This window comes from Oncorhynchus keta, unplaced genomic scaffold (genome assembly GCF_023373465.1).
Source record: "Oncorhynchus keta strain PuntledgeMale-10-30-2019 unplaced genomic scaffold, Oket_V2 Un_contig_16860_pilon_pilon, whole genome shotgun sequence".
Taxonomy (NCBI): Eukaryota; Metazoa; Chordata; class Actinopteri; order Salmoniformes; family Salmonidae; genus Oncorhynchus; species Oncorhynchus keta.
In genome coordinates this window covers 1-72,089 of record NW_026280156.1, presented here as the reverse complement: position 1 = coordinate 72,089, position 72,089 = coordinate 1, and the positions used below count along the sequence as shown (strand labels likewise).

The 72,089-nt window shown below is 45.0% G+C and overlaps 1 protein-coding gene and 2 long non-coding RNA genes across 8 annotated transcripts; 1 reads left to right on the top strand and 2 right to left on the bottom strand.

Moving 5' to 3' along the window:
• Positions 1 to 1,558: 1,558 nt before the first annotated feature.
• LOC118379262 (uncharacterized) lies at positions 1,559 to 7,927 on the bottom strand. Of its 3 annotated transcripts, none has more exons than XR_008103179.1 (3): positions 4,821 to 5,068; positions 4,240 to 4,385; positions 1,559 to 1,810 (listed from the first exon to the last, which is right to left on the bottom strand). It is a non-coding gene; the product is annotated as an uncharacterized LOC118379262 (long non-coding RNA). The 3 variants fall into 3 exon arrangements; XR_008103181.1 differs by having other exon boundaries at positions 4,884 to 5,056; XR_008103180.1 differs by lacking the exon at positions 4,821 to 5,068 and adding an exon at positions 7,898 to 7,927 and having other exon boundaries at positions 1,561 to 1,810.
• Positions 7,928 to 35,526: 27,599 nt separating this feature from the next.
• On the bottom strand, positions 35,527 to 71,689 carry LOC118379261 (zinc finger protein 271-like). Its single transcript, XM_052503160.1, has 8 exons — positions 71,227 to 71,689; positions 51,638 to 51,850; positions 46,488 to 47,449; positions 46,099 to 46,183; positions 44,898 to 45,913; positions 39,296 to 39,569; positions 37,902 to 39,091; positions 35,527 to 37,857 (listed from the first exon to the last, which is right to left on the bottom strand). Exons 3-8 carry the CDS (start codon positions 47,073 to 47,075, stop codon positions 37,366 to 37,368), a joined length of 3,645 nt encoding a protein of 1,214 aa, XP_052359120.1. The 5' UTR covers positions 47,076 to 47,449; positions 51,638 to 51,850; positions 71,227 to 71,689; the 3' UTR covers positions 35,527 to 37,365.
• Positions 39,576 to 42,603, top strand: LOC127919512 (uncharacterized). Of its 4 annotated transcripts, none has more exons than XR_008103175.1 (3): positions 39,576 to 41,671; positions 41,703 to 41,764; positions 41,827 to 42,603. It is a non-coding gene; the product is annotated as an uncharacterized LOC127919512 (long non-coding RNA). The 4 variants fall into 4 exon arrangements; XR_008103177.1 differs by having other exon boundaries at positions 39,576 to 41,919; positions 41,982 to 42,012; positions 42,106 to 42,603; XR_008103176.1 differs by having other exon boundaries at positions 39,576 to 41,919; positions 41,982 to 42,012; positions 42,075 to 42,603.
• Positions 71,690 to 72,089: the final 400 nt, after the last annotated feature.

Here is a 72,089-nt window from a genome sequence, read left to right as displayed (position 1 = left end):
AGGATATAGAATAGAGTCATGGTCAGGTAGAAGGGATGAGGTCCTACAGACACAGGATATAGAATAGAGTCACGGTCAGGTAGAAGGGATGAGGTCCTACAGACACAGGATATAGAATAGAGTCATGGTCAGGTAGAAGGGATGAGGTCCTACAGACACAGGATATAGAATAGAGTCACGGTCAGGTAGAAGGGATGAGGTCCTACAGACACAGGATATAGAATAGAGTCATGGTCAGGTAGAAGGGATGAGGTCCTACAGACACAGGATATAGAATAGAGTCATGGTCAGGTAGAAGGGATGAGGTCCTACAGACACAGGATATAGAATAGAGTCATGGTCAGGTAGAAGGGATGAGGTCCTACAGACACAGGATATAGAATAGAGTCATGGTCAGGTAGAAGGGATGAGGTCCTACAGACACAGGATATAGAATAGAGTCATGGTCAGGTAGAAGGGATGAGGTCCTACAGACACAGGATATAGAATAGAGTCATGGTCAGGTAGAAGGGATGAGGTCCTACAGACACAGGATATAGAATAGAGTCATGGTCAGGTAGAAGGGATGAGGTCCTACAGACACAGGATATAGAATAGAGTCATGGTCAGGTAGAAGGGATGAGGTCCTACAGACACAGGATATAGAATAGAGTCATGGTCAGGTAGAAGGGATGAGGTCCTACAGACACAGGATATAGAATAGAGTCATGGTCAGGTAGAAGGGATGAGGTCCTACAGACACAGGATATAGAATAGAGTCATGGTCAGGTAGAAGGGATGAGGTCCTACAGACACAGGATATAGAATAGAGTCATGGTCAGGTAGAAGGGATGAGGTCCTACAGACACAGGATATAGAATAGTCATGGTCAGGTAGAAGGGATGAGACAGACACAGGATATAGAATAGAGTCAGGTCAGGTAGAGATGAGGTCCTACAGACACAGGATATAGAATAGAGTCATGGTCAGGTAGAAGGGATGAGGTCCTACAGACACAGGATATAGAATAGAGTCATGGTCAGGTAGAAGGGATGAGGTCCTACAGACACAGGATATAGAATAGAGTCATGGTCAGGTAGAAGGGATGAGGTCCTACAGACACAGGATATAGAATAGAGTCATGGTCAGGTAGAAGGGATGAGGTCCTACAGACACAGGATATAGAATAGAGTCATGGTCAGGTAGAAGGGATGAGGTCCTACAGACACAGGATATAGAATAGAGTCATGGTCAGGTAGAAGGGATGAGGTCCTACAGACACAGGATATAGAATAGAGTCACGGTCAGGTAGAAGGGATGAGGTCCTACAGACACAGGATATAGAATAGAGTCACGGTCAGGTAGAAGGGATGAGGTCCTACAGACACAGGATATAGAATAGAGTCATGGTCAGGTAGAAGGGATGAGGTCCTACAGACACAGGATATAGAATAGAGTCATGGTCAAGTAGAAGGGATGAGGTCCTACAGACACAGGATATAGAATAGAGTCATGGTCAGGTAGAAGGGATGAGGTCCTACAGACACAGGATATAGAATAGAGTCACGGTCAGGTAGAAGGGATGAGGTCCGACAGACACAGGATATAGAATAGTCATGGTCAGGTAGAAGGGATGATATGTGGTCTGGAGACGGGAGTCGTTACCGTGGGCGCCACATCTCTAGCCCACATGGTGAGGGTGTTCCAGTGGATGTCGTGTAGGAAGGAGGAGCGGTGTTCTCCCAGCCCATAGATGTACTGACTGGACAGACTGCTGGACAGCTGGAGGAACTGGTCACAGTAGAACAGAGGAGCTACCGTGGTGTTGAGGCTGGGGGGGGGACAGAGAGAGACAGACACAACATGAAGACAGACACACAAGCACAGGCATTATGTTAAGTCAAAAGAGAGACTACAGAGAGACAGAGTAGAGACGACAGAGAGAGAGAGTAGAGAGACTACAGAGAGAGAGAGAGAGAGAGACAGAGTAGAGACGACAGAGAGAGAGAGTAGAGACTACAGAGAGAGAGAGACAGAGTAGAGACGACAGAGAGACAGAGTAGAGACGACAGAGAGACAGAGTAGAGACGACAGAGAGACAGAGTAGAGACGACAGAGAGACAGAGAAGAGACGACAGAGAGACAGAGTAGAGACGACAGAGAGACAGAGTAGAGACTACAGAGAGACAGAGTAGAGAGACAGAGTAGAGACTACAGAGAGACAGAGAGAATAGAGACTACAGAGACAGAGACAGAGTAGAGACTACAGAGAGAGAGAATAGAGACTACAGAGAGAGAGACAGAGTAGAGACTACAGAGAGAGAGAATAGAGACTACAGAGAGACAGAGTAGACTACAGAGAGACAGAGTAGAGACGACAGAGAGACTACAGAGAGACAGAGAGAATAGAGACTACAGAGAGAGAGACAGAGACAGAGTAGAGACTACAGACAGACAGAGAGAGAGAATAGAGACTACAGAGAGAGAATAGAGACTACAGAGTAGAGACTACAGAGAGAGAGAATAGAGACTACAGAGTAGAGACTACAGAGAGAGAGAGAGACAGAGTAGAGACTACAGAGAGAGAGAGACAGAGTAGAGACACAGAGAGAGACAGAGTAGACTACAGAGAGAGAGAGAGAAAGAGTAGAGATGACAGAGAGAGAGAGACAGAGTAGAGACTACAGAGAGAGAGAGAGACAGAGTAGAGACTACAGAGAGAGAGAGACAGAGTAGAGACGACAGAGAGAGAGAGACAGAGTAGAGACTACAGAGAGAGAGAGAGAGAATACAGAGAGACTACAGAGAGAGAGAGACAGAGTAGAGACTACAGAGAGAGAGAAAGAGTAGAGACTACAGAGAGAGACAGAGTAGAGACTACAGAGAGAGACGGAGAGAGACACAGAGAGAGAGAGGAGAGAGAAGAGACTACCGAGAGAGAGTAGAGACTACACAGAGCGAGAGAGACCGAGAGACCGAGTGACAGAGTAGAGAGTAGAGACTACAGAGAGAGAGACAGAGAGACAGAGAGAGAGAGAATAGAGACTACAGAGAGAGAGAGAGACAGAGTAGAGACTACAGAGAGAGAGAGACAGAGTAGAGACGACAGAGAGACAGAGAGAGAGACAGAGAGAGAGAGACAGAGACACAGAGAGAGAGAGAGTAGAGACACAGAGAGACTACAGAGAGAGACAGAGTAGAGACTACAGAGAGAGAGAGACAGAGTAGAGACTACAGAGAGAGAGACTACAGAGAGACTACAGAGAGAGAGAGAGACAGAGTAGAGACTACAGAGAGAGAGAGACAGAGAGAGAGAGAGACACAGAGAGAGAGAGAGACAGAGAGAGAGAGACAGAGTAGAGACTACAGAGAGAGATGAGACAGACAGAGAGAGAGACTACAGAGAGAGAGAGAGAGAGAGAGACTACAGAGAGAGAGAGAGAGAGAATAGAGACTACAGAGAGAGAGAGAGAGAGTAGAGACTACAGAGAGAGAGAGAGACAGAGAGAGAGAATAGAGACTACAGAGAGACAGAGAGAGAGAGAGTAGAGAGAGAGTAGAGACTACAGAGAGAGAGAGAGACAGAGTAGAGACTACAGAGAGAGAGAGAGACAGAGTAGAGACTACAGAGAGACAGAGTAGAGACTACAGAGAGACAGAGTAGAGACTACAGAGAGAGAGAGAGACAGAGTAGAGACTACAGAGAGAGAGAGAGACAGAGTAGAGACTACAGAGAGAGAGAGAGACAGAGTAGAGACTACAGAGAGAGAGAGAGACAGAGTAGAGACTACAGAGAGAGAGAGAGACAGAGTAGAGACTACAGAGAGACTACAGAGAGACAGAGTAGAGACTACAGAGAGAGAGAGAGACAGAGAGAGAGAGAGAAAGAGACTACAGAAGAGAGAGAGAGACAGAGTAGAGACTACAGAGAGACAGAGTAGAGACTACAGAGAGACAGAGTAGAGACTACAGAGAGAGAGAGACAGAGTAGAGACTACAGAGAGAGAGAGACAGAGTAGAGACTACAGAGAGACAGAGTAGAGACTACAGAGAGAGAGAGAGAGTAGAGACTACAGAGAGAGAGAAGAGACTACAGAGAGAGAGAGACAGAGTAGAGACTACAGAGAGACAGAGTAGAGACTACAGAGAGAGAGTAGAGACTACAGAGAGACAGAGTAGAGACTACAGAGAGACAGAGTAGAGACTACAGAGAGAGAGAGTAGAGACGACAGAGAGAGAGACAGAATAACTCATGCATACAGCACAGCTCCTGTGGAAGTTCTCGTAACGATGATGCCAAACGGCTCATTGGACAGCTCCACAGAGTAGGCGGGACTAGAGGCCTTCTCTGTGGCCTTGGGCACGGCGATTGGCACCTCGAATCGCGACTCAGACGGGTCGGTGATCTGAACATAACAAAAGAGAGATGAATGATATGACGGCCAAAGACCCCAGAGATCTGACACTGAATTCATGTGTGTGTGTGTGTGTGTGTGTGTGTGTGTGTGTGTGTGTGTGTGTGTGTGTGCGTGCATTAATGTGTGTCTATACAGTACATTCATGTGCATCTGTCTGTATTTATGTGTGTGTGCGCACTTCTGCCTGTGTGTGTGAGCATTAATTTGTGTGTGTGTACAGTACAGTATGTATGTATTGGTGTGTGTGTGTATACAGTACATGGTGGAAAATAAGGGACCATTTTTTTCTCATTTTGTCTGTCATAGTTGAAGTGTACCTATGATGAAAATTACAGGCCTCTCTCATCTGTTTAAGTGGGAGAACTTGACTAAATACTTTTTTGCCCCACTGTATGTATTGGTGTGTCCTCCCTGTCTCCTCACCCTGACTCGGAGCCTGTTGTCTGTGTGTCAGTATGTATTGGTGTGTCCTCCCTGTCTCCTCACCCTGACTCGGAGCCTGTTGTCTGTGTGTCAGTATGTATTGGTGTGTCCTCCCTGCCTCCTCACCCTGACTCGGAGCCTGTTGTCTGTGTGTCAGTATGTATTGGTGTGTCCTCCCTGTCTCCTCACCCTGACTCGGAGCCTGTTGTCTGTGTGTCAGTATGTATGTATTGGTGTCCTCCCTGTCTCCTCACCCTGACTCGGAGCCTGTTGTCTGTGTGTCAGTATGTATGTATTGGTGTGTCCTCCCTGCCTCCTCACCCTGACTCGGAGCCTGTTGTCTGTGTGTCAGTATGTATGTATTGGTGTGTCCTCCCTGCCTCCTCACCCTGACTCGGAGCCTGTTGTCTGTGTGTCAGTATGTATGTGGTGTGTCCTCCCTGCCTCCTCACCCTGACTCGGAGCCTGTTGTCTGTGTGTCAGTATGTATGTATTGGTGTGTCCTCCCTGTCTCCTCACCCTGACTCGGAGCCTGTTGTCTGTGTGTCAGTATGTATGTATTGGTGTGTCCTCCCTGTCTCCTCACCCTGACTCGGAGCCTGTTGTCTGTGTGTCAGTATGTATGTATTGGTGTCCTCCCTGTCTCCTCACCCTGACTCGGAGCCTGTTGTCTGTGTGTCAGTATGTATTGGTGTGTCCTCCCTGCCTCCTCACCCTGACTCGGAGCCTGTTGTCTGTGTGTCAGTATGTATGTATTGGTGTCCTCCCTGTCTCCTCACCCTGACTCGGAGCCTGTTGTCTGTGTGTCAGTATGTATGTATTGGTGTGTCCTCCCTGCCTCCTCACCCTGACTCGGAGCCTGTTGTCTGTGTGTCAGTATGTATTGGTGTGTCCTCCCTGCCTCCTCCTCACCCCCTGACCCTGACTCGGAGCCTGTTGTCTGTGTGTCAGTATGTATTGGTGTGTCCTCCCTGTCTCCTCACCCTGACTCGGAGCCTGTTGTCTGTGTGTCAGTATGTATGTATTGGTGTGTCCTCCCTGCCTCCTCACCCTGACTCGGAGCCTGTTGTCTGTGTGTCAGTATGTATGTATTGGTGTCCTCCCTGTCTCCTCACCCTGACTCGGAGCCTGTTGTCTGTGTGTCAGTATGTATGTATTGGTGTGTCCTCCCTGCCTCCTCACCCTGACTCGGAGCCTGTTGTCTGTGTGTCAGTATGTATGTAGTGTGTCCTCCCTGCCTCCTCACCCTGACTCGGAGCCTGTTGTCTGTGTGTCAGTATGTATTGGTGTGTCCTCCCTGCCTCCTCACCCTGACTCGGAGCCTGTTGTCTGTGTGTCAGTATGTATGTATTGGTGTGTCCTCCCTGCCTCCTCACCCTGACTCGGAGCCTGTTGTCTGTGTGTCAGTATGTATTGGTGTGTCCTCCCTGTCTCCTCACCCTGACTCGGAGCCTGTTGTCTGTGTGTCAGTATGTATGTATTGGTGTGTCCTCCCTGCCTCCTCACCCTGACTCGGAGCCTGTTGTCTGTGTGTCAGTATGTATGTATTGGTGTGTCCTCCCTGCCTCCTCACCCTGACTCGGAGCCTGTTGTCTGTGTGTCAGTATGTATGTATTGGTGTGTCCTCCCTGCCTCCTCACCCTGACTCGGAGCCTGTTGTCTGTGTGTCAGTATGTATTGGTGTGTCCTCCCTGCCTCCTCACCCTGACTCGGAGCCTGTTGTCTGTGTGTCAGTATGTATGTATTGGTGTCCTCCCTGTCTCCTCACCCTGACTCGGAGCCTGTTGTCTGTGTGTCAGTATGTATGTATTGGTGTCCTCCCTGCCTCCTCACCCTGACTCGGAGCCTGTTGTCTGTGTGTCAGTATGTATTGGTGTGTCCTCCCTGCCTCCTCACCCTGACTCGGAGCCTGTTGTCTGTGTGTCAGTATGTATTGGTGTGTCCTCCCTGCCTCCTCACCCTGACTCGGAGCCTGTTGTCTGTGTGTCAGTATGTATGTATTGGTGTCCTCCCTGTCTCCTCACCCTGACTCGGAGCCTGTTGTCTGTGTGTCAGTATGTATGTATTGGTGTGTCCTCCCTGCCTCCTCACCCTGACTCGGAGCCTGTTGTCTGTGTGTCAGTATGTATGTATTGGTGTGTCCTCCCTGCCTCCTCACCCTGACTCGGAGCCTGTTGTCTGTGTGTCAGTATGTATTGGTGTGTCCTCCCTGTCTCCTCACCCTGACTCGGAGCCTGTTGTCTGTGTGTCAGTATGTATTGGTGTGTCCTCCCTGCCTCCTCACCCTGACTCGGAGCCTGTTGTCTGTGTGTCAGTATGTATGTATTGTGTGTCCTCCCTGTCTCCTCACCCTGACTCGGAGCCTGTTGTCTGTGTGTTAGTATGTATGTATTGGTGTGTCCTCCCTGCCTCCTCACCCTGACTCGGAGCCTGTTGTCTGTGTGTTAGTATGTATGTATTGGTGTCCTCCCTGTCTCCTCACCCTGACTCGGAGCCTGTTGTCTGTGTGTCAGTATGTATGTATTGGTGTCCTCCCTGTCTCCTCACCCTGACTCGGAGCCTGTTGTCTGTGTGTCAGTATGTATGTATTGGTGTGTCCTCCCTGCCTCCTCACCCTGACTCGGAGCCTGTTGTCTGTGTGTCAGTATGTATTGGTGTGTCCTCCCTGCCTCCTCACCCTGACTCGGAGCCTGTTGTCTGTGTGTCAGTATGTATGTATTGGTGTCCTCCCTGCCTCCTCACCCTGACTCGGAGCCTGTTGTCTGTGTGTCAGTATGTATGTATTGGTGTGTCCTCCCTGCCTCCTCACCCTGACTCGGAGCCTGTTGTCTGTGTGTCAGTATGTATGTATTGGTGTCCTCCCTGCCTCCTCACCCTGACTCGGAGCCTGTTGTCTGTGTGTCTGTATGTATGTATGTATGTATTGGTGTGTCCTCCCTGTCTCCTCACCCTGACTCGGAGCCTGTTGTCTGTGTGTCAGTATGTATTATTGTGTGTCCTCCCTGCCTCCTCACCCTGACTCGGAGCCTGTTGTCTGTGTGTCAGTATGTATTGGTGTGTCCTCCCTGCCTCCTCACCCTGACTCGGAGCCTGTTGTCTGTCTCATATGTATTGAGCTCCAGCTCCTCACCCTGACTCGTCCTGTTGTCTGTGTGTCAGTATGTATGTAGGTCTTCACCGTCTTCACCAGAGTTCCCGTCTGACCCACGTCTGTGGCGTCCTCCTGACTCCTCACCCTGAGTAGGAGCCTGGTCTGGTGTCAGTATGTATGTAGGGTGTCCTCCCTGCCTCCTCACCCTGACTCAGGGGCCTGTTGTCTGTGTGTCAGGGATGTATGTATTGTGTCCTCCCTGCCTCCTCACCCTGACTCACCACCCCCCTTGTCTGGGTCAGTATGTCAAACCTCCCTGCCTCCTCACCCTGACTCCACAGCCTGTTGTCTGTGTGTCAGTATGTATGCTCTACCTCCCTGTCTCCCCACCCTCCTGGGGAGCCTGTTGTCTGTGTGTCAGTATGTATGTGTGGGGTCCTCCCTGTCTCCTCACCCTGACTTGGAGCCTGTTGTCTGGTGTCAGTATGTATGCCAGTGTGTCCTCCCTGCCTCCTCACCCTGACTCAGGGAGCCTGTTGTCTGTGTGTCAGATGAGGGCCTCCCTGGTGGCAGAACAGGAGCCTGTTGTCTGTGGTCAGTATGGGGTCCTCCCTGTCTCCTCACCCTGACTCGGAGCCTTCCTGTGTCACAGTATGTACAGTTACAGTTTGACTGCAATCCGACACAATGACTAAGCCTGTAGAGTACAAGACAGTACAAAACACTGGTGTAGTCTGGGTCCTCACCCTGACTCGTGAGCCTGTTGTCTGTGTGTCAGTATGTCTATGTAGGGTGTGTCCCCCTCTCCTCACTGCAGTGTGAGGCAGGAGCCTGTTGTCTGGGTGTCAGGACACAAGTCAATCACCTGCCTCCCTGTCTCCTCACCCTGACTCTGTTGTCTGTGTGTCAATGTAGGTATTGGTGTAAAGCCCTGTCTCCTCACCCTGACTCTGGACCTGTTGTCTGTGTGTCAATGTATGTATTGGTGTTCCTCCCTGTTCCTCACCCTGACTAGCCTGTTGTCTGTTGTAGAATAATGTATGTGTGATCATCAACCTGATCTCCTCACCCTGACTCAAGCCTGTTGTCATGTGTAACCAACATGTATGTGTTGAACAAATCCAAATATTTCACCCTGACTCTTCCTGTTGTCTGTGTGTCTTATGTATTGATGTGTCCTCCCTGCCTCTCTCACCCTCTCTCAAGCCTGTTGTCTGTCATGAGGTAGTCACCCTGCCTCCCTCACCCTGACTCGGAGCCTGATTTCAATTAACACCCTGTCGTGTCTGTGTGTAAAATGTTCATGTTAAAAGTTCATTGTGGATTTTCTTTCCTTCTCCTCAGCCAATCAGCCTGTTGTCTGTGACAAGGTAGGGGTGGTATCCTGCCTCCTCAGACTAGGGCCTATTGTCTGTGTGTCAGTAAGTCCACATTATGTGTCCTCCCAGCTCCTCATGAGCAAAGAGCCTGTGTCTGTCCATCATTATGTATTAAGACATCCCTGTCTCCTCACCCTGACTCGGAACCTGTTGAAAGTTTCTTCAAGTGTCAGTCCCTGCAAAAACCATCAAGCGCTGATGATGAGGTGTGTCCTCCCTGAAAGGAAGACCCTGACTCGGAGCCTGTTGTCTGTGTGTAAGTATGTATTAAAGTGTACCTCCCTGCTCCTCACCCTGACTGCAGCCTGTTGTCTGTGTGTCAGTAGTATGTAACAGTGTCCTCCCTGTCTCCTCACCCTGATTGTTGTCTGTTGTCAGTATGTATTTCTGGTTACTCCCTGTCTCCACCCTATGGAGCCTGTTCTGTGTGTCAGTATGTATTTGATGTCTTCACTGTTATTCTACCCTGAAGCCTGTTGTCTGTGTGTACAAATAAAGTAAAATTGAATGAGTGTCCTCCCTGCCTCCTCACCCTGAATGAGTAGCCTGTTGTCTGTGTGTCAGTATGTATGTATAAACCTCCCTGCCTCCTCACCCTGACTAGGAGCCTGTTGTCTGTGAATGTATGTAGGTGTTCTCCCTGCCTCCTCAACTCGGAGCCTGTTGTCTGTGTGTCATGTATGTATTGGTGTTCCTCCCTGCCCTTCACCCTGACTCGGTGTTGTCTGTGTGTCAATGTAGTAGGTGTTCCTCCCTGCCTCCTCACCCTGAATGAGTAGCCTGTTGTCTGTGTGTCAGTATGTATGTAGGTGTTCTCCCTGCCTCCTCACCCTGACTCGGTGTTGTCTGTGTGTCAATGAGTAGGTGTTCCTCCCTGCCCCTCACCCTGAATGAGCCTGGTGTCTGTGTGTCCCTTGAATGTATGTAGGTGTGTCCTCCCTGCCTTCACCCTGACTAGGTGTTGTCTGTGTGAATGTATGTAGGTGTTCTAAAACCTCTTGACCCTGACTCGGTGTTCTAAACCCTTGAATGAGTAGGTGTTCTAAAACCCTTGAATGAGTAGGTGTTCTAAACCCTTGAATGAGTGTGTCCTCCCTGCTAAAACCCTTGAATGAGCCTGTTGTCTGTGTGTTGTATGATGTAGGTGTTCCCTGTCTCCTCACCTTGAATGAGCCTAGGTGTTCTGTGTGTCAGTATGAATGAGTAGGTGTTCTAAACCCTGTGAACCCTGAGTAGGTGTTCTCTGTGTGTCAGTATGAGTAGGTGTTCCCTGTCTCCCTTGAATGAGTAGCCTGTTCTCCCTTGAATGAGTAGGTGTTCTAAAACCCTTCAATGACTAGGTGTTCTAAACCCTTGAATGATTAGGTGTGTCTAAAACCCTTGAATGAGGGAACCTAGGTCTGTTCTAAAACCCTTGAATGAGTAGGTGTTCCCTAAACCCTGAATGAGAGGTGTTCTAAAACCCTTGAATGAGTAGGTGTTCTAAACCCTTGAATGAGTCCTGTTCTAAAACCCTTGAATGAGTAGGTGTTCTAAAACCCTCCCTGAATGATTAGGTGTTCTGTGTCCTTGAATGAGAGTAGGTGTTCTAAACCCTTGAATGGGGCCTGGTGTTCTAAACCCTTGAATGAGTAGGTGTTCTAAACCCTTGAATGACTAGCCTGTGTTCTAAAACCCTTGAATGAGTAGGTGTTCTAAACCCTTGAATGAGTAGGTGTTCTAAAACCTTGAATGAGTAGGTGTTCTAAAACCCAGGAAGAGTAGGTGTTCTAAACCCTTGAATGATTAGGTGTTCTAAACCCTTGAATGAGTAGGTGTTCTAAAACCCTTGTCAATGAGTAGGTGTTCTAAACCCTTGAATGAGTAGGTGTTCTAAACCCTTGAATGAGTAGGTGTTCCCCACCCGTCCCTGAATGGGAGCCCCTATCTAAAACCCTGAATGAGTAGGTGTTCTAAAACCTTGAATGAGTAGGTGTTCAAAACCCTTGGCCAATGAGTAGGTGTTCTAAACCCTGAATGAGTAGGTGTTCAAACCCTTGAATGAGGGTGTTCTAAACCCTTGAATGAGTAGGTGTTCTAAACCCAGTTGAATGAGTAGGTGTTCAAAACCCAAATGAGTTCAAAGCCAGTGGTTAAAACGTGGTGTTCTAAACCCTTGAATGAGTAGGTGTTCTAAACCCATTGAATGAGTAGGTGTTCTAAACCCCCTGAATGAGTAGGTGTTCTAAACACCTTGAAGAGTCTGTGTTCTGCACTTTTGAATGAATGCAGGGTTCAAAGCAGTTGAATGTTTTAGTATTGTTCTAAATTTGAATGAGTAGGTGTTCTAAACCCTTGAATGAGTAGGTGTTCAAAACCCTTGAATGACAAATCTGTCGTGTTGCCCCTAAACCCTTGAAATGAGTAGGTGTTCTTAAACCCTTGAATGAGTAGGTGTTCTAAACCCTTGAACCAGTCAGGTGTCTAAACCCTTGAATTTAGGTGTTCTAAACCCTTGAATGAGAATAACAGTGTTCTAAACCCTTGAATGAGAAACATGTTCTAAACCCTTGAATGACAAGGTGTTCAAACCCAAATTGAATGAGTTTGAGTGTTTGCTAAACAGCTTGAATGAGTAGGTGTTCTAAACCCTTGAATGAGTAGGTGTTCTAAACCCTTGAATGAGTAGGTGTTCTAAACCCTTGAATGATTTCAATGTTCAAACCCTTGAAAAGTAATTTGTGTTCTAAACCCTTGAACAATCAGTTGTTCTAAACCCTGTGAATGATTAGGTGTTCTAAACCCTATTTGAAAAAGACCAAGTCTATATTATCAAGAACAGCTCAAATAAGCAATGAGAAACAACGGTCCATCAACTTTAAGACATGAAGATCAGTCAAGGAACATTTTCAGAATTCTGAAAGTTTTGAAAGTGTTTGAAACCCTTCAATGCAGTAGGTGTTCCATCAAGCGCTATGATGAAACTGGCTCTCTAAACCCTTGAAAGGAAAACCCAGGAAAGTTCTAAGTTACCTCTGCTGAGATGATAAGTTCATTAGAGTTACCAGCCTCAGATTGCAGCCAAATAAATGCTTCACTGAGTAACAGACATCTCAACATAAACAATATTTTGATTTGTTTAACACTTTTCTGAATTACATGATTCCATGTGTTATTTCATAAACCCTGTCTTTACTATTATTCTACAATGTGAAAATAGTAAAAATGTTCTAAACCCTTGAATGAGTAGGTGTGTCCCAAACTTTTGACTGGTACTGTAGGGTTGGGGTAAAATGTGACTACATTCCTATACATGACAGAATCCCACGAGAGTGTCAGGTAGTTCTCACCTCCTCCCGTACAGGAGCCTCCTCTGAAGCAGCAGCGTTGGTGAACTGGACATCCTCTGGGCTCAGTCGCTTATAAGACACCATCTACACAGAGACCAGGACAACGTAGACGGGTGAGGACACGACAGACACATGTAGCGGCATATTAAACCCAGTGTTTGGTTTACAGACACTGTAAAGACCTGTGTACACACATCTCCAGTAAGCCTGACTGGCTAGTAGATTCGACTGTATCATATAGTTAGATAAGATTGCATACATAGCTTCATAAATATTGCCGAATAGCCTTGCTAGACTTTCGACCCGTAGACAGCCAACACAAGCGGTGCTGTAAATGCCAAAGGTGAATATATCTGGCCACCTCGGCTGGGGATACTAGCTGAGTTTACCTCAACTACACGATATCGTATTACAGGGATTTAATGAACAAAAACGAGGCTGTGAAAGGTTACCTAAACAACTAGCTAGTTAGTATCCCTCTAACTGAGCTTGGGTGCCGTTTCACCAAAGTATCCACGATAAATGTGTTATTGGTTAAACGTCCTCTGCCACATAAGACGGGATGGTGAAGGACGAGGCTTTGCGAGGACAGTAACATCAGCTGGTTCGCCCTGTACACAACATCAGGTTTATTTGAGTAGATATCTAACGTTAGTTTCCTTGGATAAAAGAAAGCGACGCCCACGAACGTTTCTTACCTCGACTGTTTGTCTCGGGTTTTTCACTAATAATAATAATAATACACGTTCCCTCGATGTAGGTTTTTTGAAAACGTGTCTAGCATGCCGTCGTCTCTCCTTCCATAAACATGTTGTTGATTTCTCAGGCTTCTGTTCTTCTTCGGTGGATTTAACGGCGGTCGGGATTCACCGTTAAACGGTGCACTACCGCCACCTACTGTACTGGAGTCAGAGAAACGGAAGAACTAAATCAAATCTGACAGCCCTGTGTCTCTTAATTAAAGAAAACAAAAGCTTGGATACTATATTCAATTCAAGGGCTTTATTGTCATGGGAAACATGTGTTAACATTGCCAAAGCAATCTGTCGAGGTTCTACCCAGTCAACTCTTTACACTTTGTGCCCAGGCAAGTCCCAGCCAGTGAGGTCAAAGATGGTGGATAAATGATGTCCCACTCAGGCTGTTTCCCATTGAAACAAAAAATATTCAGTTCCGTTCTGCTCGACAGGGTGGCTCTCCCTTTGACACCAATGCATTAGCAGCTAGAGTTAGTCTGCGAAGTTCATTAACCATATATGGACCAGAAAAGGAAAATAGGGAGTGGTATGTCTTGCATTCTCTTCCTTCTCTGCTGAGGTGCGTTGACCGTGCAGAAAATGGCAGCCTTGCTTGTATGTAGCGCTGTTCGAGTAAAATCAGAGACGGTTAGCGAGCGGAAACATCATCCGTATCGGGGAATAATTCAGTATGTTCAGTATGTGGCAGCACATTAAATGTGTGAACGTCAATATATCAAATAATATGTTTTGAAGTGATTTGGTTTTCCTATCAGATGTAATGACTTATTCAACCGTCTGTTTCCAACCCCAAGACTGATGAAACAGGGTTTCAGCTCGAGTTTGGGAAACCCTGAGGTAAAGGATGGCCTCCTCACTTCCATCTCTTCCTGCCGTCCTCCCCTCCCCGACTTCCTCTGTACTGGGAATAGACGCTGCCCTGTTTCTCTATCCCACTACTCCTGCAACCTTTGCATCATTACTGCCCATATCAGTCCCTAAAGCCTCTGCCCATATCAGTCCCTAAAGCCTCTGTCCATATCAGTCCCTAAAGCCTCTGCCCATATCAGTCCCTAAAGCCTCTGCCCATATCAGTCCCTAAAGCCTCTGCCCATATCAGTCCCTAAAGCCTCTGTCCATATCAGTCCCTAAAGCCTCTGTCCATATCAGTCCCTAAAGCCTCTGTCCATATCAGTCCCTAAAGCCTCTGTCCATATCAGTCCCTAAAGCCTCCCATATCGGTCCCTAAAGCCTCTGCCCATATCAGTCCCTAAAGCCTCTGCCCATATCAGTCCCTAAAGCCTCTGTCCATATCAGTCCCTAAAGCCTCTGTCCATATCAGTCCCTAAAGCCTCTGTCCATATCAGTCCCTAAAGCCTCTGCCCATATCAGTCCCTAAAGCCTCTGTCCATATCAGTCCCTAAAGCCTCTGTCCATATCAGTCCCTAAAGCCTCTGCCCATATCAGTCCCTAAAGCCTCTGCCCATATCAGTCCCTAAAGCCTCTGCCCATATCAGTCCCTAAAGCCATCATTACTGCCCATATCAGTCCCTAAAGCCTCTACATCATTACTGTCCATATCAGTCCCTAAAGCCTCTGCATCATTACTGCCCACATCAGTCCCCAAAGCCTCTGCATCATTACTGCCCATATCAGTCCCTAAAGCCTCTGTCCATATCAGTCCCTAAAGCCTCTGCACCATTACCCCATATCAGTCCCTAAAGCCTCTGCACCATTACTGCCCATATCAGTCCCTAAAGCCTCTGTCCATATCAGTCCCTAAAGCCTCTGCATCATTACTGTCCATATCAGTCCCTAAAGCCTCTGCATCCATATCAGTCCCTAAAGCCTCTGCACATATCAGTCCCTAAAGCCTCTGTCCATATCAGTCCCTAAAGCCTCTGCATCATTACTGTCCATATCAGTCCCTAAAGCCTCTGCATCATTACTGCCCATATCAGTCCCTAAAGCCTCTGCACATATCAGTCCCTAAAGCCTCTGCCCATATCAGTCCCTAAAGCCTCTGCATCATTACTGTCCATATCAGTCCCTAAAGCCTCTGCATCATTACTGCCCATATCAGTCCCTAAAGCCTCTGCCCACATCAGTCCCTAAAGCCTCTGTCCATATCAGTCCCTAAAGCCTCTCAGTCCCTAAAGCCTCTGCCCACATCAGTCCCTAAAGCCTCTGTCCATATCAGTCCCTAAAGCCTCTGCCCACATCAGTCCCTAAAGCCTCTGTCCATATCAGTCCCTAAAGCCTCTGCCCATATCAGTCCCTAAAGCCTCTGTCCATATCAGTCCCTAAAGCCTCTGTCCATATCAGTCCCTAAAGCCTCTGCCCACATCAGTCCCTAAAGCCTCTGTCCATATCAGTCCCTAAAGCCTCTGCCCACATCAGTCCCTAAAGCCTCTGCCCACATCAGTCCCTAAAGCCTCTGTCCATATCAGTCCCTAAAGCCTCTGCCCACATCAGTCCCTAAAGCCTCTGTCCATATCAGTCCCTAAAGCCTCTGCCCATATCAGTCCCTAAAGCCTCTGCATCATTACTGCCCATATCAGTCCCTAAAGCCTCTGTCCATATCAGTCCCTAAAGCCTCTGCCCATATCAGTCCCTAAAGCCTCTGTCCATATCAGTCCCTAAAGCCTCTGCATCATTACTGCCCATATCAGTCCCTAAAGCCTCTGTCCATATCAGTCCCTAAAGCCTCTGCCCATATCAGTCCCTAAAGCCTCTGCATCATTACTGCCCATATCAGTCCCTAAAGCCTCTGCATCATTACTGCCCATATCAGTCCCTAAAGCCTATGTCCATATCAGTCCCTAAAGCCTCTGTCCATATCAGTCCCTAAAGCCTCTGTCCATATCAGTCCCTAAAGCCTCTGCCCATATCAGTCCCTAAAGGCTCTGTCCATATCAGTCCCTAAAGCCTCTGCATCATTACTGCCCACATCAGTCCCTAAAGCCTCTGCATCATTACTGCCCATATCAGTCCCTAAAGCCTCTGCATCATTACTGCCCATATCAGTCCCTAAAGCCTCTGCATCATTACTGCCCATATCAGTCCCTAAAGCCTCTGCATCATTACTGCCCATATCAGTCCCCAAAGCCTCTGTCCATATAAGTCCCTAAAGCCTCTGTCCATATCAGTCCCTAAAGCCTCTGCCCATATCAGTCCCTAAAGCCTCTGCCCATATCAGTCCCTAAAGCCTCTGTCCATATCAGTCCCTAATAAAGCCTCTGTCCATATCAGTCCCTAAAGCCTCTGTCCATATCAGTCCCTAATAAAGCCTCTGTCCATATCAGTCCCTAAAGCCTCTGTCCATATCAGTCCCTAATAAAGCCTCTGTCCATATCAGTCCCTAAAGCCTCTGTCCATATCAGTCCCTAAAGCCTCTGCCTATATCAGTCCCTAAAGCCTCTGCCCATATCAGTCCCTAAAGGCTCTGCATAATTACTGCCCATATCAGTCCCTAAAGCCTCTGTCCATATCAGTCCCTAAAGCCTCTGCCCATATCAGTCCCTAAAGCCTCTGCCCATATCAGTCCCTAAAGCCTCTGTCCATATCAGTCCCTAAAGCCTCTGCCCATATCAGTCCCTAAAGCCTCTGTCCATATCAGTCCCTAAAGCCTCTGTCCATATCAGTCCCTAAAGCCTCTGCATCATTACTGCCCATATCAGTCCCTAAAGCCTCTGTCCATATCAGTCCCTAAAGCCTCTGCCCATATCAGTCCCTAAAGCCTCTGCATCATTACTGCCCATATCAGTCCCTAAAGCCTCTGTCCATATCAGTCCCTAAAGCCTCTGCCCATATCAGTCCCTAAAGCCTCTGCATCATTACTGCCCATATCAGTCCCTAAAGCCTCTGTTCATATCAGTCCCTAAAGCCTCTGTCCACATCAGTCCCTAAAGCCTCTGTCCATATCAGTCCCTAAAGCCTCTGTCCATATCAGTCCCTAAAGCCTCTGTCCATATCAGTCCCTAAAGCCTCTGTCCATATCAGTCCCTAAAGCCTCTGCCCATATCAGTCCCTAAAGCCTCTGCCCATATCAGTCCCTAAAGCCTCTGTCCACATCAGTCCCTAAAGCCTCTGTCCATATCAGTCCCTAAAGCCTCTGTCCATATCAGTCCCTAAAGCCTCTGTCCATATCAGTCCCTAAAGCCTCTGTCCATATCAGTCCCTAAAGCCTCTGTCCATATCAGTCCCTAAAGCCTCTGCATCATTACTGCCCATATCAGTCCCTAAAGCCTCTGCATCATTACTGCCCATATCAGTCCCTAAAGCCTCTGTCCATATCAGTCCCTAAAGCCTCTGCATCATTACTGCCCATATCAGTCCCTAAAGCCTCTGCATCATTACTGCCCATATCAGTCCCTAAAGCCTCTGCCCATATCAGTCCCTAAAGCCTCTGCCCATATCAGTCCCTAAAGCCTCTGCACATATCAGTCCCTAAAGCCTCTGTCCATATCAGTCCCTAAAGCCTCTGTCCATATCAGTCCCTAAAGCCTCTGTCCATATCAGTCCCTAAAGCCTCTGTCCATATCAGTCCCTAAAGCCTCTGTCCATATCAGTCCCTAAAGCCTCTGTCCATATCAGTCCCTAAAGCCTCTGTCCATATCAGTCCCTAAAGCCTCTGCCCATATCAGTCCCTAAAGCCTCTGTCCATATCAGTCCCTAAAGCCTCTGCCCACATTTGCCCCTAAAGCCTCTGTCCATATCAGTCCCTAAAGCCTCTGTCCATATCAGTCCCTAAAGCCTCTGTCCATATCAGTCCCTAAAGCCTCTGTCCATATCAGACCCTAAAGCCTCTGCCCATATCAGTCCCTAAAGCCTCTGTCCATATCAGTCCCTAAAGCCTCTGCATCATTACTGCCCATATCAGTCCCTAAAGCCTCTGTCCATATCAGTCCCTAAAGCCTCTGCATCATTACTGCCCATATCAGTCCCTAAAGCCTCTGCCCATATCAGTCCCTAAAGCCTCTGCCCATATCAGTCCCTAAAGCCTCTGCATCATTACTGCCCATATCAGTCCCTAAAGCCTCTGTCCATATCAGTCCCTAAAGCCTCTGCCCATATCAGTCCCTAAAGCCTCTGTCCATATCAGTCCCTAAAGCCTCTGCATCATTACTGCCCATATCAGTCCCTAAAGCCTCTGTCCATATCAGTCCCTAAAGCCTCTGCCCATATCAGTCCCTAAAGCCTCTGCATCATTACTGCCCATATCAGTCCCTAAAGCCTCTGCATCATTACTGCCCATATCAGTCCCTAAAGCCTCTGTCCATATCAGTCCCTAAAGCCTCTGTCCATATCAGTCCCTAAAGCCTCTGCCCATATCAGTCCCTAAAGGCTCTGTCCATATCAGTCCCTAAAGCCTCTGCATCATTACTGCCCACATCAGTCCCTAAAGCCTCTGCATCATTCCTGCCCATATCAGTCCCTAAAGCCTCTGCATCATTACTGCCCATATCAGTCCCTAAAGCCTCTGTCCATATCAGTCCCTAAAGCCTCTGCCCATATCAGTCCCTAAAGCCTCTGTCCATATCAGTCCCTAAAGCCTCTGTCCATATCAGTCCCTAAAGCCTCTGCATCATTACTGCCCATATCAGTCCCTAAAGCCTCTGTCCATATCAGTCCCTAAAGCCTCTGCCCATATCAGTCCCTAAAGCCTCTGCATCATTACTGCCCATATCAGTCCCTAAAGCCTCTGTCCATATCAGTCCCTAAAGCCTCTGCCCATATCAGTCCCTAAAGCCTCTGCATCATTACTGCCCATATCAGTCCCTAAAGCCTCTGTTCATATCAGTCCCTAAAGCCTCTGTCCACATCAGTCCCTAAAGCCTCTGTCCATATCAGTCCCTAAAGCCTCTGTCCATATCAGTCCCTAAAGCCTCTGTCCATATCAGTCCCTAAAGCCTCTGTCCATATCAGTCCCTAAAGCCTCTGCCCATATCAGTCCCTAAAGCCTCTGCCCATATCAGTCCCTAAAGCCTCTGTCCACATCAGTCCCTAAAGCCTCTGTCCATATCAGTCCCTAAAGCCTCTGTCCATATCAGTCCCTAAAGCCTCTGTCCATATCAGTCCCTAAAGCCTCTGTCCATATCAGTCCCTAAAGCCTCTGTCCATATCAGTCCCTAAAGCCTCTGCATCATTACTGCCCATATCAGTCCCTAAAGCCTCTGCATCATTACTGCCCATATCAGTCCCTAAAGCCTCTGTCCATATCAGTCCCTAAAGCCTCTGCATCATTACTGCCCATATCAGTCCCTAAAGCCTCTGCATCATTACTGCCCATATCAGTCCCTAAAGCCTCTGCCCATATCAGTCCCTAAAGCCTCTGCCCATATCAGTCCCTAAAGCCTCTGCACATATCAGTCCCTAAAGCCTCTGTCCATATCAGTCCCTAAAGCCTCTGTCCATATCAGTCCCTAAAGCCTCTGTCCATATCAGTCCCTAAAGCCTCTGTCCATATCAGTCCCTAAAGCCTCTGTCCATATCAGTCCCTAAAGCCTCTGTCCATATCAGTCCCTAAAGCCTCTGCCCATATCAGTCCCTAAAGCCTCTGTCCATATCAGTCCCTAAAGCCTCTGCCCACATTTGCCCCTAAAGCCTCTGTCCATATCAGTCCCTAAAGCCTCTGTCCATATCAGTCCCTAAAGCCTCTGTCCATATCAGTCCCTAAAGCCTCTGTCCATATCAGACCCTAAAGCCTCTGCCCATATCAGTCCCTAAAGCCTCTGTCCATATCAGTCCCTAAAGCCTCTGCATCATTACTGCCCATATCAGTCCCTAAAGCCTCTGTCCATATCAGTCCCTAAAGCCTCTGCATCATTACTGCCCATATCAGTCCCTAAAGCCTCTGTCCATATCAGTCCCTAAAGCCTCTGCCCATATCAGTCCCTAAAGCCTCTGCATCATTACTGCCCATATCAGTCCCTAAAGCCTCTGTCCATATCAGTCCCTAAAGCCTCTGCCCATATCAGTCCCTAAAGCCTCTGTCCATATCAGTCCCTAAAGCCTCTGCATCATTACTGCCCATATCAGTCCCTAAAGCCTCTGTCCATATCAGTCCCTAAAGCCTCTGCCCATATCAGTCCCTAAAGCCTCTGCATCATTACTGCCCATATCAGTCCCTAAAGCCTCTGCATCATTACTGCCCATATCAGTCCCTAAAGCCTCTGTCCATATCAGTCCCTAAAGCCTCTGTCCATATCAGTCCCTAAAGCCTCTGCCCATATCAGTCCCTAAAGGCTCTGTCCATATCAGTCCCTAAAGCCTCTGCATCATTACTGCCCACATCAGTCCCTAAAGCCTCTGCATCATTACTGCCCATATCAGTCCCTAAAGCCTCTGCATCATTACTGCCCATATCAGTCCCTAAAGCCTCTGCATCATTACTGCCCATATCAGTCCCTAAAGCCTCTGCATCATTACTGCCCATATCAGTCCCTAAAGCCTCTGTCCATATAAGTCCCTAAAGCCTCTGTCCATATCAGTCCCTAAAGCCTCTGTCCATATCAGTCCCTAAAGCCTCTGTCCATATCAGTCCCTAAAGCCTCTGTCCATATCAGTCCCTAAAGGCTCTGTCCATATCAGTCCCTAAAGCCTCTGCATCATTACTGCCCACATCAGTCCCTAAAGCCTCTGCATCATTACTGCCCATATCAGTCCCTAAAGCCTCTGCATCATTACTGCCCATATCAGTCCCTAAAGCCTCTGCATCATTACTGCCCATATCAGTCCCTAAAGCCTCTGCATCATTACTGCCCATATCAGTCCCTAAAGCCTCTGCATCATTACTGCCCATATCAGTCCCTAAAGCCTCTGTCCATATCAGTCCCTAAAGCCTCTGCATCATTACTGCCCATATCAGTCCCTAAAGCCTCTGTCCATATCAGTCCCTAAAGCCTCTGCCCATATCAGTCCCTAAAGCCTCTGCATCATTACTGCCCATATCAGTCCCTAAAGCCTCTGTCCATATCAGTCCCTAAAGCCTCTGCCCATATCAGTCCCTAAAGCCTCTGTCCATATCAGTCCCTAAAGCCTCTGCATCATTACTGTCCATATCAGTCCCTAAAGCCTCTGTCCATATCAGTCCCTAAAGCCTCTGCCCATATCAGTCCCTAAAGCCTCTGCATCATTACTGCCCATATCAGTCCCTAAAGCCTCTGCATCATTACTGCCCATATCAGTCCCTAAAGCCTCTGTCCATATCAGTCCCTAAAGCCTCTGCCCATATCAGTCCCTAAAGCCTCTGCATCATTACTGCCCATATCAGTCCCTAAAGCCTCTGTCCATATCAGTCCCTAAAGCCTCTGCCCATATCAGTCCCTAAAGCCTCTGTCCATATCAGTCCCTAAAGCCTCTGCATCATTACTGTCCATATCAGTCCCTAAAGCCTCTGTCCATATCATTCCCTAAAGCCTCTGCCCATATCAGTCCCTAAAGCCTCTGCCCATATCAGTCCCTAAAGCCTCTGCATCATTACTGCCCATATCAGTCCCTAAAGCCTCTGCATCATTACTGCCCATATCAGTCCCTAAAGCCTATGTCCATATCAGTCCCTAAAGCCTCTGTCCATATCAGTCCCTAAAGCCTCTGTCCATATCAGTCCCTAAAGCCTCTGCCCATATCAGTCCCTAAAGGCTCTGTCCATATCAGTCCCTAAAGCCTCTGCATCATTACTGCCCACATCAGTCCCTAAAGCCTCTGCATCATTACTGCCCATATCAGTCCCTAAAGCCTCTGCATCATTACTGCCCATATCAGTCCCTAAAGCCTCTGAATCATTACTGCCCATATCAGTCCCTAAAGCCTCTGCATCATTACTGCCCATATCAGTCCCCAAAGCCTCTGTCCATATAAGTCCCTAAAGCCTCTGTCCATATCAGTCCCTAAAGCCTCTGCCCATATCAGTCCCTAAAGCCTCTGTCCATATCAGTCCCTAATAATGCCTCTGTCCATATCAGTCCCTAAAGCCTCTGTCCATATCAGTCCCTAATAAAGCCTCTGTCCATATCAGTCCCTAAAGCCTCTGTCCATATCAGTCCCTAATAAAGCCTCTGTCCATATCAGTCCCTAAAGCCTCTGTCCATATCAGTCCCTAAAGCCTCTGCCCATATCAGTCCCTAAAGGCTCTGCATAATTACTGCCCATATCAGTCCCTAAAGCCTCTGTCCATATCAGTCCCTAAAGCCTCTGCCCATATCAGTCCCTAAAGCCTCTGCCCATATCAGTCCCTAAAGCCTCTGTCCATATCAGTCCCTAAAGCCTCTGCCCATATCAGTCCCTAAAGCCTCTGTCCATATCAGTCCCTAAAGCCTCTGTCCATATCAGTCCCTAAAGCCTCTGCATCATTACTGCCCATATCAGTCCCTAAAGCCTCTGTCCATATCAGTCCCTAAAGCCTCTGCCCATATCAGTCCCTAAAGCCTCTGCATCATTACTGCCCATATCAGTCCCTAAAGCCTCTGTCCATATCAGTCCCTAAAGCCTCTGCCCATATCAGTCCCTAAAGCCTCTGCATCATTACTGCCCATATCAGTCCCTAAAGCCTCTGTTCATATCAGTCCCTAAAGCCTCTGTCCACATCAGTCCCTAAAGCCTCTGTCCATATCAGTCCCTAAAGCCTCTGCCCATATCAGTCCCTAAAGCCTCTGTCCATATCAGTCCCTAAAGCCTCTGTCCATATCAGTCCCTAAAGCCTCTGTCCATATCAGTCCCTAAAGCCTCTGTCCATATCAGTCCCTAAAGCCTCTGCCCATATCAGTCCCTAAAGCCTCTGTCCATATCAGTCCCTAAAGCCTCTGTCCATATCAGTCCCTAAAGCCTCTGCATCATTACTGCCCATATCAGTCCCTAAAGCCTCTGTCCATATCAGTCCCTAAAGCCTCTGCATCATTACTGCCCATATCAGTCCCTAAAGCCTCTGTCCATATCAGTCCCTAAAGCCTCTGCATTGCTTATTGAAATCTCCACTTCCACCTCCCCTCAGGGCCCGTTTAGCCAACACATCAACTACCTCATCCCCCTCCACCCCCACATGGGCTGGGACTCATCCCCCTCCACCCCCCACATGGGCTGGGACTCATCCCCCTCCACCCCCACATGGGCTGGGACTGAAGCACATCTCATCTGTATACCCATTGGTCTCTCTTCCTAGAGCTGGCCGCCAAGCCGGAGTCCGGACTTGAACCCGATTGAACATCTCTGTAGAGACCTGAAAATAGCTGTGCCGCGATGCTCTCCATCCAACCTTTTTTTTTTTTTTATTTCACCTTTATTTAACCAGGTAGGCTAGTTGAGAACAAGTTCTCATTTGCAACTGCGACCTGGCCAAGATAAAGCATAGCAGTGTGAACAGACAACACAGAGTTACACATGGAGTAAACAATTAGCAAGTCAATAACACAGTAGAAAAAATGGGCAGTCTATATACAATGTGTGCAAAAGGCATGAGGAGGTAGGCGAATAATACAATTTTGCAGATTAACACTGGAGTGATAAATGATCAGATGGGCATGTACAGGTAGAGATATTGGTGTGCAAAAGAGCAGAAAAGTAAATAAATAAAAACAGTATAAAAACAGTATGGGAATGAGGTATTTACCTATAGACTATGTACAGCTGCAGCGATCGGTTAGCTGCTCGGATAGCTGATGTTTGAAGTTGGTGAGGGAGATAAAAGTCTCCAACTTCAGCGATTTTGCAATTCGTTCCAGTCACAGGCAGCAGAGTACTGGAACGAAAGGCGGCCAAATGAGGTGTTGGCTTTAGGGATGATCAGTGAGATACACCTGCTGGAGCGCGTGCTACGGATGGGTGTTGCCATCGTGACCAGTGAACTGAGATAAGGCGGAGCTTTACCTAGCATGGACTTGTAAATGACCTGGAGCCAGTGGGTCTGGCGACGAATATGTAGTGAGGGCCAGCCGACTAGAGCATACAAGTCGCAGTGGTGGGTGGTATAAGGTGCTTTAGTGACAAAACGGATGGCACTGTGATAGACTGCATCCAGTTTGCTGAGTAGAGTGTTGGAAGCCATTTTGTAGATGACATCGCCGAAGTCGAGGATCGGTAGGATAGTCAGTTTTACTAGGGTAAGCTTGGCAGCGTGAGTGAAGGAGGCTTTGTTGCGGAATAGAAAGCCGACTCTGGATTTGATTTTTGATTGGAGATGTTTGATGTGAGTCTGGAAGGAGAGTTTGCAGTCTAGCCAGACACCTAGGTACTTATAGATGTCCACATATTCAAGGTTGGAACCATCCAGGGTGGTGATGCTAGTCGGGCATGCGGGTGCAGGCAGCGATCGGTTGAAAAGCATGCATTTGGTTTTACTCGCGTTTAAGAGCAGTTGGAGGCCACGGAAGGAGTGCTGTATGGCATTGAAGCTCGTTTGGAGGTTTGATAGCACAGTGTCAATGACGGGCCGAAAGTATATAGAATGGTGTCGTCTGCGTAGAGGTGGATCAGGGAATCGCCCGCAGCAAGAGCAACATCATTGATATATACAGAGAAAAGAGTCGGCCCGAGAATTGAACCCTGTGGCACCCCCATAGAGACTGCCAGAGGACCGGACAGCATGCCCTCTGATTTGACACACTGACAGAACTTGAGAGGATCTGCAGAGAAGAATGGGGAAAAACTCCCCAAATACAGGTGTGCCAAGCTTGTAGCGTCAAACCCAAGAAGACTCGAGGCTGTAGTCGCTGCCAAAGGTGCTTCAACAAAGTACTGAGTAAAGGGTCTGAATACTTATGTAAATGTGATATTTCTGTTTTGTATTTTAATACATTTGCAAAAAATGTTTAAAAAACGTATTTTTGCTTTGTCATTATGAGGTATTGTGATGTCATTATGAGGTATTGTGATGTCATTGAGGTATTGTGATGTCATTATGAGGTATTGTGATGTCATTATGAGGTATTAGGCACTATTGTAAAGTGGCTGTTCCACTGGATGTCATAAGGTGAATGCACCAATTTGTAAGTCGCTCTGGATAAGAGCGTCTGCTAAATGACTTAAATGTAAATGATGTAAATGTATGTATTGTGATGTCATTATGAGGTATTGTGTGTGTAGATGGATGAGTTTGACTTTCCCGAATGCAGCGTATATCATTTTTTCAAAGGTGTGGCTTTAAACTTACTCTTGAAAGTTGTAATAGTAGAATGCACAAGGTGAAATGTAGAAATTGGGTAGTTCATCGTCAGTTCCTCTTGTCATGTTAGTCATTACATACCATAGAGAGATATGTATAACTGGTCTGAAATGTCCGGGTCAACTAGCCCATGACAGCATGGGATAGTTGGTTTTTTACCACATAGATAATGTTGTAATTTTTTGTGTCACTCAAATGAATACATATTAGACATGGTAAATGTTTAGAATTGCAAGAAAATTTGCTTTAAAACAGCAACATTTTCTTTGCACCCCGATGACTAAATGTGTAGAACTGCAGGAAATACACTTTAAACCTGAAAAATCCTCTCCACCAACAAGAGGCGTGTGAACCGTGTGTGTCATGAACAGTGCTGGTGCCCATAGAAATAGACCTGTATCTGATGCTGTCTGGACAGTAGTAGTGTGGCATGTCATACCTTTTCTGGCCGGACAGCATCAAATACATGGGCTACAGATAGTAAGACAGAGGGGCGCTGTTTCGCTGGCTAGTTTCAGCAGAGAGGAAGAGGCGAAGAGAGGGGCTCACCCGCTAAAAATCTGTCCTCAATAAACCCAATGCGTTTCTATGTGGCATAATATGCAGACCTAAACTTGTCGCCTGCGTTCCCGTATTTGGGATGACGTTTCACATTGTTAGGGCGGGGACATGAGCATCTCGTCGTTATTTACAGATCTCTGGTTTCAGCCATTCGCCAATTAGAAAGGTAAATTGGCAGCTGCGCAGTTTGGATTCTGGCTTCCCCTAAAGTAAATGTATCTTTTGTTAAAATATTTTAATTACTCCTGTCTAAATAAAATAATTCACAATTCATTGCCAGAGAGTTTGACTCAGCCACAGAGGGTGTCATTACCAGAGAGCTTGACTCAGCCACAGAGGGTCATTACCAGAGAGCTAAACTCAGCCACAGAGAGTCATTACCAGAGAGCTTGACTCAGCCACAGAGGGTCATTACCAGAGAGCTTGACTCAGCCACAGAGTGTCATTACCAGAGAGCTTGGCCATTAGCTCTTTCAAAAAAATACATGTGGATTGTTTCAAATCACAAGTGTATAGGCATATGCCTATTGGGGGAAGCCAGCAGTTTAGGCAGTGCTGATTATTGACTTGGCCTAGCTGATTATTGACTTGGCCTAGCTGATTATAATCAGGCCGAGCTGATTGTTGACTTGGCCTAGCTGATTATTGACTTGGCCTAGCTGATTATAATCAGGCCGAGCTGATTATTGACTTGGCCTAGCTTATTATCGACTTGGCCTAGCTGATTATAGTCAGGCCGAGCTGATTATTGACTTGGCCTAGCTGATTATAATCAGGCCTAGCTGATTATTGACTTGGCCTAGCTGATTATAATCAGGCCGAGCTGATTATTGACTTGGTCTAGCTGATTATAATCAGGCCGAGCTGATTATTGACTTGGCCTAGCTGATTATAATCAGGCCGAGCTGATTATTGACTTGGCCTAGCTGATTATTGACATGGCCTAGCTGATTATAATCAGGCCTAGCTGATTATAATCAGGCCTGAGCTGATTATTGACTTGGCCTAGCTGATTATAATCAGGCCGAGCTGATTATTGACTTGGCCTAGCTGATTATAATCAGGCCGAGCTGATTATTGACTTGGCCTAGCTGATTATAATCAGGCCGAGCTGATTATTGACTTGGCCTAGCTGATTATCGACTTGGCCTAGCTGATTATAGTCAGGCCGAGCTGATTATTGACTTGGCCTAGCTGATTATAATCAGGCCTAGCTGATTATTGACTTGGCCTAGCTGATTATAATCAGGCCTAGCTGATTGACTTGGCCTAGCTGATTATTGACATGGCCTAGCTGATTATAATCAGGCCTAGCTGATTATTGACTTGGCCTAGCTGATTATTGACTTGGCCTAGCTGATTATTGACTTGGCCTAGCTGATTATAATCAAGCCTAGCTGATTATTGACTTGGCCTAGCTGATTATAATCAGGCCGAGCTGATTATTGACTTGGCCTAGCTGATTATAATCAAGCATAGCAGATTATTGACTTGGCCTAGCTGATTATAATCAAGCCTAGCAGATAATTGACTTGGCCTAGCTGATTATAATCAAGCCTAGCTGATTATAATCAAGCCTAGCTGATTATTGACTTGGCCTAGCTGATTATAATCAAGCCTAGCAGATTATTGACTTGTGTCTGTCAGTAAAAAGCATCTGAAATGTGTGAAGATAATGTGTCTTGAGTTTAACGCTGAGACAGGAAGAAGGGGGAATGTGGGGTCTCTCTCAGAATGCTCTCAGCTCTACAGAATTATTTAACTAGGCATGTCAGTTAAGAACAAATTCTTATTTACAATGACAGCCTCCGCCCAGTCAAAACTGGCCAATTGTGTACTACCTGACAGGACTCCCAATCACAGCCGGATGTGATGCAGTCTGGATTCAAACCGGGGACTGCAGTGACGTCTCAAGCACTGAGATGCAGTGCCTTAGACCACTGCGCCACTCGGGCAATACAACGTTACACTTCACTAGCAATAAGCTCAAGTCAAGACAAATGGAAAGGGAGGCAGACATGCAGAGTAGAGATCAATGTGACTGAAAGAACCTGAATATATCAGGATGTTCTGTTGTCATCTGTGGGCTTTAGACCTCTATGTGTGTTACTCAGGTGATGATGGGAGTTATAGTCCTACTGCTGCATCGGCCTATCGAGGCCATCTAAGAGTTCCATGCGCTCATTTCTTTAGTCACCAGTTGATCACGGTGAAATCAGTGTGTCCATTTGGCAAAGGCTGGTGCTTTTGCGTGAGTTGAATTTCCAACAATCATTTTGAGAAAAGGTTATTATTGAAGGGAAATTGTTACACAAAAAATGATCGTATGTGGCACTGAACAAAAATATAAACGAAACATGCAACAATTTCACAAAGGATCAGAAAAGCAGTATCAGGTGGGACCTCCATTTACCCCAATACACTGTCAGCCTTCAGAGAGTTGATCAGGCTGTTGATTGGTGGCCTGGGGAATGTTGTCCTACTCCTCTTTAATGGCTGTGCGAAGTTGCTGGATATCGGCAGGAACTGGAACACTGTCGTATATATGTCGATCCAGAGCATCCCAAACATGCTCAATGAGTGACATGTCTGGTGAGTGTGCAGGCCATGGATGAACGGACATTTTCAGCTTCCAGGAATTGCGTCCAGATCCTCCCGACATGGGACCTTGTATTATCATGCTGAAACATGAGGTGATGGAGGTGGATCAACATGACACCATACACATTACATATATACATAAACATTACATATATACACACATTACATATATACACACATTACATATATATATACACATTACATATATATATACACATTACATATATACATACACATTACATATATACATACACATTACATATATACACATTACATATATACACATTACATATATACACATTACATATATATATACACATTACATATATATATACACATTACATATATATATACACATTACATATATACACATTACATATATACACATTACATATATATATACACATTACATATATATATACACATTACATATATACACATTACATATATACACATTACATATATATATACACATTACATATATACACATTACATATATACACATTACATATATACACATTACATGTATACACATTACATATATATACACATTACATATAAACACATTACATATATACACATTACATATAAACACATTACATATATATACATTACATATAAACACATTACATATATATACATTACATATAAACACATTACATATATATACATTACATATAAACACATTACATATATACACATTACATATATACACATTACATATATACACATTACATATATACACATTACATATAAACACATTACATATAAACACATTACATATATACACATTACATATATATACATTACATATAAACACATTACATATATATATACACATTACATGTATACACATTACATATATACACATTACATATACACACATTACATATATATATACACATTACATATATACACATTACATATACACACATTACATATATATATACACATTACATATATATATACACATATACACATTACATATATACACATTACATATATACACATTACATATATAAACACATTACATATATATATACACATTACATGTATACACATTACATATATACACATTACATATACACACATTACATATACACACATTACATATATACACATTACATATACACACATTACATATATATATACACATTACATATATATATACACATTACATGTATACACATTACATGTATACACATTACATGTATACACATTACATGTATACACATTACATGTATACACATTACATGTATACACATTACATATATATACACATTACATATATAAACACATTACATATATACACATTACATATATAAACACATTACATATATACACATTACATATATACACACATTACATATATACACACATTACATATATATACACATTACATATATACACATTACATATATACACACATTACATATATATACACATTACATATATATACACATTACATATATACACATTACATATATATACACATTACATATATACACATTACATGTATACACATTACATGTATACACATTACATGTATACACATTACATGTATACACATTACATGTATACACATTACATGTATACACATTACATATATACACATTACATATATAAACACATTACATATATACACATTACATATATACACATTACATATATACACATTACATATATATACACATTACATATATATACACATTACATATATATACACATTACATATATACACATTACATATATACACATTACATATATATACACATTACATATATATACACATTACATATATACACACATTACATATATACATACACATTACATACATACACATTACATACATACACATTACATATATACACATTACATATATACACATTACATATATACACATTACATATATACACATTACATATATACACATTACATATATACACATTACATATATACACATTACATATATATATACACATTACATATATACACATTACATATATACACATTACATATATATATACACATTACATATATATATACACATTACATATATATATACACATTACATATATACACATTACATATATACACATTACATATATACACATTACATATATATATACACATTACATATATATATACACATTACATATATACACATTACATATATACATACACATTACATATATATATACACATTACATATATACACATTACATATATACACATTACATATATATATACACATTACATATATATATACACATTACATGTATACACATTACATATATACACATTACATATATACATTACATATACACACATTACATATATATATACACATTACATATATACACATTACATATACACACATTACATATATATATACACATTACATGTATACACATTACATATATACACATTACATATATACACATTACATATACACACATTACATATATATATACACATTACATATATACACATTACATATACACACATTACATATATATATACATTACATATATATATACACATTACATGTATACACATTACATGTATACACATTACATATATAAACACATTACATATATATATACACATTACATGTATACACATTACATATATACACATTACATATACACACATTACATATATATATACACATTACATATATACACATTACATATACACACATTACATATATATATACATTACATATATATATACACATTACATGTATACACATTACATGTATACACATTACATGTATACACATTACATGTATACACATTACATATATACACACATTACATATATATACACATTACATATATATACATTACATATATATACACATTACATATATACACATTACATATAAACACATTACATATATACACATTACATATAAACACATTACATATATATACATTACATATAAACACATTACATATATATACATTACATATAAACACATTACATATATATACATTACATATAAACACATTACATATATACACATTACATATATACACATTACATATAAACACATTACATATAAACACATTACATATATATACATTACATATATACACATTACATATATACACATTACATATATACACATTACATATATATATACACATTACACGCCATCTGCCCGGTACAGTTAAAACCAGGATTTATCCGTGAAGAGCTCACTTCTCCAGCGTGCCAGTGACCATCGAAGGGGAGCATTTGCCCGCAGAAGTCGGTTACGACGCCGAACTGTAGTCAGGTCAAGACCCTGGTGAGGACGACGAGCACCCAGATGAGCTTACGTGAGATGGATTCTGACAGTTTGTGTAGAAATGATTCAGTTGTGCAAACCCACAGTTTCATCAGCTGTCCAGGTGGCTGGTCTCAGACCATCCAGAAGGTGAAGAAACCGGATGTCGTGGTTACAAGTGGTCTGTGGTTCTGAATGCACTGCCAAATTCTCGAAAACAACATTATGATAGAGAAATGTTAAATGCTCTGGTGGACATTCCTGCAGGCAGCATGCCAATTTGACGCTGCCTCAAAACTTGAGACATCGGTTGCATTGTCTTGTGTGACAAAACTGCACATTTTAGAGTGGCTTTTTATTGTCCCGGCACAAGGTGCACCTGTGTAATGATCATGCTGTTTAATCAGCTTCTTGATATGCCACACCTGTCAGGTGGATGGATTATCTTGGCAAATGAGAAATGCTCACTACCAGGGATGTAAACACATTTGTGCTAAATAAGCACATGGAACATTTCAGAGATGTTACTTCAGCTCATGGAAGATGCGACAAACATTTTATCTCTATGTTCAGTATAGGTAGAATTGATTTATTTAATTAGGCAAGTCAGTTAAGAACAAATTATTATTTTCAATGACGGCCTAGGAACAGTGGGTTAACTGGCCTAGGAATCTTTGTACCTAGTCAGCTCGGGGTTTGAACTCACAACCTTCCGGTTACTAGTCCAACGCTCTAACCACTAGGCTACCCTGCCACCCCTACGCTCTAACCACTAACCACTAGGCTACCCTGCTGCCCTCCACTCGAACCACTAGGCTACCCTGCCGCCCCTACGCTCTAACCACCAGGCTACCCTGCCACCCCTACGCTCTAACCACTAGGCTACCCTGCCACCCCTACGCTCTAACCACTAGGCTACCCTGCCACCCCTACGCTCTAACCACTAGGCTACCCTGCCACCCCTACGCTCTAACCACTAGGCTACCCTGCCACTCCTACGCTCTAACCACTAGGCTACCCTGCCACCCCTACGCTCTAACCACTAGGCTACCCTGCCACCCCTACGCTCTAACCACTAGGCTACCCTGCCACCCCCTACGCTCTAACCACTAGGCTACCCTGCCACCCCTACGCTCTAACCACTAGGCTACCCTGCCACCCCTACGCTCTAACCACTAGGCTACCCTGCCACCTCTACACTCTAACCACTAGGCTACCCTGCCACCCCTACGCTCTAACCACTAGGCTACCCTGCCACCCCTACGCTCTAACCACTAGGCTACCCTGCCACCTCTACACTCTAACCACTAGGCTACCCTGCCACCCCTACGCTCTAACCACTAGGCTACCCTGCCACCTCTACACTCTAACCACTAGGCTAGTACAACGCTCTAACCACTAGGCTACCCTGCCACCTCTACACTCTAACCACTAGGCTAGTACAACGCTCTAACCACTAGGCTACCCTACCGTCCCTCCACTCTAACCACTAGGCTACCCTGCCACCCCAGTATTGTGGTGCTATCCAGGGCTCATCTGGGAAAGAGACCTCGGTCTCAGCTTAGACTCCCTGTCAAAATAAAAGGTACAAAAAAAATAAACCCAGCCTATTGTCCTCTACACCTCTACCATAGTAGGGTGGTTCCCCTCTCGTTCTCTCTCTCCTTCTGACAGAGAGACCCAGCCTATTGCCCTCTACCATAGTAGAGTGGTTCCCCTCTCGTTCTCTCTCTCCTTCTGACAGAGAGACCCAGCCTATTGCCCTCTACACCTCTACCATAGTAGGGTGGTTCCCTCTCGTTCTCAAATCAAATCAAATGTTATTTGTCACATACACATGGTTAGCAGATGTTAATGCGAGTGTAGCGAAATGCTTGTGCTTCTAGTTCCGACAATGCAGTGATAACCAACAAGTAATCTAACTAACAATTCCAAAACTACTGTCTTATATACAGTGTAAGGGGATAAGGAATATGTACATAAGGATATATGAATGAGTGATGGTACAGAGCAGCATACAGTAGATGGTATCGAGTACAGTATATACATATGAGATGAGTATGTAGACAAAGTAAACAAAGTGGCATAGTTAAAGTCTCTCTCTCCTTCTGACAGAGAAACCCAGGCTATTGCCCTCTACCATAGTAGGGTGGTTCCCCTCTCGTTCTCTCTCTCCTTCTGACAGAGAAACCCAGCCTATTGCCCTCTACACCTCTACCATAGTAGGGTGGTTCCCCTCTCGTTCTCTCTCTCCTTCTGACAGAGAAACCCAGCCTATTGCCCTCTACACCTCTACCATAGTAGGGTGGTTCCCCTCTCGTTCTCTCTCTCCTTCTGACAGAGAAACCCAGCCTATTGCAATCTACACCTCTACCATAGTAGGGTGGTTCCTCTCCCTTCTGACAGAGAAACCCAGCCTATTGCCCTCTACCATAGTAGGGTGGTTCCCCTCTCGTTCTCTCTCTCCTAACAGAGAAACCCAGCCTATTGCCCTCTACCATAGTAGGGTGGTTCCCCTCTCGTTCTCTCTCTCCTTCTGACAGAGAAACCCAGCCTATTGCCCTCTACCATAGTAGGGTGGTTCCCCTCTCGTTCTCTCTCTCCCTTCTGACAGAGAAACCCAGCCTATTGTCCTCTACACCTCTACCATAGTAGGGTGGTTCCCCTCTCGTTCTCTCTCTCCTTCTGACAGAGAAACCCAGCCTATTGCCCTCTACCATAGTAGGGTGGTTCCCCTCTCGTTCTCTCTCTCCTTCTAACAGAGAAACCCAGCCTATTGCCCTCTACCATAGTAGGGTGGTTCCCCTCTCGTTCTCTCTCTCCTTCTGACAGAGAAACCCAGCCTATTGTCCTCTACACCTCTACCATAGTAGGGTGGTTCCCCTCTCGTTCTCTCTCCTTCTGACAGAGGAGAAAGGCTTTAGCCATCGTCTCCGCTTCCTCCTCTCTTACTGCCCATATCCTCCCACTGGTCAACACGGGATCCTATCCCTTCTGAACCCCACTCATCCTCTCGATCGTCCCCCACACTTCTCGCCCTTCCAATGGCTAGCCTTGTATATACGGTACGAAAGTGATCCGTCATTTTCCAGGAAGTAGCCATTCCCTTTTGTAGGAGTTTTGAATGGTTTTGAATGGTCTTCATTGTAAAAACATCAAAATTCATCTGGGAGAAGTACATTCATCCACAAAGAAGAATATAATCTGAATGCTGATTGGCTGACAGCCTTGGTATAGTAAAGCAATAAGGCCCGAGGGGGTGTGGTATACGCCAATATACCACCAAGTTTATAATATTTCACAAATTTGATGATAGAATTGTCAAAGCCCGTTCAAAAAAAGATGGGGACAAGGACCCCCGGGAGCACGAAGCAGGACGGCGCCACCTGCGCATGGCATTACCAGACTGATTACCGCTGTAGCGAATCGGAAAGCAAACTCACGAGACCTCTGGATGGTTGTACCAGGCTAGATCCTCTCCACTAAAACCAGAAACCACATGTGTTGAGAGGTGTGGTAATAGTGGCATGCCATAGTGTAAACGTCATCTACAACACGTGCCGACTCCGGACAATGAAAGGACTGGCACATTCACCATCTATACTTTTATTTCCATTGTTCACATAACATGATTATGACATCACATGATTATGACATCACATAACATGATTATGACATCACATGATTATGACATCACATAACATGATTATGACATCACATAACATGATTATGACATCACATGATTATGACATCACATCACATGATTATGACATCACGTAACATGATTATGACATCACATCCATATCAATATTCCACAAACACCTCATTCTGAAATGATTGTCCACACACACACACACACGCTTCTTTCAGCAATATCCTACTTTCTAAAACAACTAACATCGTTTGCTAAGACTATGAACATTGATATTAAAAGACAAGTTATTGTAAAGTGTTAAGAACAGGGAAGAAGAGCTATTCTATGGACTACAAACTTAATATTTGGATTGTTGCATAATTATCATATTAATCACATGAATTAACCATAATAAAATAGAAAGAACAATGATCATTTTATTCAAATGTTTATAGATTCCACCGGCTCGTTGGCTCATGTCATTTCTCACGTTGTATTGACTGACGTGTGATAGTATGTTAATCTGCTTTATACTGTTCAGTCTGCCGTCTTTATGCACCTTTTCATGCTTTCAGTCTGCTGTCTTTATGCACCTTTTCATGCTTTCAGTCTGCTGTCTTTATGCACCTTTTCATGCTTTCAGTCTGCTGTCTTTATGCACCTTTTCATGCTTTCAGTCTGCTGTCTTTATGCACCTTTTCATGCTTTCAGTCTGCTGTCTTTATGCACCTTTTCATGCTTTCAGTCTGCTGTCTTTATGCACCTTTTCATGCTTTCAGTCTGCCGTCTTTATGCACCTTTTCATGCTTTCAGTCTGCTGTCTTTATGCACCTTTTCATGCTTTCAGTCTGCCGTCTTTATGCACCTTTTCATGCTTTCAGTCTGCCGTCTTTATGCACCTTTTCATGCTTTCAGTCTGCTGTCTTTATGCACCTTTTCATGCTTTCAGTCTGCTGTCTTTATGCACCTTTTCATGCTTTCAGTCTGCCGTCTTTATGCACCTTTTCATGCTTTCAGTCTGCTGTCTTTATGCACCTTTTCATGCTTTCAGTCTGCTGTCTTTATGCACCTTTTCATGCTTTTTTTATATTTTTTTTATAGTTTAAATGTATTTGATACAAATTGGCTTAATCTTGAAACCATTAACCTTTCACAAAAACATTGCTCACTTAAAATAAAAATACAATTCTTGGAAACATGCATCAGTGTGCAGATATATATATATTTTTACATTATGAGGTCATCATTGTTCATCATTCCCAGTCTAAACCGGCACCTCGTTAGGAGACCAACGGTCATCAATCATCACGATTATCCACCCTACTAGCATCCACTGGACTGTAGAGGCTCCTCCTCTTCACCCTACTAGCATCCACTGGACTGTAGAGGCTCCTCCTCTTCACCCTACTAGCATCCACTGGACTGTAGAGGCTCCTCCTCTTCACCCTACTAGCATCCACTGGACTGTAGAGGCTCCTCCTCCTCCTCTTCACCCTACTAGCATCCACCGACTGTAGAGGCTCCTCCTCCTCCTCTTCACCCTACTAGCATCCACTGACTGTAGAGGCTCCTCCTCCTCCTCTTCACCCTACTAGCATCCACCGACTGTCGAGGCTCCTCCTCCTCTTCACCCTACTAGCATCCACTGACTGTAGAGGCTCCTCCTCCTCCTCTTCACCCTACTAGCATCCACCGACTGTCGAGGCTCCTCCTCCTCTTCACCCTACTAGCATCCACTAACTGCGGAGGCAGCCTCCACTTCTTCATCATCATCAATACTCATGGAATACTCTTCACATCTTTAGTCAGAACCTCTTCAGTTTTTGTGTTCTGATGGATCTTCTTGTGTCGTCCCAGCTTCATAGAACTGGTGAACGTCTTACCACATTCGGCACAGCTGTACGGTCTCTCTCCTGTGTGAGATCTGTTGTGTATCGTGAGTTCAGAAGCTTTTCTGAAGGTTTTCTCGCAGACAGAGCAGGAGAAAGGTCTCTCTCCCGAGTGCGTCTGTAGGTGTTCTTTCAGGCGCCCTGCTTGAGAGAAACTATTCCCGCACACAAAGCAGCAGTGGGGTTTTTCTCCGGTGTGTAACTGCTGGTGTCTTTTCAAGGCAGAGGAGAAGCTGAACCGCTTGTCACAGTGGGGGCAGGGGTACGGTTTCTCTCCCGTGTGCACTTTCTGGTGGTCTTGCAGATGTCTTTTCTGAGTGAACTGCTTCTCGCACACAGAGCAACTGAAGGGCTTCTCTCCTGTGTGGATCCTCATGTGTAACTTGAACGCGGACAACTTCTGGCAATCTCTCCTACATATGTTACAGGTATAGGGACTCTCCCCAGGTGGACTTTGCTGTGCGTTTTGAGGTACGACGCAGTAGTGAAGCGCTTCCCACACACAGAGCAGCAGTGTGGTTTCTCTCCCGAGTGCGTCGGGTAGTGTTCCTTCAAACGCGACAGTTGAACGAAACCTTTCCCACACACTGTGCAAATGTGAGGTTTCTCTTCTCTGTGTAACTTCTTGTGTCTATTCAGAGCTATGGTGGAACCGAACATCTTGTCGCAGTCTGAGCAACCATAAGGTTTTTCAACTGAATGTACACTCTCGTGTCTTCGCAGATGTCCTTTGTGGTTGAACTGCTTCCCACACACAGAGCAGCTGTACCTCAGAGCTGTATTGTGGTTCACCTGGTGTTGTTCAGTTTCTCCTGATGTTGACGGACTCTCCTCTTCCTCAGAACTCAGAGGAGGATTGAGACGAGGAGGATCCAAGTCCAATCCAACTTCTTCTCCATCAGAATTGATCAGAACACTAAATTCCTCCTCCTCCTCCTCATCTTCCTCCTTCAGTCCTTCGTTTTTAGCATTCATCTCTGGTGTTTGGTTGTGGTTGTCAAACTCAACAGGTTGTGGGAGTCCAGGTGGTAGATGGGTCTTCTGATGTTTCCATAGGTTGTGGGAACTGGTGAAGCTCTGGCCACATTCAGTGCAGCTGTAAGGTTTCTCCCCGGTGTGATCTCTGTGGTGTACTTTAAGGTCTGCTGGTCTTGCAAAACTCTTCCTGCATACAGAGCAGGAGTAAGGTTTCTCTCCTGTGTGCGTCCGGAAATGTTGCTTCAAACGCGATGACTGGGTAAAACTCTTCCCACACACAGAGCAGGGGTAAGGTTTCTCTCCAGTGTGCGTCAGCAGGTGTATTTTCATGGCGCCCAAATGGGCAAAATTCATCCCACAGGTGGGGCAGTGGTAAGGTTTCTCTCCAGTGTGAGTTTTCAGATGTGCTTTCAGGTGTCCCTTCTCACGGAATTGGTTTCCACACAAAGTACAGGGGTAAGGCTTCTCTCCTGTGTGAATTCTCATGTGTTTTTGTAGCGCCGATAATTTTTGACAGTCTTTTCCACACACTGAACAGCAGTGAGAGCTCTTAGCGTTGTGATTCTCCTGGTGATGTTCAGGTTCTCCTGATGTAGAGGGACTCTCTTCAATGTCAGAACTCTGACTGGGATTATATCCTGTGTGAAGAAAATTGGAACAGGTTAAACAAAGCAGCAGACGAGTCAAGAGAAAATCCCCAGGTTTTACTGAAATCCTGGCTGGAGGATTCCGGATTTCCTGTTTATTCCCTCCTGATTCCGGGAATCTTCCAACCAGGATTTCTGAAAAACCTGGGCATTTTTGGGAAAGTTTACCTGACTCACAAACTCATCTCAACATACCAAGAAGAGAAGAATCCCAGTCCATTTCTTCTCCATCAGAATTAATCAGCCCAACAACTTCCTCCTCTTCTTCCTCCTCCTCCTCCTCCTCCTCCTCTTCTTCTTCTTCTTCTTCGTCCTCCTCCTCCTCCTCCTCCTCCAGTTCTTCAGTTTTAATCTTCAGTCCAGGTGTTTGCTCCTCCTCTTTAATGTTAACAGTCATCCCAGCAGTTTGAGTGGAGGATTCACTATGGCTCTGGTCAGAAGGCAGAGACTCTGTGGGTTTGTGCCCAGCCTGGTGAGAAAATAATAAACGTTTATTTAGGATGGAGAATAACAATCAAAATGGTTCAAATGGCCTTAAAATGTTATTTCTGGTCCACCAGCCACTAAAATGTCTTACCAACTAAACTATTAATATTAAATGACACCAACAAAACACAAAAAAACAGATGTGCTTTGTAATGTTTCAAAAACATGTGTTGCTAGTAAAAAGTAAAGTGGTATTTAGTCCAATCACTTTTTTGTGGCCCCGTTAAATCAGCCAGTGAAAGTGCAGGGCGCCAAATTCTAACAGAAATCGCATAATTCAAATTCAGCAAACATACAAGTATCTTATACAATTTTAAAAGATAATCTTGTTGTTAATCCCACCACAGAGTACGATTTCAAAAAGGCTTTACAGCGAAAGCACACCAAACGATTATGTTAGGTCACCGCCAAGTCACAGAAAAAAACAGCCATAAAGCAGAAATAGAGATAAAATGAATCACTAACCTTTGATGATCTTCATCAGATGACACTTATAGGACTTCATGTTACACAATACATGTGTGTTTTGTTCGATAAAGTGGATATTAATATCCAGAAATCTCATTTTACATTGGCGTGTTATGTTCAGTAGTTCCAAAACATGCAGTGATTTTGCAGAGTCAATTTACACAAATACTCATAATAAACATTGATAAAAGATACAACTGTTATACATGGAACTTTAGATAAACTTATCTTATTATGCAACCAGTGTCTCAGATTTTTTTTTTTACTTCACGGAAAAATACCATGCAATAATCTGAGTACAGCACTCAGAGACCAAAACAGATATCCGCCATGTTGTGGAGTCAACATTAGTCAGAAATAGCGTTATAAATATGAACTTACCTTTGATGATCTTCATCAGAATGCACTCCCAGGAATCCCAGTTCCACAATAAATGTTTGATTTGTTCAATAAAGTTAATAATTTATGTCCAAATACCTCCTTGTTAGCGCGTTCAGCCCTGTAGTCCATATTAATAATGCCCGAGCAGACACGCGTTTACTAGGAGCTAACTATCACGTGACCACGCATGGTCAGCTGCTCCTACCTCTGACTCGTTCCCCTCTCATTCGGCCCCCATTCACAGTAGAAGCATCAAACAAGGTTCTAAACACTGTTGACATCGAGTGGAAGCCCTAGGAAGTGCAAGATTACCAATACCCCACTATCTGCAATAGGAGATGAGTTGAAAAACTACAAACCTCAGATTTCCCACTTCCTGGTTGGATTTTTTCTCAGGTTTTTGCCTGCCATATGAGTTCTGTTATACTCACAGACATCATTCAAACAGTTTTAGAAACTTCAGAGTGTTTCAGAGTGTCTATCCAAATTAACTAATAATATGCATATCTTAGCTTCTGGGACTGAGTAGCAGGCAGTTTACTCTGGGCACTTTATTCATCCAATACTGCCTCCAGCCATAAGAAGTTTTAAGGGCGGTGGGTCACCGTAGGAACGGGACTCATGTTTGTGCTTGTGAGAGATTGAGTCTGACTAGTAGAAGTGCTACGTTCTCTTCCTAGCGTGTTGAAACTCAAACATTGAAAAACCAACCGAGCTTGTGAACAAAACCACGTAGATCGAAAAGAAAAACAACGTGACACTTCTTCAGTCGACTTTTCTTTTCAAGTAAATTAGACAAACTTTTATACCTGTGCCCAGCGCTTCTAAAAATGAATATTTTAACTCAGCTCTTAGGGTGCGCACAGCCCCCAGCCAGGCAGTGTTGCAGCAGGAGGTGGGATTGGCTATAGGAGTCGCAGCAGGAGGTGGGATAGGCTATAGGAGTCGCAGCAGGAGGTGGGATAGGCTATAGGAGTCGCAGCAGGAGGTGGGATTGGCTATAGGAGTCGCAGCAGGAGGTGGGATAGGCTATAGGAGTCGCAGCAGGAGGTGGGATTGGCTATAGGAGTCGCAGCAGGAGGTGGGATTGGCTATAGGAGTCGCAGCAGGAGGTGGGATAGGCTATAGGAGTCGCAGCAGGAGGTGGGATTGGCTATAGGAGTCGCAGCAGGAGGTGGGATTGGCTATAGGAGTCGCAGCAGGAGGTGGGATAGGCTATAGGAGTCGCAGCAGGAGGTGGGATTGGCTATAGGAGTCGCAGCAGGAGGTGGGATAGGCTATAGGAGTCGCAGCAGGAGGTGGGATAGGCTATAGGAGTCGCAGCAGGAGGTGGGATTGGCTATAGGAGTCGCAGCAGGAGGTGGGATTGGCTATAGGAGTCGCAGCAGGAGGTGGGATAGGCTATAGGAGTCGCAGCAGGAGGTGGGATTGGCTATAGGAGTCGCAGCAGGAGGTGGGATAGGCTATAGGAGTCGCAGCAGGAGGTGGGATTGGCTATAGGAGTCGCAGCAGGAGGTGGGATTGGCTATAGGAGTCGCAGCAGGAGGTGGGATAGGCTATAGGAGTCGCAGCAGGAGGTGGGATAGGCTATAGGAGTCGCAGCAGGAGGTGGGATTGGCTATAGGAGTCGCAGCAGGAGGTGGGATTGGCTATAGGAGTCGCAGCAGGAGGTGGGATTGGCTATAGGAGTCGCAGCAGGAGGTGGGATTGGCTATAGGAGTCGCAGCAGGAGGTGGGATAGGCTATAGGAGTCGCAGCAGGAGGTGGGATTGGCTATAGGAGTCGCAGCAGGAGGTGGGATAGGCTATAGGAGTCGCAGCAGGAGGTGGGATAGGCTATAGGAGTCGCAGCAGGAGGTGGGATAGGCTATAGGAGTCGCAGTTCTAGGACTTTGTGCGATTCATTTTCCAGTTTAGAAACAACACCGGCAGATGGCGGGTGTTAATTTTAGGCCCTGGCCACCAGAATGAAGAGACGTTGGAGTCACTTTCCCAGGATACAGATTAAACTTCTGTGTTCTCGTGACAGTGCAAGTGGTTTCACACTGTCTAGGGAGCAGAGTCCACGAGACTCAAAGGAGACAGGTGACAGGTGACAGGTGACAGCGTAGTGCAAATTAAGATAAAAGGCTCATTAAAATCTTAGATCTTCCAGAGCTCTACAGGGGTCACACTTTAAAACTGAGTTAACAAAATCATCAAGGCAACAGGACTAGCCAGACGCTGCAGGACAGGACTAGCCAGACAGGACAGGACTAGCCAGACGCTGCAGGACAGGACTAGCCAGACAGGACAGGACTAGCCAGACGCTGCAGGACAGGACTAGCCAGACGGTGCAGGACAGGACTAGCCAGACGCTGCAGGACAGGACTAGCCAGACGCTGCAGGACAGGACTAGCCAGACGCTGCAGGACAGGACTAGCCAGACGCTGCAGGACAGGACTAGCCAGACGGTGCAGGACAGGACTAGCCAGACGGTGCAGGACAGGACTAGCCAGACGGTGCAGGACAGGACTAGCAAGACGGTGCAGGACAGGACTAGCCAGACGCTGCAGGACAGGACTAGCCAGACGGTGCAGGACTAGCGCGACGCGGCAGGACTAGCCAGACGCTGCAGGACAGGACTAGCCAAACGCTGCAGGACAGGACTAGCCAGACGCTGCAGGACAGGACTAGCCAAACGCTGCAGGACAGGACTAGCCAGACGCTGCAGGACAGTACTAGCCAGACGCTGCAGGACAGGACTAGCCAGACGCTGCAGGACAGGACAAGCCAAACGCTGCAGGACAGGACAAGCCAGACGGTGCAGGACAGGACTAGCCAAACGGTGCAGGACAGGACTAGCCAGACGCTGCAGGACAGGACTAGCCAGACGCTGCAGGACAGGACTAGCCAAACGGTGCAGGACAGGACTAGCCAGACGCTGCAGGACAGGACTAGCAAACGCTGCAGGACAGGACTAGCCAGGCGGCTGCAGGACAGGACTAGCCAAACGCTGCAGGACAGGACTAGCCAGACGCTGCAGGACAGGACTAGCCAGACGCTGCAGGACAGGACTAGCCAGACGCTGCAGGACAGGACTAGCCAGACGCTGCAAGACAGGACTAGCCAAACGCTGCAGGACAGGACTAGCCAAAGGTGCAGGACAGAACTAGCCAGACGCTGCAGGACAGGACTAGCCAGACGCTGCAGGACAGGACTAGCCAGACGCTGCAGGACAGGACTAGCCAGACGCTGCAGGACAGGACTAGCCAGACGCTGCAGGACAGGACTAGCCAGACGCTGCAGGACAGGACTAGCCAGACGCTGCAGGACAGGACTAGCCAAACGCTGCAGGACAGGACTAGCCAGACGCTGCAGGACAGGACTAGCCAGACGCTGCAGGACAGGACTAGCCAGACGCTGCAGGACAGGACTAGCCAGACGCTGCAGGACAGGACTAGCCAAACGCTGCAGGACAGGACTAGCCAAACGCTGCAGGACAGGACTAGCCAGACGCTGCAGGACAGGACTAGCCAGACGCTGCAGGACAGGACTAGCCAGACGCTGCAGGACAGGACTAGCCAGACGCTGCAGGACAGGACTAGCCAGACGCTGCAGGACAGGACTAGCCAGACGCTGCAGGACAGGACTAGCCAGACGCTGCAGGACAGGACTAGCCAGACGCTGCAGGACAGGACTAGCCAAACGGTGCAGGACAGGACTAGCCAGACGCTGCAGGACAGGACTAGCCAGACGCTGCAGGACAGGACTAGCCAGACGCTGCAGGACAGGACTAGCCAGACGCTGCAGGACAGGACTAGCCAAACGGTGCAGGACAGGACTAGCCAGACGCTGCAGGACAGGACTAGCCAGACGCTGCAGGACAGGACTAGCCAAACGGTGCAGGACAGGACTAGCCAAACCTCAAGTGCTCTTCAGAACGCTCTTTCCCCATAGTGAGAGCTGCAGACCTTTAAGTCTATAGGGAGTCCATTAGAGGGCTGCCTCACCCTTGTTAAGGGAACCACGCTCAGCTGGTATCGAGGCTTGGCCCTGCTGCACCACAGTCCTGACTAAAATGCACGCTCAATGGAGAGTCTCCCAATGGATCATTTTTGTAAATTTTTTATTTTATTTTACCTTTATTTAACTAGGCAAGTCAGTTAAGAACAAATTCTTACTTAAGTTGATAACCCACTGTTCCCGATAGGCTAACTGCCTTGTTCAGGGGCAGAACAACAGATTTTTACCTTGTAAGCTCAGGAATTCGATCCAGCAACCTTTTGGTTACTGGCCCATTGCTCTAACCACTCGGCTAATGCTTAGTCCAGGGCTAGTCTTAATCTGTGTCTGGGATATGGGCCTTTAGAATTAAAGGTGAAAGATTGGCCCAAATATGAAGGACAATAGTTTAGCTTTATTGAGAGGAACACGGCAACTTGGACAAAAGTTTGGTTGATAGGATAATGATTTCCACCGACCTTGACCAGTATATTCGGGAAGACAGCCGCATCTTGTAGAAGTAGAATCCCACTCCCAGTAGCCTGGTTAAGGCTCACAGCACCACAGATCCCCGAAGAGTTACGCTGGTGTCTCAGTAGGTTCTCAGAGAGCGAGAACCTCATTCCACACCCGGAGCACTGGTACGGTTTCTCGCCAGTGTGAACTCTCTGGTGTTTCAGCAGCTTTGACTCGATAGTGAAACTCTTCCCACATTCGGTGCATTGGTACAGGTTCTCCCCAGTGTGGATTCTCTGATGTTCCTTCAGCTTGGTTGAAGTGGAGAAGCTCTGGTCACAATGGATACAGTTGTAGAAGTTGACTCCAGTGTGTGATTGGGCATGTATTTTCAAGGACACCAGTTGAGCAAATCCCTTACCGCATTCTCCACATTGGTACGGCGTTTCTCCGGTGTGGAGTCGTTCATGCTTCACCAGTGTCCCAGATAGAGCAAAGCGCTTGGGGCAGTAGGAGCAGCAGTAAGGTCTCTCGCCAGTGTGCACTCTCTCGTGGTTCTTCAGCTTGGCCGCAGTGGAGAAAGTCTTTTCACAATGAGCGCAGAGGAAAGGTTTTTCCCCTGTGTGTGTCTGTTGGTGAGATTTTAGGTGCGCCAACTGAGAAAAACTCTTCCCGCACTCAAGGCAGCTATAAGGTTTCTCACCCGAGTGCAACAACTGGTGTCTCTTCAAGTCTCCCATGTGAGTAAACCTGCTCCCGCAGTCAGAGCAGGGGTACGGCTTCTCTCCACTGTGCACTTTCTGGTGCGTCTTGAGGTTTGCGGCTTGGGAGAAGCCCTTCCCACACACCATACACTCGTAAGGCTTCTCTCCTGTGTGTGTTCTCTGGTGTAGCATTAGTTTGTAGGAGCTGGATAGTTCTTTTCCACACGTTGAGCAGATGTGAGGGCCCAGAGCTTTGTTGTTCTCCTGGTGTTGGTCAGGTCCTCCTAATGTAGAGGGACTCTCCTCACTCTCAGAGCAATGGTCAGGTCTCTCTGCTGTGGTAAAGAGGTCGTATGGATAAGTAAGCACCTTAAATATGTGAAGATTTGAGACTGTCAATAATATAGATGTTTCTTATTTGGGTAATTGGAAATACACAATTTATTTAAATTTCCTAAAATAAAGTAAACGTGAATGTGTAGGCTAACCCATACCTTAATAAATTAATCTTTGAACTCACCAAAAGCAGGATCTTCCTCCTCTTCTTTTACTTTGACATCTAGTACTAGACTGAGACCAGACTCCTCTACAACTGTGGGTTCAACCTGGTTGTTTTGGTCAACATAAGCCTCGGGTTAATAATCAGACAACTCACTCAGTATAATATGTCAACAGCAGCATTAATCTTAGTTATATTGTGTTAAGGGTATTAATGACTGGTTTAAGGGTGCAAAATTCCAGTAACTTTCTTTAAAAAATTCCCAAGTTTTCCAGAAATACAGGTTGGATGATTCCTGGAATCAGAAAGAAATAAGCAGGAAATCTGGAATCCACCAACAGATAAAATAAAAAACGTATTAAGAAAGAAAATAAATACAAAATTGCACTGGATACACCATATAAACCTACCGTACTGGTACCATCCACAGAGGTGGCCTCCTGCCGCGTATTGGTACCATCCACAGAGGTGGCCTCCTGCCGCTGTGACCCACCCGGTATACCTTCATGGATACGACGACGGTGACTGGTCCTATTCGCTGACGAGGAGAAACTCTTCCCGCAGTCGGCGCACTGGAATGGTTTCTCTCCGGTGTGAACCCTCTGGTGTCTTTTAAGGAGTGACGACGACGAGAACCTCTTCTCGCATTGAGAGCAGTGGTACGGTTTCTCTCCGGTGTGCTGGCGCATGTGTATCTTTAAGGTCCATGGCTGAGTGAATTCCTTCCCACATTCTGAGCAGCTGTACGGCTTGGCGGTACTATTCGCTTCGCTTATGTGGGATTGTTCATGTCTTGTTAGAGAGCTTGGGAAAACAAAGGTCTTTTTGCATGTGGAACACTGGTACGGTCTCTCCCCAGTGTGCATCCTCTGGTGCATCTTGAGCTCTGCTGCAGAGTTGCAGCCCCTCTCACACTCAGAGCATGGGAAAGGTTTTTTCATGCTGAGTTTCTGCTTCTCTCCGACGTGCGTCATCATGTGGACCTTCAAGTGCCACATACGTGAGAAACTCTTCCCACACACAGAGCAGTGGCAAGGTTTCTCTCCGGTGTGTGTCCGATGGTGTAGTTTTAACTCTCCTTGGCTGACAAACCTCTTCCAACAGTTCTTTTCCGGGCAGATGTACGGTTTCTCTCCTGTGTGCAACCTCTCGTGTGTTTTGAGGGTCCCTGTATCACTGAATCTCTTCCCGCACACAGAGCAAGGATATGGTTTCTCTCCTGTGTGCGTTCTAAGATGTCTCTGTAGTTTTGATGGGTGAGGAAACTCTTTCCCACACTCCGGGCAGCGGTAAAACGTCTTCTTAGGTGCGCGATTCTCCTGGCGTCGTTCTGCTGACGCCTCATCACTAGAGCTGGGGTTTGGACTCTCTCCTGTTACAACAGTAAGGATAAAACAAGTTATGATGCGTCCCAGATGCTACCCTATTTCCTATATAGCACACTACTTTTGACCTGGCACTATACAGGAACTAGGGTATCATAATCTACTGTAGCGCTCTAGGTTCATGTATTAAAACTAATAAATTATAGGATGATAGGAGGTAGGGAGGCTGTGGGTAGGAGGTAGGGGGCTGTGGGTAGGAGGGGGGCTGTGGGTAGGAGGCTGTGGGTAGGGGGTGTGGGTAGGAGGTAGGGGGGGGCTGTGGGTAGGAGGTAGGGGTGTGGGTAGGGGGTGTGGGTAGGAGGTAGGGGGTGTGGGTAGGAGGTGTGGGTAGGGGGCTGTGGGTAGGAGGCTGTGGGTAGGGGGGGGGGCTGTGGGTAGGAGGTAGGGGGCTGTGGGTAGGGGGTGTGGGTAGGAGGTAGGGAGCTGTGGGTAGGAGGCTGTGGGTAGGGGTGTGGGTAGGAGGCTGTGGGTAGGGGGCTGTGGGTAGGGGGCTGTGGGTAGGGGTAGGGGGGCTGTGGGTAGGAGGTAGGGGGCTGTGGGTAGGGGCTGTGGGTAGGGGGCTGTGGGTAGGAGGTAGGGAGCTGTGGGTAGGAGGCTGTGGGTAGGGGGTGTGGGTAGGGGTTAGTGGGTGTGGGTAGGAGGTAGGGGCTGTGGGTAGGAGGCTGTGGGTAGGGGTGTGGGTGGAGGTAGGGGGTAGGGAGGCTGTGGGTAGGGGGTGGGGGTAGGAGGTAGGGGGTGTGGAAGTAGGAGGTAGGGGGTGGGGTAGGGGTAGGAGGTAGGGGGTGGTGGGGTAGGGGTGTGGGTAGGAGGCTGTGGGAAATAAAATAACAATAAATGTGTCTGCTGTGACAGAAATAAAATAACAATAAATGTAACTTCTGTCTCAAGAGAAAAAAATAACCGTAAAAACCATTTAAAATAGGCATTTATTTTAGCGATAAAAAAGAAAAAAAAAAAAAAGTTGGATGTGTCTGACTAGGACTTTATCCCCTCCCCTAGTGGTGAAGGAGACGTGTCAATGAAAGTTTGCATCACGTGGAATTGAAAATCGCCCGGCAACAAGGAAAGCAGGTCCGGGACCAGGCTAATTAATTGCCCACATGGGACAATAAAGCTGGAATCTTTAAATGGTGAAACTAACACGTCCCTTTAATATTTCAAGAAAGACGTTACATCACTACAACCAACACTGTTATTTCCCCCTCAGACATCACTACAACCAACACTGTTCTTTCCCCCTCAGACATCACTACAGCCAACACTGTTCTTTCCCCCTCAGACATCACTACAACCAACACTGTTCTTTCCCCCTCAGACATCACTAAAGCCAACACTGTTCTTTCCCCTCAGACATCACTACAACCAACACTGTTCTTTCCCCCTCAGACATCACTACAACCAACACTGTTCTTTCCCCCTCAGACATCACTACAGCCAACACTGTTCTTTCCCCCTCAGACATCACTACAACCAACACTGTTCTTTCCCCCTCAGACATCACTACAGCCAACACTGTTCTTTCCCCCTCAGACATCACTACAACCAACACTGTTCTTTCCCCCTCAGACATCACTACAACCAACACTGTTCTTTCCCCCTCAGACATCATTACAACCAACACTGTTCTTTCCCCCTCAGACATCACTACAACCAACACTGTTCTTTCCCCCTCAGACATCATTACAACCAACACTGTTCTTTTCCCCCTCAGACATCACTACAACCAACACTGTTCTTTCCCCCTCAGACATCACTACAACCAACACTGTTCTTTCCCCCTCAGACATCACTACAGCCAACACTGTTCTTTCCCCTCAGACATCACTACAGCCAACACTGTTCTTTCCCCCTCAGACATCACTACAACCAACACTGTTCTTTCCCCCTCAGACATCATTACAACCAACACTGTTCTTTCCCCCTCAGACATCACTACAACCAACACTGTTCTTTCCCCCTCAGACATCATTACAACCAACACTGTTCTTTCCCCCAGACATCACTACAACCAACACTGTTCTTTCCCCCTCAGACATCACTACAACCAACACTGTTCTTTCCCCCTCAGACATCACTACAACCAACACTGTTCTTTCCCCCTCAGACATCATTACAACCAACACTGTTCTTTTCCCCCTCAGACATCATTACAGCCAACACTGTTCTTTCCCCCTCAGACATCACTACAACCAACACTGTTCTTTCCCCCTCAGACATCACTACAGCCAACACTGTTCTTTCCCCCTCAGACATCATTACAGCCAACACTGTTCTTTCCCCCTCAGACATCACTACAACCAACACTGTTCTTTCCCCCTCAGACATCATTACAGCCAACACTGTTCTTTCCCCCTCAGACATCACTACAACCAACACTGTTCTTTCCCCTCAGACATCATTACAGCCAACACTGTTCTTTCCCCCTCAGACATCACTACAACCAACACTGTTCTTTCCCCCTCAGACATCACTACAACCAACACTGTTCTTTCCCCCTCAGACATCACTACAACCAACACTGTTCTTTCCCCCTCAGACATCACTACAACCAACACTGTTCTTTCCCCCTCAGACATCATTACAGCCAACACTGTTCTTTCCCCCTCAGACATCACTACAACCAACACTGTTCTTTCCCCTCAGACATCATTACAGCCAACACTGTTCTTTCCCCCTCAGACATCACTACAACCAACACTGTTCTTTCCCCCTCAGACATCATTACAGCCAACACTGTTCTTTCCCCCTCAGACATCACTACAACCAACACTGTTCTTTCCCCCTCAGACATCACTACAGCCAACACTGTTCTTTCCCCCTCAGACATCACTACAACCAACACTGTTCTTTCCCCCTCAGACATCATTACAGCCAACACTGTTCTTTCCCCCTCAGACATCACTACAACCAACACTGTTCTTTCCCCTCAGACATCACTACAACCAACACTGTTCTTTCCCTCCTCAGACATCACTACAACCAACACTGTTCTTTCCCCCTCAGACATCATTACAACCAACACTGTTCTTTCCCCTCAGACATCAAACTACAACTGTCAACACTGTTCTGTTTCCCTCCTCAGACATTGCATGGGTGACAGAACAGCAGATCTGTTTCCCAACAAAAAACGGGTGGCTCTGCTGCTCACATCCTGTTTCATCTACAAAAAATAAAACATAGCAGAGAGTCTGTCTGGGGCAAAGAGTGGCTCTGTTTCCCCTAATGGGGCAAAGAGTGTCTCTGTTTCCCCTAATGGGGCAAAGAGTGTCTCTGTTTCCCCTAATGGGGCAAAGAGTGTCTCTGTTTCCCTAATGGGGCAAAGAGTGGCTCTGTTTCCCCTAATGGGGCAAAGAGTGGCTCTGTTTCCCCTAATGGGGCAAAGAGTGGCTCTGTTTCCCCTAATGGGGCAAAGAGTGGCTCTGTTTCCCCTAATGGGGCAAAGAGTGTCTCTGTTTCCCCTAATGGGGCAAAGAGTGTCTCTGTTTCCCTAATGGGGCAAAGAGTGTCTCTGTTTCCCTAACGGGGCAAAGAGTGTCTCTGTTTCCCCTAATGGGGCAAAGAGTGTCTCTGTTTCCCCTAATGGGGCAAAGAGTGGCTCTGTTTCCCCTAATGGGGCAAAGAGTGTCTCTGTTTCCCCTAATGGGGCAAAGAGTGTCTCTGTTTCCCCTAATGGGGCAAAGAGTGTCTCTGTTTCCCTAATGGGGCAAAGAGTGTCTCTGTTTCCCTAATGGGGCAAAGAGTGTCTCTGTTTCCCCTAATGGGGCAAAGAGTGTCTCTGTTTCCCTAATGGGGCAAAGAGTGGCTCTGTTTCCCCTAATGGGGCAAAGAGTGGCTCTGTTTCCCCTAATGGGGCAAAGAGTGGCTCTGTTTCCCCTAATGGGGCAAAGAGTGGCTCTGTTTCCCCTAATGGGGCAAAGAGTGGCTCTGTTTCCCCTAATGAGGCAAAGAGTGGCTCTGTTTCCCCTAATGGGGCAAAGAGTGGCTCTGTTTCCCCTAATGAGGCAAAGAGTGGCTCTGTTTCCCCTAATGGGGCAAAGAGTGCCTCTGTTTCCCCTAATGGGGCAAAGAGTGCCTCTGTTTCCCCTAATGAGGATTCCATCTTTAAAGACTCATCAAATTGAACTGTCCTCTTGAGAACCATTTTATTTCTAGTTAACATTCAGTCGGCTACTTACCTGTATAATTAAAACTCCACTCCTCTAAATCTTCTTCCTCCTCTTTGACTACGATGTTAAATCTAGGTATTTCACTGAAGCTGCCAAGGCCTCCAGGGTAACCAATCTCCTGCCCCTGCGGTGTGTGTCCCGGTCACCGTGGTTACCGTCAGGACCCAGTGACAGCGTTGGTTGGGGTTCAGTTGAGCAGGATGGGGACGGCCCACCAAAGTCCTAGAATACAGAATCAAGTCAAATTGTATTTAAAGCGCATTTAAAAAAAAAAAAATCGCAACACACTGTATAGTAAAACATAAACAGTCAGTGCACTTGTCAGTTAAAAAACACATCATTTAAGAACCACCTTCTTCTGACTCATTAGCCTGCTGTGGGTTTACAAGCCTGTATGAAAGGTATTCTACGGTGACCCTTGACCCTATACACACATTAGCCTGCTGTGGGTTAACAAGCCTGTATGAAAGGTATTCTACGGTGACCCTTGACCCTATTCACACTCATTAGCCTGCTGTGGGTTTACAAGCCTGTATGAAAGGTATTCTACGGTGACCCTTGACCCTATTCACACTCATTAGCCTGCTGTGGGTTAACAAGCCTGTATGAAAGGTATTCTACGGTGACCCTTGACCCTATTCACACTCATTAGCCTGCTGTGGGTTTACAAGCCTGTATGAAAGGTATTCTACGGTGACCCTTGACCTATTCACACTCATTAGCCTGCTGTGGGTTTACAAGCCTGTATGAAAGGTATTCTACGGTGACCCTTGACCCTATACACACATTAGCCTGCTGTGGGTTAACAAGCCTGTATGAAAGGTATTCTACGGTGACCCTGACCCTATTCACACTCATTAGCCTGCTGTGGGTTTACAAGCCTGTATGAAAGGTATTCTGTTTGACCCTTGACCCTATACACACATTAGCCTGCTGTGGGTTAACAAGCCTGTATGAAAGGTATTCTCTGTGACCCTTGACCCTATTCACACTCATTAGCCTGCTGTGGGTTTACAAGCCTGTATGAAAGGTATTCTACGGTGACCCTTGACCCTATACACACATTAGCCTGCTGTGGGTTAACAAGCCTGTATGAAAGGTATTCTACGGTGACCCTTGACCCTATTCACACTCATTAGCCTGCTGTGGGTTAACAAGCCTGTATGAAAGGTATTCTACGGTGACCCTTGACCCTATTCACACTCATTAGCCTGCTGTGGGTTTACAAGCCTGTATGAAAGGTATTCTCTGTGACCCTTGACCCTATACACACATTAGCCTGCTGTGGGTTAACAAGCCTGTATGAAAGGAGGCATATGAGTATTCTACGGTGACCCTGTGACCCTATTCACACTCATTAGCCTGCTGTGGGTTTACAAGCCTGTTTGAAAGGTATTCTACGGTGACCTTGACCCTATACACACATTGCCTGCTGTGGGTTAACAAGCTCTGTATGAAAGGTATGCTCTGACCCTTGACCCCTATTCACACTCATTAGCCTGCTCTGTTTACAAGCCTGTATGGGGCAAAGGTATTCTCTGTGACCCTTGACCCTATACACACATTAGCCTGCTGTGGGTTAACAAGCCTGTATGAAAGGTATTCTCTGTGACCCTTGACCCTATTCACACTCATTAGCCTGCTGTGGGTTTACAAGCCTGTTATGAAAGGTATTCTACGGTGACCCTTGACCCTATACACACATTAGCCTGCTGTGGGTTAACAAGCCTGTATGAAAGGTATTCTACGGTGACCCTTGACCCTATTCACACTCATTAGCCTGCTGTGGGTTTACAAGCCTGTATGAAAGGTATTCTACGGTGACCCTTGACCCTATACACACATTAGCCTGCTGTGGGTTAACAAGCCTGTATTTAAAGGTATTCTACGGTGACCCTTGACCCTATTCACACTCATTAGCCTGCTGTGGGTTAACAAGCCTGTATGAAAGGTATTCTACGGTGACCCTTGACCCTATTCACACTCATTAGCCTGCTGTGGGTTTACAAGCCTGTATGAAAGGTATTCTACGGTGACCCTTGACCCTATACACACATTAGCCTGCTGTGGGTTAACAAGCCTGTATGAAAGGTATTCTACGGTGACCCTTGACCCTATTCACACTCATTAGCCTGCTGTGGGTTAACAAGCCTGTATGAAAGGTATTCTACGGTGACCCTTGACCCTATTCACACTCATTAGCCTGCTGTGGGTTTACAAGCCTGTATGAAAGGTATTCTACGGTGACCCTTGACCCTATTCCCTCGGAGTCTCAGGGTGAGTAGGAATATGCACACACAAAAAACAACATAATTCACATGTGCGTGTTAATACATACCGGTACATGTGTATGTCAATACATACCGGTACATGTGCGTTCAATACATACCGGTACATGTGCGTGTCAATACATACCGGTACGCGTGAATATTAATACATACCGGTACATGTGTATATTAATACATACTGGTACATGTGTATATTAATACATACTGGTACATGTGTATATTAATACATACTGGTACATGTGTATATGAATACATACTGGTACATGTGTATTTTAATACATACTGGTACATGTGTATATTAATACATACTGGTACATGTGTATATTAATACATACTGGTACATGTGTATATTAATACATACTGGTACATGTGTATATTAATACATACTGGTACATGTGTGTATTGATACATACTGGTACATGTGTATATTAATACATACTGGTACATGTGTGTATTGATACATACTGGTACATGTGTATATTAATACATACTGGTACATGTGTATATTAATACATACTGGTACATGTGTATATTAATACATACTGGTACATGTGTATATTAATACATACTGGTACATGTGTGTATTGATACATACTGGTACATGTGTATATTAATACATACTGGTACATGTGTATATTAATACATACTGGTACATGTGTATATTAATACATACTGGTACATGTGTGTATTAATACATACTGGTACATGTGTGTATTGATACATACTGGTACATGTGTATATCCATTATGACTACAGGCCCTGACAATAAAGACTCGTTATGACTACAGGCCCTGATAATAAAGACTATGACTACAGGCCCTGACAAAGACTATGACTACAGGCCCTGACAATAAAGACTATGACTACAGGCCCTGACAATAAAGACTATGACTACAGGCCCTGACAATAAAGACTATGACGACAGGCCCTGACAATAAAGACTATGACTACAGGCCCTGACAATAAAGACTATGACTACAGGCCCTGACAATAAAGACTATGACTACAGGCCCTGACAATAAAGACTATGACTACAGGCCCTGACAATAAAGACTATGACTACAGGCCCTGACAATAAAGACTATGACTACAGGCCCTGACAATAAAGACTGACTACAGGCCCTGACAATAAAGACTGTGACTACAGGCCCTGACAATAAAGACTATGACTACAGGCCCTGACAATAAAGACTATGACTACAGGCCCTGACAATAAAGACTATGACTACAGGCCCTGACAATAAAGACTATGACTACAGGCCCTGACAATAAAGACTGACTACAGGCCCTGACAATAAAGACTGACTACAGGCCCTGACAATAAAGACTATGACTACAGGCCCTGACAATAAAGACTATGACTACAGGCCCTGACAATAAAGACTATGACTACAGGCCCTGACAATAAAGACTATGACTACAGGCCCTGACAATAAAGACTATGACTACAGGCCCTGACAATAAAGACTATGACTACAGGCCCTGACAATAAAGACTATGACGACAGGCCCTGACAATAAAGACTATGACTACAGGCCCTGACAATAAAGACTCGCTATGACTACAGGCCCTGACAATAAAGACTCGCTATGACTACAGGCCCTGACACCAACACTGCTATGACTACAGGCCCTGACAATAAAGACTATGACGAAAGGCCCTGACAATAAAGACTGACTACAGGCCCTGACAATAAAGACTGACTACAGGCCCTGACAATAAAGACTCGTTATGACTACAGGACCTGACAATAAAGAATATGACTACAGGCCCTGACAATAAAGACTTGCGTTATGACTACAGGACCTGACAATAAAGACTCATTATGACTACAGGCCCTGACAATAAAGACTATGACTACAGGCCCTGACAAAGAATATGACTACAGGCCCTGCCAACAAAGACTCGTTTGACTACAGGCCCTGCCAATAAAGACTACTGACAGGCCCTGACAATAAAGACTATGACTACAGGCCCTGACAATAAAGACTATGACTACAGGCCCTGACAATAAAGACTATGACTACAGGCCCTGACAATAAAGACTATGACTACAGGCCCTGACAATAAAGACTATGACTACAGGCCCTGACAATAAAGACTATGACTACAGGCCCTGACAATAAAGACTATGACTACAGGCCCTGACAATAAAGACTATGACTACAGGCCCTGACAATAAAGACTATGACGACAGGCCCTGACAATAAAGACTATGACTACAGGCCCTGACAAAGACTATGACTACAGGCCCTGACAATAAAGACTATGACTACAGGCCCTGACAATAAAGACTATGACTACAGGCCCTGACAATAAAGACTATGACTTTACAGGCCCTGACAATAAAGACTATGACTACAGGCCCTGACAATAAAGACTATGTTTTCTACAGGCCCTGACAATAAAGACTATGACCCTCAGGCCCTGACAATAAAGACTATGACTACAGGCCCTGACAATAAAGACTATGACTACAGGCCCTGACAATAAAGACTATGACTACAGGCCCTGACAATAAAGACTATGACTACAGGCCCTGACAATAAAGACTATGACTACAGGCCCTGACAATAAAGACTATGACTACAGGCCCTGACAATAAAGACTAAGACTACAGATATATATATATATTAAAAATATATATCATATATAAATAAACACACACATACACAGTACCAGTCAAAAGTTGACACCTACTCATTCAAGGGTTTCTTTATTTATACTATTTCTCATTGTAGAATAACAGGAAGACATCAAAACTATGAAATAACACATATGGAATCATGTAGTAACCAAAATAAGTCTTATACAAGTTAAAATATATTTCATATTTGAGATTCTTCAAAGGAGCCACCCTTTGCACACTCTAGGCATTCTCTCAACCAGCCTCATGAGGTAGTCACCTGGAATGCTTTTCAATTAACAGGTCCAAATTGGAGATTTTTCATTCCAACTGCCTTGTCTTTGTGAAACGGATGATCTCTGCATGGGTGGTTCCCACGTGAAGTATGGAGGAGGAGGTGTGATGGTGTGGGGGTGCTTTGCTGGTGACACTGTCAGTGATTTATTTAGAATTCAAGGCACACTTAACCAGCATGGCTACCACAGCATTCTGCAGTGATACACCTTCCCATCTGGTTTGCGCTTATTTGACCAAGGAGAGTGGAGTGCTGCATCAGATGACCTGGCCTCCACAATCATCTGACCTCATCTCAATTGAGATGGTTTGGGATGAGTTGGACCTTAGAGTGAAGGAATAGCAGCCAACAAGTGCTCAGCATATTTGGGAACTCCTTCCAAAATGTTGGAAAAGCATTCCAGGTGAAGCTGGTTGAGAGAATGCCAAGAGTGTGCAAAGCTGTCATCAAGGCAAAGGGTGGCTACTTTGAAGAATCTAAAATATAAAATATATTTTGATTTAAAAAAAACACTATTGATTCCATAGGTGTTGATGTCTTCACTGTTATTCTACAATGTAGAACACAGTAAAAATAAAGAAGAACACTGGAATGAGTAGGCGTGTCTATTATTTTACCCTAACCCTACCACTCCTCCCCTAATTGAAGTAAACTAATGGACAACGACACTTAGGCTTCCACTTCCAGCTTATACTATATACATTTAACAGACAGTATATTCTACATTAGTCATCTTGTTTTTTGTTCTACCCTTCAGCTCAACACATCTCTGAACACCATCCATTTTATTCTACATTAGTCATCTTGTTTTTTGTTCCATCCTTCAGCTCAACACATCTCTGAACACCATCCATTTTACAGACAGTATATTCTACATTAGTCATCTTGTTTTTTGTCCTACCCTTCAGCTCAACACATCTCTGAACACCATCCATTTTACAGACAGTATATTCTACATTAGTCATCTTGTTTTTGTCCTACCCTTCAGCTCAACACATCTCTCATAACACCATCCATTTTACAGACAGTATATTCTACATTAGTCATCTTGTTTTTGTCCTACCCTTCAGCTCAACACATCTCTGAACACCATCCATTTTACAGACAGTATATTCTACATTAGTCATCTTGTTTTTTGTCCTGACCCTTCAGCTCAACACATCTCTGAACACCATCCATTTTACAGACAGTATATTCTACATTAGTCATCTTGTTTTTGTCCTACCCTTCAGCTCAACACATCTCTGAACACCATCCATTTTACAGACAGTATATTCTACATTAGTCATCTTGTTTTTGTCCTACCCTTCAGCTCAACACATCTCTGAACACCATCCATTTTACAGACAGTATATTCTACATTAGTCATCTTGTTTTTGTCCTACCCTTCAGCTCAACACATCTCTGGCACCATCCATTTTACAGACAGTATATTCTACATTAGTCATCTTGTTTTTTGTTCTACCCTTCAGCTCAACACATCTCTGAACACCATCCATTTTACAGACAGTATATTCTACATTAGTCATCTTGTTTTTTTGTCCTACCCTTCAGCTCAACACATCTCTGAACACCATCCATTTTACAGACAGTATATTCTACATTAGTCATCTTGTTTTTTGTCCTACCCTTCAGCTCAACACATCTCTGAACACCATCCATTTTACAGACAGTATATTCTACATTAGTCATCTTGTTTTTTGTCCTACCCTTCAGCTCAACACATCTCTGAACACCATCCATTTTACAGACAGTATATTCTACATTAGTCATCTTGTTTTTTTGTCCTACCCTTCAGCTCAACACATCTCTGAACACCATCCATTTTACAGACAGTATATTCTACATTAGTCATCTTGTTTTTGTCCTACCCTTCAGCTCAACACATCTCTGAACACCATCCATTTTACAGACAGTATATTCTACATTAGTCATCTTGTTTTTTTGTCCTACCCTTCAGCTCAACACATCTCTGAACACCATCCATTTTACAGACAGTATATTCTACATTAGTCATCTTGTTTTTGTCCTACCCTTCAGCTCAACACATCTCTGAACACCATCCATTTTACAGACAGTATATTCTACATTAGTCATCTTGTTTTTTGTCCTACCCTTCAGCTCAACACATCTCTGAACACCATCCATTTTTACAGACAGTATATTCTACATTAGTCATCTTGTTTTTTGTCCTACCCTTCAGCTCAACACATCTCTGAACACCATCCATTTTACAGACAGTATATTCTACATTAGTCATCTTGTTTTTTGTCCTACCCTTCAGCTCAACACATCTCTGAACACCATCCATTTTACAGACAGTATATTCTACATTAGTCATCTTGTTTTTTGTCCTACCCTTCAGCTCAACACATCTCTGAACACCATCCATTTTACAGACAGTATATTCTACATTAGTCATCTTGTTTTTGTCCTACCCTTCAGCTCAACACATCTCTGAACACCATCCATTTTACAGACAGTATATTCTACATTAGTCATCTTGTTTTTGTCCTACCCTTCAGCTCAACACATCTCTGAACACCATCCATTTTACAGACAGTATATTCTACATTAGTCATCTTGTTTTTTGTCCTACCCTTCAGCTCAACACATCTCTGAACACTGGTACATCCATTTTACAGACAGTATATTCTACATTAGTCATCTTGTTTTTGTCTACCCTTCAGCTCAACACATCTCTGAACACCATCCATTTAACAGACAGTATATTCTACATTAGTCATCTTGTTTTTGTCCTACCCTTCAGCTCAACACATCTCTGAACACCATCCATTTTACAGACAGTATATTCTACATTAGTCATCTTGTTTTTTGTCCTACCCTTCAGCTCAACACATCTCTGAACACCATCCATTTTACAGACAGTATATTCTACATTAGTCATCTTGTTTTTTGTCCTACCCTTCAGCTCAACACATCTCTGAACACCATCCATTTTACAGACAGTATATTCTACATTAGTCATCTTGTTTTTTGTCCTACCCTTCAGCTCAACACATCTCTGAACACCATCCATTTTACAGACAGTATATTCTACATTAGTCATCTTGTTTTTTGTCCTACCCTTCAGCTCAACACATCTCTGAACACCATCCATTTTACAGACAGTATATTCTACATTAGTCATCTTGTTTTTTGTCCTACCCTTCAGCTCAACACATCTCTCAACACCATCCATGTTTTATTTCTATTTGCCATATATTTTTCAACTGTGTCGTTTCACAAAAGTTCTAAACCTTTCTCATAGTTACAGATCGTAAATTAAAGAAACATTTTTTGTGAAAAGTATTATTATATTATTAATTAATTGACTATGCCTTTTCAAATCACCCAGCAGTGATATTTGCAGAGTCAGCTCCAGGTAAATGTTGCCATTCTTCAGCCATTCCTGGACCTGCGACTCAAAACAAGCTTCATATGGACAGTACCAAAACAAATGATCTAATGATTTTGGCTAAATGGCATATATTATTATTATTATTATATTATTATTATATATTTTGTCTCCGTCTCAAATTCTGCAGGGCTGGGATGGTTGTATTTTTAATCATTTAGCAAACATTTCAAAAAAATCATTTTTGCTTTGTCATTATGGGATAGTTTGTGTAGATTGATGAGGGGAAATGGGTTTTTCTTCATACATTTTAAGGCTGTAACGTAACAAAATGTGGGAAAAGTCAAGGGGTCTGAATACTTGCCGAATGCACTGTAACATTCTATTGGTTGCAAGAATTTTGTATAATAATTTAGTTTTGAATCTAGCGTCGTTTTGCGTTTCAGTTCATAAACCATGTGCTCTGGAATCGTTGGACAGTAACGAATATCTAATAATAATATAATAATAATATATGCCATTTAGCCCCTGAACAGCTTTTATCCCGACTTACAGTCATGTGATACATTCTACGTATGGGTGGTTAAGGATCGAACCCACTACCCTGGCGTTACAAAAAAAAATGCTCTGGAATGAGCTACAGGACCATCTCTTCTTTTTATTTTCCAATCTATATGGCTGCGATCCATTTTTGGTCCTTAAATTAACCTCACTAGGGGCAGCATTCAGAATTTTGGATGAAAAGCATGCCCAAAGTAATCGGGTCCAGAAGCTAGGATATCCATAGAAATTGGTTGATTTGGATAGAAAACACTCTAAAGTTTCTAAAACTGTTAAAATAATGTCTGTGAGTATAACAGAACTGATATGACAGGCAAAAACCTGAGGAAAATCCATCCAGGAAGTGCCTTTATTTTGAAAAGCCAATTTTTCCATTGAAAGCCTATCCACCATACAAAGACTTATATATGCCATTTTAGCAGACGCTTTTATCCAAAGCGACTTACAGTCAGGGCTCCGGGCAGCCGGCGGAAATGGAGGAAAACTTTCCTGCGGACCTGGCATCCTTTCCTCCCTCCTCTCTACATTTTCCTCCTCTGTCTCTGCTGCTAAAGCCACTTTCTACCATTCTAAATTCCAAGCATCTGCCTCTAACCCTAGGAAGCTCTTTGCCACCTTCTCCTCCCTCCTGAATCCCCCCTCCTCCCTCTCTGCAGATGACTTCGTCAACCATTTTGAAAAGAAGACAGTCGACGACATCCGATCCTCGTTTGCTAAGTCAAACGACACAGCTGGTTCTGCTCACACTGCCTACCTATGCTCTGACCTCTTTCTCCCCTCTCTCTCCAGATGAAATCTTGCGTCTTGTGACGACAACAACCTGCCCGCTTGACCCTATCCCCTCCTCTCTTCTCCAGACCATTTCCGGAGACCTTCTCCCTTACCTCACCTCGCTCATCAACTCATCCCTGACCGCTGGCTACGTCCCTTCCGTCTTCAAGAGAGCGAGAGTTGCACCTTCTGAAAAAACCTACACTCGATCCCTCCGATGTCAACAACTACAGACCAGTATCCCTTCTCTCTTTTCTCTCCAAAACTCTTGAGCGTGCCGTCCTTGGCCAGCTCTGTATCTCTCTCAGAATGACCTTCTTGATCCAAATCAGTCAGGTTTCAAGACTAGTCATTCAACTGAGACTGCTCTTCTCTGTATCACGGAGCGCTCCGCACTGCTAAAGCTAACTCTCTCTCCTCTGCTCTCATCCTTCTAGACCTATCGGCTGCCTTCGATACTGTGAACCATCAGATCCTCCTCTCCGAGTTGGGCATCTCCGGCGCGACGCTTGCGTCCTACCTGACAGGTCGCTCCTACCAGGTGGCGTGGCGAGAATCTGTCTCCTCACCACACGCTCTCACCACTGGTGTCCCCCAGGGCTCTGTTCTAGGCCCTCTCTTATTCTCGCTATACACCAAGTCACTTGGCTCTGTCATAACCTCACATGGTCTCTCCTATCATTGCTATGCAGACGACACACAATTAATCTTCTCCTTTCCCCCTTCTGATGACCAGGTGGCGAATCGCATCTCTGCATGTCTGGCAGACATATCAGTGTGGATGACGGATCACCACCTCAAGCTGAACCTCAGCATGCCAGACTCCTCTTCCTCCCGGGAAGGACTGCCCGTTCCATGATCTCGCCATCACGGTTGACAACTCCATTGTGTCCTCCTCCCAGAGCGCTAAGAACCTTGGCGTGATCCTGGACAACACCCTGTCGTTCTCAACTAACATCAAGGCGGTGTCCCGTTCCTGTATTCATGCTCTACAACATCCGAGAGTGACCCTGCCTCACACAGGAGCGGCGCAGGTCCTAACAGGCACTTGTCATCTCCGTCTTGATTACTGCAATCGCTGTTGGCTGGGCTCCCTGCCTGTGCCATTAAACCCTACAACTCATCCAGAACGCCGCAGCCCGTCTGGTGTTCAACCTTCCCAAGTTCTCTCACGTCACCCCGCTCCTCCGCTCTCTCCACTGGCTTCCAGTTGAAGCTCGCATCCGCTACAAGACCATGGTGCTTGCCTACGGAGCTGTGAGGGAGACGGCACCTCAATACCTCAGGCTCTGATCAGGCCCTACACCCAAACAAGGGCACTGCGTTCATCCACCTCTGGCCTGCTCGCCTCCCTACCACTGAGGAAGTACAGTTCCCGCTCAGCCCAGTCAAAACTGTTGCTGTCTGGCCCCCAATGGTGGAACAAACTCCCTCACGACGCCAGGACAGCGGAGTCAATCAGCTTCCGGAGACACCTGAAACCCCACCTCTTCAAGGAATACCTAGGATAGGGTAAGTAATCCTTCTCACCCCCCTAGAAAGATTTAGATGCACTATTGTAAAGTGGCTGTTTCCACTGGATGTCATAAGGTGTATGCACCAATTGTTTCGCTCTGGATAAGAGCGTCTGCTAAATGACTTAAATGTAATGTAAATGTCATGTGTGCATACATTCTACGTATGGGTGGTCAATCGAACCCACTACCCTGGCGTTACAAGCGCCATGCTCTACCAACTGAGCTACAGAAGGACCCACCCTCTTGTATTTCACCACAGTTCACGATCCCTATGGCTTTCGCAACATGTGGCCAGTCTTTAGGCATTGTTTCAGGCTTTACTCTGAAAAATGAAGGAAAACAGCACTTTCAATGAGAGGACAGTGGAAATTTCCAGACACGAGTCAGCGCCTGACTGGGAGCCTTTCTTGTTTCTCCTTTTCTATTGACAAAGCTTTTGTCCGGATGAAATATGATCGATTATTCATGACAAAAACAACCTGAGGATTGATTTTAAACATCGTTTGATATGTTTCTATGAACTTTTATGGTACTTTTTAGATTTTTCATCTGCATGCTGTGACCACAGGTTTTCGGATATAAAGAGGGACTTGATCGAACAAAATTAACATTTATTGGGTAACAGGGGAGACTTGTGAGTGTAACTGTATGAAGATCATCAAAGGCAAGTGTTACATTTTATTGCTATTTCTGACTTTTGTTACTCGTCTACTTGGCTGGTTACTGGGCGCTGTTCTCAGATAAACGCATGGTTTGCTTTCGATAAAGCCTTTTGAAATCTGACACCGTGGTTGGATTAACAAGTTCATCTTTAAACTGATGTATAACACCTGTATGTTTCATGAATTTTTATAACGAGTATTTCTGTTTTTGAATTTGGCGCTCTGCAATTTCACTGGATGTTGGCCAGGTGGGACGGTAGTGTCCCACACCCCCTAGAGGGTTTAACTGGTATACTTCATTTTCCACAAATTTCTTTAACCGATGGTTGTGTTCATTTAAACCTGCAAGAGGAAAACTAACTTTTCATGACCACATGGTGCCATCTTTAGTGTTAATGATAATGTTTTAAAAACATTTATGCACAAAAAGTGCTGCTAATTGTATATGTTGTTTGTTGGTTTTCAGTATAAAACTTGATGAAATGATTTACTGATACTGATAATACTGACAACACTGATAACGCGATAACTGCTAATACTGACAACCCTGATAACCGCGATAACACTGCTAATACTGACAATCTGATAACACTGGGATAACTGACAATCCTGATAACACGATAACACTGCTAATACTGACAATCCTGATAACCCGATAATACTGACAATCCTGATAACCGCGATAACACTGCTATACTGACAATCCTGATAACCGTCAACCCGATAATACTGACAATCCTGATAACTGATAACACTGATAATACCGACAATCCTGATAACTGTGATAACACTGATGCCACCGACCCGATAACACCGACAACACAGATAACACCCGATAACTGCGATACTGATAACACTGATAACACTGATAACCCCGATAACTGATAACGGCGATAACTGTCAACCCGATAACACTGACAACTGTGATAACACTGACAACCCTGATAACACTGATAACTGACAATCCTGATAACACTGACAATCCTGATGACATTTTCATAACATTTAATCTCTAACTGCATGTGTGACAAACTCCACCAGTCCCATGTATATCATGATTTACAAAGATTATACCTTTTCAAAAAATAATATATATTTTATTTAATGAATTAGTATATTTCAGTTGAACCATAATATTTGTTCTGTTATTTCTGGTGGATTAAATTGAAATTGCAACTAACATTCTATGGCTTGTTTTGAAAAAAAATGGATATATTTCGTGATTTAATTTTAATATAACTGGAAGTACACCAAACATCTTAGTTTTGCACGACTAAGATCTCACTCAACAAAACGTCAATTTATGACAGATTTCTTGAGTCATCTCTGATTAATTTGGACTATTTTGAGTCCAACTGTATATTACTGACGGCGTCACAAAATGGACAAACAGTACTATTGCCGCTTTTTCTCGTTTTCCAAGGTTAGGTCTTTTAAAGGGAGTATGCGAGTTGTTTGGTTAGCCGAGCTGAGCTAGGCGCCAGCCGAATCAACATCCTGGCGCATTAATAAGCCGCCTGTTTTTTGCAGACAAGGCCTATGGGTGATCATACCTCTAGGAACTGATCCTGGTAACCTGTGGAATAATTCTATTACATTAAGATTTGAATGTGGAAAAGATGATCCTAGAGCAGCGCTGCCTTTCCTTCCATCCTATCAGTATCAACACCTCACAACATCCTGCATGGTGGAGGAGAAATGCATGTTCCATTCTAAGTATCAACACACGCCTCACAATCCATGGTGTGATAGAAATGCATGTTCCATTCTATCATTATCAACACTGACTCAACACCTCTCACTTAGCGAGGATCCTCTCTGCATGGTGGAGGGCCATGTTCCATTCTATCAGTAAACACACGCCTCATTAGCGAGGATCCTCTCTGCATGGTGGAGGAGAAATGCATGTTCCATTCTATCATTATCAACACACGACTCACTTTGCAGACAATGGTGTTGAGGAAATGCATGTTCCATCCTATCAGTATCAACACACGCCTCACTTAGAGAGGATCCTCTCTGCATGGTGGAGGAGAAATGCATGTTCCATTCTATCAACACTATCAACACACGACTCACTTAGAGAATAGGGGAAATTGTTCCATCCTATCATTATCAACACACGCCTCATTTGAGGGATCCTCTGCATGGTGGAGGAGAAATGCATGTTCCATTCTATCATTATCAACACACGCCTCACTTAGAGAGGATCCTCTCTGCATGGTGGAGGAGAAATGCATGTTCCATTCTATCATTATCAACACACGCCTCACTTAGTATCCTCTCTGCATGGTGTGGAGGAGAAATGCATGTTCCATTCTATCAGTATCAACACCTCACTTAGAGAGGATCCTCTTGCATGGTGGAGGAGAAATGCATGTTCCATTCTATCATTATCAACACATTTGCCTCACTTAGAGGATCCTCTCTGCATGGTGTGGAGGAGAAATTGCATGTTCCATTCTATCAGTATCAACAACTGGAGAGATCCTCTCTGCATGGTGGAGGAGAAATGCATGTTCCATCATCAGTATCAACACCTCACTTAGAAGGATCCTCTCTGCATGGTGGAGGAAATGCATGTTCCATCTATCATGGTCACTTAGAAGGATCCTCTGCATGGTGGAGGAAATGCATGTTCCATTCTATCAGTATCAACACACGCCTCACTTAGAGGGATCCTCTCTGCATGGTGTTGAGGGAAATGCATGTTCCATTCTATCAGTATCAACACACGCCTCACTTAGCGAGGATCCTCTCTGCATGGTGGAGGGAAATGCATGTTCCATTCTATCAGTATCAACACCTCACTTAGAGAGGATCCTCTTGCATGGTGGAGGAGTTGTTTGTTCCATTCTATCAGTATCAACACACGCCTCACTTAGAGAGGATCCTCTCTGCATGGTGGAGGAGAAATGCATGTTCCATTCTATCAGTATCAACACCTCACTTAGAGGATCCTCTCTGCATGGTGGAGGAGAAATGCATGTTCCATTCTATCAGTATCAGATCAACACCTCACTTAGAGAGGATCCTCTCTGCATGGTGGAGGAGAAATGCATGTTCCATTCTATCAGTATCAACACCTCACTTAGAGGATCTCACTGGTGTGGAGGAGAAATGCATGTTCCATCCATCAGTATCAAGCCGCCTCACTTAAGGCCTCTCTGCATGGTGTGGATGCATATTCCATCCTATCAGTATCAACACCTCACTTAGAGGATCCTCTCTGCATGGTGTGGAGAGAAATGCATGTTCCATTCTATCAGTATCAACACCTCACTTAGAGGGATCCTCTCTGCATGGTGTGGAGAAATGCATGTTCCATCCTATCAGTATCAACACCTCACTTAGCGAGGATCCTCTCTGCATGGTGGAGGAAATGCATGTTCCATTCTATCAGTATCAACACACGCCTCACTTAGAGAGGATCCTCTCTGCATGGTGTTGAGGAGAAATGCATGTTCCATTCTATCATATCAACACCTCATCAGTATGGAGGGACATGTTCCATTCTATCAGTATCAACACACGACTCACTTAGAGAGGATCCTCTCTGCATGGTGTTGAGGAGAAATGCATGTTCCATCCTATCAGTATCAACACACGACTCACTTAGAGAGGATCCTCTCTGCATGGTGGAGGAGAAATGCATGTTCCATTCTATCAGTATCAACACACGCCTCACTTAGAGAGGATCCTCTCTGCATGGTGTTGAGGAGAAATGCATGTTCCATCCTATCAGTATCAACACACGACTCACTTAGAGAGGATCCTCTCTGCATGGTGGAGGAGAAATGCATGTTCCATTCTATCAGTATCAACACACGACTCACTTAGAGAGGATCCTCTCTGCATGATGTTGAGGGGAAATGCGTGTGACACCTTCAGCCGTTAGGATCGATGCATCATTAAAAACACTCGTAAGACGGGGTGTGGCCAAGTAGCCACGCAAACGAAAATCGTAACGATATGGGCAATTATGATTTGATTCTTTTTTTGTAATTATCCGCGCTTTCATGTCAATTAGTCAGGTACTACGGGGTCTAAATCAGTGGTCCCGAAACGGTTGATTTATTTAAGTTGTAACGCACAAGGTGAAATGTAGAAATTGGGTAGTTCATCATCAGTTTCTAGGCCGTCATTGTAAATAAGAATTTGTTCTTAACTGACTTGCCTAGTTAAATAGAAGGTTAACTCAAAGTATATATATATATATATATTTTTTTATATTTTTTTTATTCATCAGTTCCTGTTGTCATGTTAGTCATTGCAGATCTTAGAGATATTTATAACAGGTCTGAAATGTCCAGATCAACTAATTCAGATCAACTAATGTTTTTTAGCTTGTTCTTTTTTAGCACATAGATTTTGTTTCATGTTTGAGTCACTCAGATCTCAAAATAAACATTATACATTGTGTATAGAATTGCAAGAAAACATGCTTCAAAAATTGCTACATTTTCTCTGCACCTCATGACAAAATGTGTAGAATTGCAGGGAATAAGTTTTTAAACCTGCCAAAACAGTTTGTGTCATGAACAGTGCTTGTGCCCATAGAAATAGACCTGGGAGAGCAGAAGGGGCGGGCTGTTGGTCCTGCTGCTCTGATTGGATAAAGAAATAGACCTGGGAGAGCAGAAGGGTGGGCTGTTGGTCCTGCTGCTCTGATTGGATAAAGAAATAGACCTGGGAGAGCAGAAGGGCGGGCTGTTGGTCCTGCTGCTCTGATTGGATAAAGAAATAGACCTGGGAGAACAGAAGGGTGGGCTGTTGGTCCTGCTGCTCTGATTGGATAAAGAAATAGACCTGGGAGAACAGAAGGGTGGGCTGTTGGTCCTGCTGCTCTGATTGGATAAAGAAATAGACCTGGGAGAACAGAAGGGTGGGCTGTTGGTCCTGCTGCTCTGATTGGATAAAGAAATAGACCTGGGAGAACAGAAGGGCGGGCTGTTGGTCCTGCTGCTCTGATTGGATAAAGAAATAGACCTGGGAGAACAGAAGGGTGGGCTGTTGGTGCTGCTGCTCCGATTGGATAAAGAAATAGACCTGGGAGAACAGAAGGGCGGGCTGTTGGTCCTGCTTCTCTGATTGAATAAAGAAATAGACCTGGGAGAACAGAAGGGTGGGCTGTTGGTCCTGCTGCTCCGATTGGATAAAGAAATAGACCTGGGAGAACAGAAGGGCGGGCTGTTGGTCCTGCTGCTCTGATTGAATAAAGAAATAGACCTGGGAGAACAGAAGGGTGGGCTGTTGGTGCTGCTGCTCTGATTGGATAAAGAAATAGACCTGCGAAAATAGAAGGGCGGGCTGTTGGTGCTGCTGCTCCGATTGGATAAAGAAATAGACCTGGGAGAACAGAAGGGCGGGCTGTTGGTCCTGCTGCTCTGATTGGATAAAGAAATAGACCTGGGAGAACAGAAGGGTGGGCTGTTGGTCCTGCTGCTCTGATTGGATAAAGAAATAGACCTGGGAGAACAGAAGGGCGGGCTGTTGGTCCTGCTTCTCTGATTGAATAAAGAAATAGACCTGGGAGAACAGAAGGGCGGGCTGTTGGTCCTGCTGCTCTGATTGGATAAAGAAATAGACCTGGGAGAACAGAAGGGCGGGCTGTTGGTCCTGCTGCTCTGATTGGATAAAGAAATAGACCTGGGAGAACAGAAAGGCGGGCTGTTAGTCCTGCTGCTCTGATTGGATAAAGAAATAGACCTGGGAGAACAGAAGGGTGGGCTGTTGGTCCTGCTGCTCTGATTGGATAAAGATGCTTCTACATCTGCATTGCTTGCTGTTTGGATTAGTCAATTAGTAAATTATACACCCTTTCAGGTTGTTTACCAACTCATAGAAGTAGTCGTAAATTGACTACTTCAAAATGGAGATGGCCTCAATGGTGCTGCCCGTGCGCTCAGAGACGCCTTAATGAGGTACAACGCTGCGATCTTAATAAGACATCTCTATTCTCCCAACCAATCAGAGACCGGTTAGATCTGGTTCAGGGCACCGGAGCGGAACTCCACGACGTCCGGTCTCTGCTCTGTTCTTCAGAAACTTCCTTCACCATGGAGTTGAGTAACTTAGCTAGGTCTGTAGACCCAACCAATCAGAGAGGTAGCCTAGTGGTTAGAGCTTTGGGCCAGTAACCATGGAGTTGAGTAACCTAGCTAGGTCTGGGAGACGTCTGTAGACCCAACCAACCATACAATCTAGTGGTTAGAGCTTTGGGCCAGTAAACCATGGAGTTGAGTTGAGTAACCTAGCTAGGTCTGTAGACCAACCATACAATCTAGTGGTTAGAGCTTTGGGCCAGTAAACCATGGAGTTGAGTTGAGTAACCTAGCTAGGTCTGGGAGACATCTGTAAACCCAACCAACATACATACCATCTAGTGGTTAGAGCTTTGGGCCAGTAACCATGGAGTTGAGTAACCTAGCTAGGTCTGTAGACCCAACCAACAGAAATAACACGCCATTCCACTAGTGCTGAGCAATTTGCCAAAATAACTGCTATTCTAATTGACCAACGTTTCATTTCTTCCTGTGAGCTCAATGCGCACACTGCAGTTTCTCTAGAGATACACCAGATCCAGCCTGAACTGTGAGATGTAGTAGGGAGTTGTCGTTTCCAACAAGCTAATATTCCACATAATTACCACGTTTAATGCGCTAAACTAACTACAATGACCATAATCTAATGTGCATTTATTCGTCTGGTCTGTGTCTCTTTTATGCCTGCTACAGCATGATGAGAGGTATCTCTACCTGAAAATACATGATCTAAGTGATTGATAGTTGCATGGAGAGGCAGGTAGCCTAGTGGTTAGAGCTTTGGGCCAGTAACCGAAAGGCTGCTGAATCAAATCCCTGAGTTGACAAGGTCGTTCTGCCCCTGACATGGTGGATGTTGAGTAAGGCAGCCCTCCACACCTCTCTGATTCAGAGGGGTTGGGTTAAATGTATTAGACACATTTCAGTTAAAGTATTCAGTTGTACAACTGACGAGGTATCCCAATTTCCCCAATCAGCAGTCATAAAAGTATGCCTTCTTTACTTTAAAGAACTACAAAATAGTGATTGTCAGGCAGCAGCTGAGATGACTTGGCATGAAATGAAAGTCATAAAATAAAACAAATGTAAGACACACAACTGACATATTTCAGAGTAAATTAATGGTTAATATGTGAAACGCAGTAACTGTCATCACTACCATCATGGGAGTTTTATTAATAGTTGTATCCTGTGCATTCAACCCCAATAATCGAAACAGAAAATAGTTTATTTTTCTGAATCGAACCGACTTCAAAAATAACTAATCGCTCAGCGGGAATGGACAAGTATGTCGGGAGAAGAGTGGAGAATGTTAAAGGCTAGCTACTATTCTGCCGACGTGTACTTGGTTTACACAAGATCAATCCCCGCTACTGATAGCTAACGCTAGTTATCTCCATCCAGCCACTACCCATTGTGCTAACACCAATCCGATACTATAGAGAACGTTTCGTCAACCAAAGTCGTGGTTCTCACCTCCTCCATCTTGAATCCTTCAGGAATTGTTGAAGCAGCTAAATGCTGAAGCGGGAAATGAATTTCTGAAATCGTCCACGTCCTTTCTCTGAAATGTTCACCACGAGGTCACGTTAGCTAGTTAGCTAGCGAATTAAAACAGCCTCGCTACTAGTAGCACTTGCCATTACAATTTGACAAAGGTTAGCTAGCTAGGCTAACGGCAGCCAGGAAGCTAGCTAACTGCTTTGCTAAACCCGATTACAAAACTATAAAAATAGTAGTTGGAAATATTGCCTGCTCCGTGTTTACAGTTAAAGTTTGGCAACGTCACAGCATATTTTTCAACCGTATCATTGTGATATTTGACGAATTTCCAACAAATTTACGTGGACAGCTAATCCAGACTGCTGGCTAGCTACATCAGCGTATTTCTGCTTCCGGTCTAACTTCCGGTCCGGATTAGCTTCTACTGTGGACTCCGCTATACCGCCACCACCAGTTCAGGAGCACATTTGCAGTGGTGTTTCACAACATTTATATTTTCATTTCTTAATCCAAGTAATGTTATTTGAATAATACTGAGTTGACTGTTATTGATATTTCATATGCCGATCTCCTGAAACATCACCTAAATGTGTAATAGACAGAGTGGAAGAGAAGTCCAGGGGCGACATGACTCAGGCTGCTTCCCTGATTTGACCTCTACAAGATTAGCAGCAGATTCCATCACCGTCATCTACCATCCTCTGACCACTCCCTCCGCTCAAACCATGAACTGACCCGCTCCTCTTCGGAGGATGCAGCGTTCAAAGACTTGGCCTCTATTCGTCGACCTGTCATGATATATTGCTTGTCATTTTTGTTGTTGCAGGGTAGCCTAG

What these genes read in the sequence shown, in the direction of transcription:
- LOC118379261 (XM_052503160.1), bottom strand. Translation starts at nt 47,075, where the DNA reads ATGTGGCACTTGAAGGTCCACATGATGACGCACGTCGGAGAGAAGCAG. An exon ending in CTGTGGATGGTACCAGTACG is followed by an intron (nt 46,184 to 46,487) that starts GTAGGTTTATAT and finishes CAAAACAACCAG; the next exon opens with GTTGAACCCACAGTTGTAGA. An exon ending in GGAGGAAGATCCTGCTTTTG is followed by an intron (nt 45,914 to 46,098) that starts GTGAGTTCAAAG and finishes TCTTTACCACAG; the next exon opens with CAGAGAGACCTGACCATTGC.